We start from the raw sequence: 72,089 nt of genomic DNA on the forward strand, positions 1-72,089 counted from the left end.
ATTAAAAATGTAAACATAAAAATGTATATGGCGAATGATATAGTGGGTTTATATTAAGAAGTCACAAGCCCAACGACATAAAACCATTAGGCATCTACACGATGATATTTGTATTCATACGACATTCATTGATAAAAACCTAGCTGTACAATATGCGTAGCTCTTTGTCGCTTGGTAATGTTTTGAGTAACTGAATAACTGATTAACTGTTTTTTAGTCGTATATACACAGGGAAATTTCACTCACATGAATTTCACGTGAATCTCATGTGAAATTCACGTTAATTTTACCTCAAACGAGCTAATACGTGAAACTCACGTGAAATCAGTTCATGTGAGTTTCACGTGAATCTCATGTGAAGATCACATGAATTTCATGTGAATCACATGAATTTTTTTCACTTGAAATTCACGTGAATTTTAAAAACAAAGTTATTCAAATAACATCTAAATTTTCAAATTTGATTTAAATCATGAAAAATACCAATTTTATTTTTGTAAAATTCATGTGAAATTCAAATGAAAGTGTTCATGCGAGTTTCATGTATAAGCTCGTTTGAGGTGAATTTCACATGAAATTTTTCACGTGAATTTCATGTGAGATTCACGTGAAATTCACGTGAGCAAAAATTGCCTGTGTAATAGTTGAAAAATGTATGATTTTACAGGAAAATTTCTATTTAATCTTTTATAGGGAATGAATAGTGAGACTGTTGTAAAAATGTAGGAAAGTCTGAAAAGAAGAATTAAAAAATCCACCAGAGTAATAAATGCGAGGAACAAACATCCTTTCATACACAGCTACAATAGTACAAGTAATCTTGATGTACAGTTCTCAAGATGCATATCGAATGTACATCTGTAAAGCTGTATATAAACTGGTCAGCTGTAAAGCTGTATATCAACTGTACAGTTTAGATACAGTTTTACAGATGTACAGTTTATATACAGCTTAAGAGCTGTACAGTTGATGTACAGTTTTACAGATGTACAGTTTATATACGGCTTTACAGCTGTACAGTTAATATACAGCTTTACGGATGTACATTCGATATGCATCTTGAGAACTGTACATCAAGATTACTTGTACTAAAGTAGCTGTGTATGTGTACGTTTATTCTTTCATGGTCAACTTATCAAAGACAAACAAACTAGTAGCCAGTACTTAGGTTCAGATATAAAAATACGGATATTGTTTGATTGAAATTAGCTGTTATAAAATTTAAAAATCATTTCAAATTAAAAAATTATCTCCCTCGTGCATAGCTCCAATTCCCTGTCTGAGTGAAGCTTTTATTATTGGTCTTCATGTTCTAATCAGCTCGTTTTTATTAGATTTTTTTCCGTATGTTTGCCTCGAACATCACTAAACAAAAAATACTTCAATTGTTGAAATATGCATCTGGTGTAGACACATTGGTACCGTTAATGTTATGTTTACAAAATCGTCAAATAAGCAAAGTACAAATCGTATCCAAAACAACACCTCAAAGAAAAAACAGCAAGGTACAAATCATATTCAAAATAACAATTCAAAGTATAGACAGATGAAATTTAAAGACTTCTGAAGTTTTTATATCTTATTTAAATTTCAAGTATTCCTGAATGTAATTCATATTATAATACATATTTAAGATTATCTGAAGGTATTGCAATTCCGAAGAAAATAGAACTTCAAATATCACATATCCCAAAGATGGGTAGTACAAATAATCGGTACCAAAATAGGAAAATACTGAAAGAGAATTTCGAAGATTTTTTTAGAAGCCTATGTTTATGCCGCTTCAATAAAAATATCTCAAATGTGGAATTCGTTGAATTTAAATACTTTTTTTATCGATTTACCCTCAATATGAACTAGAAGAAGTAACGAAAGTTTAAGGCTGAAAAAGAAAGAGAAAGAATGAAACATTTTTTAGAAATACAAAAAAAGATGGAAAACTTTCATGTCTCTTTTATCATAACATTTATGTATAAAATATATTGGATTTACATACCAAGTACTAATAGAAGTATATGTTTCAGTCACAGTGACTGTTAAATTATCAAAATGCCTGCAACAACAAATCTAATCGCTACAGAGTTAACAGAAAAGGGTATATTGTGTGACCAAGCGTGTTATCAAAAGACGTCGGCAGTATAATTTCGTTTACTATTGAAACATGAAACAACTTTTTATGGAATAGCATGAATAATTCTCTATAACAATTCAGCAATAGTCATGTCTAGACATTTATTTATTTACAACAAATGAGATAATCAAAGGGCACTTAAGTTGTGATGATGTTTGTTATGCAAAATGCATGTAAATAAAAGAATTTAGTCACGAAGGAAAAATGTTCTGTCATTTATCATTTGACTATGTATGTTTCAGTAGCACAATAAAGCAAAGTTTTGTTAATGCTGTCTTTGCTTAACGTTGGCATGGGTTCACTTTATCGAACTGATATTATGTCGGAATGAAAAGAAGATAAGTTAATATGAAGATTTTTTTTATATACTTTTGCCTCTATTTTACGATTATTGGCTCTCTCTTAAAATCGGATGTAAAGAACGTAAAGTAAAAAAAAAGAAGCCCCATCCTCCCCAGTTAACAATCAAATATAGTGAATAAACGTATCAAGCTTAGTAAAAATAAAGTGATAACTTTATAAATTTTACCCTGAACATTCACACCTAAACACATGAAAGCAAGGGATGAGTAAATATGTAGAAACGTTAGAAGTTACCATGTAGATCACCGTAAAGATCCTGAACAGAATAGCCAAATTCATTTAAGGATGTACTTAGGTGAAATTAAAAAAATCTAGAATATAAAATTGATACTATAAGTCAGAAGAACGTTAGTTAAAGGAACAAAATATGCCAAAAATATTGATAGGTTATGGAGCTCCTTTTCGAGATATTTAATTTTTTTTAAATGGCGGAAAAAGGCTGACTCGGACCTTGTATTTGCATTGGTATTATTTGGGTCTCAAATCGAAATAAAGGAAATCTAGAATCTGCTTAAATTTTGGTAAATGATCTTTTATGAGCTATTTAAATCTTATGTGAAAAGAAAAATGGGTGTTATGGGGCAAACTTTTTTACCCTGTATCGTAGGAAAAAAACCAAGGAGTCCGAACATTTAACAAAAATTCCTAAACCTCACCTAAGTAAATTTTCAAGTTCAACTATGCCTGAGGGAGTTGGAACCTTAGTTTATTATCAATGAATTATTTCTTTAATTTATAAGAATAAACACACATGATATGTTTTCTGTTCGTGTAATGCATGTTTCTAAAAATAATCGTCATCATGTACTATCATTTTAACCAAGTTTTTCAAATCCAAAAGTTAAGTATGGATAACATTTTAGAGTATAACAAACATAAAGGCATACAAAAAATCCAGAATCGCCTGAGGTCAACTAGTTGCAACCTTTTTTTTTGTACAATAACGTTCTACGCACCAAATTTAAAACCAAAGTGTAGAAAACGGTTGGAATGTTTATACTTGCCTAGACATAAATATCATACAACACATATATGTAAATTTAAGGTGGTATTTATAGTTGTTATATAGAAATATATAACCGTAAAAGTCATATGCATTATGGGAACATACACAGTTTGTGTCTCGAGAGATCATGCTACGCAAAAACCGTTTTCCTTTTCTGTAACACACTTGTTGATACATTTTCAATGAATATACTTTTTTATACAATTTTTACAAAAAATTAAAGGGTCCTATTCCTAAACACTAGCTATACCTTCATGGTTGTGGATTATTGTCGCTCTGGATTTTCTTATATTGCTCTCCATGAATTTATGATTTTTGCTCTGTTAAATATTAAAACTAAATAGAGCCAACCCAATGGTAAGTCTTAGTTTTTCTAAAAAATACCCTCCAATTTCATTATCCGTTAAGAGTTCATTCATGTCGATGCAAGAATGTGTATCAGTTTTGATCCTATAAATAGTTATTCAATGTGGTTTTAGTATAAGTAAAGTAAGGAATGGAAAGTTGTGAGAGGTAGGCAAAGATGAGCAACACCGACATAAATAACAAAAAAAAAACCAACATCTAGAAGTCAACATAAGTCTTCTAAATGAGACGGGTGTCAATAAAGTTTTAATAGGATCAAACCGTCTCGAGTCTTATAAAGTTGTGAGATTAATGAAATAAGAATTATCAAAGATTTGTCATCAACATAACATTTTCCAAGTAACAAATATATTAAGTTATGAAATAACTCAAACAACCGACAAAGTTCATTTGTTAGTTGATTGATTGCTCGTTGTTTGCCAAACGTCCAGTGGCAAATATATCATGTATCTTAAGGACGAGAATAAATACATTAGGTAAGTCTAGTATAAGGGGTTGATACATGTACCTCGCTATATGATATATTAAATCCATGGTGTACGGGAGGAAACTCTTAAAATCAATTTCTTTGGAAAAAAATGTTTGGTTTGATAGAATAGAACTGTCGCACGGGAACACACAAAATGAGAAAATCCGTATGATTTCACGACCTTTTATCCTGAACATTTTTAACAGTTTAATCTATGTTTAAGCCAGTTATCGTGTTTTTACAAAAACAAATTTTTTTTAATGTTTTTGATAAATGCAAGAACTCGACTGCATGATGATATGAGTAAAACGAAATCGGAGATCTATATTTTACTTAGATTGTAAACTTGATAACGAGATATGTAAAATTATAATAGATTATCATTGACCATGTTGACTTTAAACATTATTATCGTGAAATCGACCTTTCCACTATACAAATACAGGTTGACAAACAACATAAAGCGTTCAACGTACAGTGTACCTTTATAGTCTCCTGGTATCTTATTTCTGTTGCAAGCGAACGGGTATGTTAAAAAAACTGAATATATAAATTTATCTGTATTCGATACGAAAGAAGAAAAGAGATCGACGAGCCTCGCTTTTCCTGTTGGTTCTAATGCTCGTCAAATAAATTTTATATTGTACTACACTAAACGAATATTGTATATCTCTTTCCCATTTTATAAGTTATAATTTTTACAACTGTATGTCCTTATCAAAAGGTAGTGTGACAAAACAACTGGTGCTGAGACTGCATGATTATCAGGAGTTCGTCCGTCTTAATAAATAAAATCTAAAATCTAAAATACAGTTATTCCCCTTTTGCCGGATAACGACGAAGGTTAAATTGCAGGATAAAAACAATATTCTTAAAGTGTAGGAAAATATAAATTAATTGCAACTCGCTACAAAACTGAAAAAAAGCTCCAGGAGCCTCACTTTTCTTTTTGTTTCTAAAGCTCGTCAAAAGAATATTATATTTTCCTCCAATATACGAATATTTTGGTGGGGTTCGTGTTGCTTAGTCTTTGGTTTTCTATGTTGTGTCATCTGTTCTATTGTTTGTCTGTTTGTCTTTTTATTTTTGGCCATGGCGTTGTCGGTTTGTTTTCGATCTATGAGTTTGACTTTCCCTCTGGTGTCTTTCGTCCCTCTTTTGTATATCTCTTTCCTTTTTATAGGTTATAATTATTACAACTTTATTTTCTTAGTAAAAGGTAATGTTTCAAAACAACTGGTGCTGAGACTACATGACAATCTGAAATTCGTCCGTCTTAATAAAAAATATCTAAAATAGCGTTATTCTCCTTTTTCTGCCTAGCGACAACTGAAGGCAATTCTGTTTGCTAAACTTCCATTGCAAAGTGTTTCATCAACATTTAAGACAGAAACACATTAACAATATATCTGAAAAAACTCGGAAAAGTAAAGCAACGGAATAAATGATTAAAGAATAGCTCTGCCACTGGAAATTGAGGAAATGTTGGATAGGGAGAAAGATTTAGCCTTGTAATAGGCTACCTACCAAAGCTCTCAAAGAAATGTTGCAACGATTCCAGAACGTGAGTGTGATACCCTCCCTGCATCCCCATTCTACCGGAGAAGCCTGCTTATATAGCCGCATATTTGCGCCTGTCCCAAGTCAGGAGCCTCTGGCCTATGTTAGTCTTGTATGTTTTTTAATTTTAGTTCATTTATATGTTTTGGAGTTTATTGTGACGTCCATTGTCATTGAACTAGTACACATTTTTGTTTAGGGGCCAGCTTAAGCCCGCCTCCAGTTGCGGGATTTTCTCGCTGTGTTTAAGACCCATCGGTGGCCTTCGGCTGTTTTCTGCTCTTTGGTCGGGTTGTTGTCTCTTTGACACATTCCCCATTTCCATTCTCAATTTTATTATATAAATACTCCGCGCAAATCCAAACGGACACCCTACTGGATCGTCTGTTCTTTTTTTTTTCTTTTAATGATGGTAAGCTATTATTGTGATATAAAAATAAGAAGATGTGATATCGATATGATTGCCAATGAGACAACTCTCCACATTGTGATAGCCTAGTTACTTAATTGTAGATTTTAGATTTCGATGTGAGTCTTAAACATTTCATTATTGACATAATTCAATGAAAAGGTAATTTCAAATATAATAAAGATGGAATACCCGCCAAAGAAGTTATGTCTTTTCCGTTCTTATTGTGCATTGTATTTGACTTAATGGCGAAATTCCATTCACTCGTTCTTAAAAAGGGACGCATTTCTGAGTTGATTAATATATATTGATCTACGCGTATTTGCAGTTGCCTGTCTGATTTCAGTCAACGCAAAATTTCACAGGTATGAATAATGGGGAAAAGGTATCATTGATTTCATCACACATATAGGGATTTTTGTAGAAGGTTGTTTTATTATTGTTTTTTTTTGTTTTTGCTATCGTTTTCATATGGTTTAGATGGTTTATTATTATTATCTTTATTAATAATTATTATCCTTTTTTTTTGTCTGTTTGTTTTGTTTATTTGTTTTGTTTTATGTTTCAGTTTGTTTTTTGTTTATTGTTTTTTGTTTCATTTTTAATTTTTCAGATTTCAGTTAAGCATTTTGTGTTGATGGCTTATCTTTTAAATGTCTTTTACATTTGTTGCAAATTTGACCCTGGCGATGAAAAGCATGCACTATTGCATAGATACTCATCTGCTAATAAAATACTGTAATTTATGCAGTTAACCTCTAAATGTCTTTCATTTTTCTCTTTTCTTTATAATTTGAAATAACTTTATCATCATAAAACTACATGCCATAGTTACAGAGAAAATATACATTTACAATTTCATATATCTTATATGAACATACACAATGTGATTAAACTTAACTTAACTTGGAGGATTGACTTTTGTATAATATTAGTTTTATAAACTTACATATTTTTTTCTAAAATTATAGTATTGTCTGAAGGAAATAAACCAATAAATTTGCATGTATTTGGATTATTACAGCAATATTCTGGTAAAACTTTCTTTCTCTCTACATCCAAAGCTTTACAAGTCATGATATCACTCAAGTCGCAGTGATGACAAAGTATGTCGTTTCGAGAGAAGCCTCGCCATCGTCCCGTCTCAATTCATGGTAATCTGTGACTTCCTCATTGAAATTTGCAGTATACAAATAATAAATTATTAGGGAAGACGTTGAGATAATTCTCAAATTTCAAATCAGTCTTAAAAATTCTGTAATTTGATAGGCATTTGGGTAAGCTATCTATCTGTGACAAACATAATTGTGATCTTTAAGTTTTTGTTACACACTTTTTGATACCATTTGTCAGCAAACTGCATGTTACAAATCTTTGACATTCCACAGTTATTTAAATAATTTTTTTTTATAAATCGACCATTTACCTTCAAACCAATAGTTATTTAAAATATAATTTATAAAGAACATGAGAAATGTTACATTCTTTACCGTTTATAAATCTGCCCCAGAAATTTATCATTCGAACTTTTGCATAATGAAAAATTTGGAATCTACCAAGTTCAGCATTAACTATAAAGTCCGGGGCTGATTGCTTCAAATGTAAAATGAGTTTGCAAAATTTAAGGTGCACACGCTCTAATAAGTCAAAGTTTTCAAACACTCAAATCACTGACCCATGTAATAAACAGGTACAACATCCTTATCAAAAAGACCCAGTTGACATTCAACAGATATATTAAGAATTCTACTCTTCTGCAAGATAGAATTCATAGCCTTTATTCCTTGGTCTTGTAAGTCATTTAAGTATTTTCTAGTTTGTGAAAATGAACAAGTTTTTGTGAAAAATATTCCTAAATATTTACAATTATTAACAATCTCAATTTAAGTATCATTGATAAAAAAAACTTTAATGTGGAATTCAACCGTTTACCGTTTGTAAAAGCTTGAACTTCTATTTTATCAACATTTATCTTTAAGTTGCTATTTGTTACAATATATAGCATTTTTTTTAAATATTTCGCAGTTAATTGTTACTATCCGCCAATTAACCAGTGTCAACAACATACATTTTTGTACAAATGTAAAAAAATCTTTATAAATACACATTTTGTTTATTTTCTAGGTCTGCACTAGTTGACTGTACCCCTTTTGTATCTAACTCTCCTAAAATGTCGATTAAAAATCATTACGTTGTTGGGTTTTTGTCGTATGATTTGGATTACTTTCTCACTAACATATAACAAACGCCCGGGCCCCCCCCCCTTTTGTGGGAAAAATTTGGTTGATTATATAGGGAATCACTGAAGTGTGACTGGAGTGCCCCCCCCCCCTTAGGTCAGTCATCGCCCCCCCCCCCCCCCCCCCCCTTACAAAAAGTTCTGGATCCGCCACTGAATGGGAATATGTCAAGAGACTTGTTCTGTCATTTTTGTGTTCAATCATTATCTCAAATGCTATATCGATCAGATAAAAAAAGAATCTTAAAGAACAACAAATAGTAGGAACAACATAAAGTCTTTCCCCCAATGTGTATAAAATTCAATTCCATGAATACGAAAAAAAATGGAATAAGAAAGAAAGGGTTGGGTTGCTAGTTCAACCTAGCTCCTATCGATTATTTAACTTCGTATAAAAATTCGATGGAACTTACATTTAAGTTGAAGCCTGTTTTTCGTTTTAAAGTATTTTGATCTACTTCTGTATATGTGATTTATTTATCTTATGATTACGGGTCCTATTTGATAAAAAAAGATACATACATGTAAACACCCCACAAACCTTATTATCATGAGTCCTTGTCGGGAACAAAATAACCATGACGTGTTATAAAGACAAAAACAGTCTTCTGTATCAAGTTTGGCTTCGAGTGATATAAACACAGTACGTTGAACTACATATTTAATAACAATACCATGCATTATGGGTACATTCCATTCTAACAGTTTGTAAATAAACAATAGCTTAATTAAGTATGCAGACCCGGACGCGTCTTATAAATTGGAGTATTGTTACATCCTTTCTTCTTTAAATAAAAATTAAATTGAACTTCAAATTTTCACTTGACTAGAAATACTGAACTTTGACTAGTGAATTAAAAATGCATAACTTGCATAATAAAAAAAAAAAAAACATACATTGTAAATGATAATATCAATTAATACTGAAAAGTTACTGTTCAATATTTTTAAAGTCTGCAAAAGTTTTAATACTGTTTCGGCTAAAGTTTGTAATACTGTGCATGTAAATATTGCGCACACATTCAAAAATAGCATTTAATAAAACTAAACTAATTATGCACTAGACAGAATCTAAATGATTCTCTGAGAGAAACACACGGGGATTATTCTGCCCCAACCGCACAGTGTGTTCTCAACTACTACTATGTAAAATTTACAACGGAACCATTAGGAGAACACCAGGGGATTATTGTGCCCCACGGAAACACAAGTGTTCTGTCGACTAACTCACAAAATCATTGAATTTTGATGGTCTTTTGATTTGTCTTCCTGATCTTGTCCTTGTAGTTGTGTTATTGTCCAATGTGTTTTGTTGCGGACTTTGTTGCGGAATAGTGTTATTGTTGCAATTCTCTTGTTGTTCCACATGATCAAATTGTTCATCGTCCTCGAATTCATTTGATTCTGAATTGAATTGTTCCTTTTCACATGTTTTGTTGTTTTCGCTCGTTTTATGCAATGGTCTCCTATTTCTTCTGAATGTTTTTCCTTTAATGTTGATTTCATATGATCGTTCGTTTACTTTCTGATTAACTGTTCCTTTCTCCCATGTCTTTTGATATTTGTTTGCTGGTTCCACTCTCACAACGTCTCCTTCTTTTAAAGATGATAGTTCCTTTGCTCCTTGATTGTAATAATGAGCTTGTCTTTCTTTAGAGTATTGAATTTCCTTTTGTACATTCTGTCCTTCTATTTTCGGTTTAAGTAAACTTTCTTTTGTGGGTATTAGTGTTTTTGTTCTTCTGTTCATCAATCGTTGAGCGGGACTAGTTTCGAATCCTTGAGTTGGTGTATTTCGAAAGTCTAGTATGGCTAAATAAGGATCTGATTGTGCATGTTTTCCTTTCCTCATTAACGATTTGGCGGTTTGGACAGCATGTTCTACTTTCCTATTACTTTGTGGATAATAGGGTGATGATGTTTCATGGCTAAAATCCCATTCTTTGGCAAAATTTCTGAATTCAACACAGTTAAACTGAGGTCCATTGTCAGAAAAACAAGTGTCGGGTATGCCATATCTAGCAAACTGTGCTCGTAATTTATGAATGACTGTAGTTGCTAGAGTGTTTTCTAGGTAGTCGATCTCCCAGAAATTTGAGAAATAGTCTACAGTTATCAGGTAATTTCGTGTTTCAAATGTCATTAAGTCAATACCGACTTTTGCCCATGGTCTTAAAGGGACTTCATGTGAAATTAATGGTTCTTTACTTTGTTTCCGTTTATACGTGCGGCTTGTTTCACATCTTAACTGAAATCTTTCACTTCTGAATTCAAGCCTGGCCAGTAGAGGCTTTCGCGCGCACTTCTTAAGCATCCTTCAACTCCAATGTGAGAAGAGTGTATTCTGCGGATCATATCGGATCTTAAGGACTTTGGTATTATTACTCTTTCACCTTTGAAAATTAGTCCATTTTGAACAGTGAGTTCATCTCGGATGTCGAAGTATATATTTATCTCATGTGACACATCAGATTTTATGTCTGGCCATCCTGATTGTATAACGTGTTTGAGCTTTTGTAGTTGTGTGTCAGTTTCTGTGTGTTGTTGGATTTCTTTGAGCCTTTCTTCTGATATTGCAAGATCTTTTATCATGTTTATTGCTTCTATTTCTTCACTTTCTGACTCGGTTTGCTTATCCTTGATATATGCTCTGCTTAGTGTATCTGCGAGATACATCTCTTTTCCTGGTTTGTATACTAGCTGTATATTGTATTTCTGTAGTTGTAACATCATTCTTTGTAGTCTCTTTGGTGCACAATGTAGAGGCTTCTTCAAAATTGACTCTAATGGTTTGTGATCTGATGTTACATACACATTTCTGCCATATGTATATTGGTGAAATTTTTGTAGGCCAAAAACTACAGATAAAAGTTCTTTCTCAATTTGTGCATATCGAGTCTCTGTGTCAGTGAGTGCACGACTAGCATACGCTATCGGTTGATTTTCCTGCAATATTGCCACTCCAAGACCTGTTTCAGATGCATCGCTTTGTAGTGTAAGCTCCATGTTTGGATCATAGTATTTCAGAACAGGTTCACTGGTTACTAGTGTCTTTATCTCATTTAAAGCTTTGTCATGACTATCTAACCAGCTGAATCTTTAAGTGTCAATTTTTCTGAGTGGTTCACAAATATGGCTTAGCTTGGGTAGAAATTTGCTCAAGTATGTTACAAATCCTACCAATCTCCGAACTCCTGAAACATCAGTGGGCTTAGGCATTTCTAGTACTGCGCGTACTTTTTCTGGATCCATTTTCAGACCTTTATTGGTAATCAAGTGACCAATAAATTTAATTCTTTCATCTTCAATTTGAGTTTGTCTTTATTCAATTTGAGATTTCTTTCCCTGCATCTTTCCATTAGCAATCGGAATTTTCTGTCATGGTCTTTAATAGCTTCTTCTTCTGTTTTCCCTTCACCATAAATCAATATGTCATCAATTATGCTTTGGACTCCAGGTAGACCTTCTACTTCCTGATCTTGTCTGCGCTGATATTCTTCTGGCGCTGAGGTAATACCAAAAGGCATTCTTAACCAACGGTAACTTCCAAATGGTGTATTAAATGTAGTCAGGTATGAAGACTTTTCATCTAACTGGACGTGCCAGAATCCATTCTTTGCATCAACAACACTGAAAATTTTCGCATTCGAAAGCTCAGGTAGCAGATTATCAATTGTATGTAGTCGGTAATGACTTCGTTTGATGTGTTGGTTGAGGTGTTTAGGGTCAATACAAACTCGTAGCTTATTCGGCTTTACCACGGTTACTAAGCTTGAAACCCATGGCGTTGGTTTAGTGACTTGTGTAATAATGTTCATATCACAAAGTCTGTTTAGCTCAGTTTGCAGTTGGTCCTTTATTGCAACAGGTACCTTCCTTGGTGGGTGTACTACTGGTTGAGCATTTTCGTTCAACTCCAGATGATATTTTCCTTCAAGTAAACCTGTACCTTCAAAGACATCTTCGTATTCTTTAAAAATATTTGCTTTATCAATTGGCTTATATGAATCCGGTGACATTGGTGCTCCTTGCTGTACACTTTTAATGTTTTCATAGTGTATTGTCATTAAGTTCATAGCTTGAACTGTTTTGTTACCAAGTAATGGAGTGAGTGTTTTATCTTTCACAACAATAAATTCTGCTTTGAATTTAGCATCATTCTTAGGATTGATTAGTTTCAGCTGGCAAGTACCAAGTGGTTTTATTGTAGTGTTATTGTACATTTTAAGGACTTGGCTTGTTTTCTTTAGTTCTTTAATTCCTAATTCTTTCAGTGCATTGCTATTTATAATGTTACATGTTGCACCACTGTCTAATTGAAATCTGACTGGCATGATTTTGTTACTTACAATGTTCATTGTTGCGTACACATGACGGCTATTTTTACCATCTACAGTGTTGATCTGTACAAGGGTTACTGCTTTGATTTCAAAAAATTCATCACTGTCGTAATCTTCTGACGCATAATTATCTGACAGAGTACGAACTTGCTGTGGTCTTCTAATTTTTGTTATCTTGCCTGATTGGCACACTGCTTCAAAGTGGTTTGTTTTGACACATTTACGACAAGTTTGACCATACGCTGGACAGCTGGATCTAGAATGTTCATGTCTCTTTCCACAATATTTGCAGTTGCTATTACTTCGGTATTGTTGCTTTTCATGTTTGACATAAGTGCCTTGTTTCTGTTTGAATTTTGTGTTTGGTTTTGTCTTATGTCTTACAGCATTTACTTCAGTGTTGGAGGCAGCTGTAGGGTTTTCTAGAGTTTTGATTCTTTCTTTAGTAAGCTCAGCAGCTCTTCCCAATTGCATGGTTTTATCAAGTGTAAGATCTAGCGTGCGTAGTAAGCGTTCCCTCAGACTCGAGTTGCTTATGCCGCAAACAATACGATCACGTACCAGGGAGTCATTCAGTGCCCCATAATTACATGTGGATGCAAGCAGTTTTAGTTCTGTGATGTATTTGTCGAATGTTTCATCTTGACGTTGATTTCTCATATTGAACATGTATCTTTCAACTGTTTCATTTTTCTTGGGATTGCAGTGGTTCTCAAATGCTTCTAGAACCTGTAGAAATGTTCTTTCATTCGGTGGACGTTCAAATGTCAATGTTTCGTACACTTCTCTCCCTTGTGTGCCTACCAGATAAAGAAACATTTTTACCTTAGCTTTCTCATCTTCTGAGTCCATTGTCAAATCGATGTAAAGTTCAACTTCTTCTTTCCATCTTTTCCACGCATCAGCGAGGTTTCGAGCTTCAACATTAAATTTATCGGGTGCCCGTAGCTTATCCATTGTTCCCAGAAAACGCACGTGGTTTTGAGCGGGACTTGAATTTGTTGCTTATTTCTATGTTTTAGGGATAGTGTTTTGCTTTCTTGGTTACTTCCCTGTTTCCAAATGACGGAATCTTTATATTTCTTCTAAAATTGTCATTGTATCGTCTTTACATCTGACACCATGTATCAAGTTTGGCTTCGAGTGATATAAACACAGTACGTTGAACTACATATTTAATAACAATACCATGCATTATGGGTACATTCCATTCTAACAGTTTGTAAATAAACAATAGCTAAATTAAGTATGCAGACCCGGACGCGTCTTATAAATTGGAGTATTGTTACATCTTCCATATTAAACCTGCTGTTACGTCAACATTGAACCCTGACCGGTTTTTTGTTGAGAGGATATATATATATATATATTAATTTGTTTCAAGACGACAAGGTAAATTCTATCAGATATTTAGTTCATGCTTAATTGTAACGCTATTGTGTTTCATATGTATCTTTAACAGAATAGTTTTCTTTGTTGGGTTTGTATATGCACAATCATTTACTTTCGTTTTCGCTGATACCCTCACAGTAGTATTTTTTTCTAAAGGAGAATATGGTATGAAATTATTAAATCTGATCTTGTTTCATACTTCTAACTGTGGTCATTATTTACACAATATGAAGGAAGTTGTTAAATTAATAGAGTTTGTATTTTATTGTCTATTAAATCTTTTAATTTGCGATATATGGCTGGCTGATCTGGTCATATTTGTTTTATACATTATATGTTTGCTAAAATTAAAAATAAAAATAACCAACCTAATATTATGAACGGGAAAAATATAACGATATTTGGAAAATAAATATCCCGGAATGTTAAGAGTTGAAAATAAATAATAGTCAGAGATTAGGCTTAATATTCTCTACATTTAGTAATATTCAATGAACACGTTTTTATTATGTTGCAGCTACAGATACTTTATCAGTTTTTGTTAGTGTAAAAAATCAAACAACAACGAATCCAAGGTAACATTTTTTTATACATGTCCAATTTTGACACTCTTAAACACGACTTAGAATTACAATAAACGCAATCTATTTGAAAAAGAGAATTTCTATTTTATTCTCTTTTTTCAATGCTTTCTATTTGTGTGAACAAAATATTCCAACAAACATTTAACTGGCATGATAACACATATATTTGATAATGGTATCAAATAACACTACACAACAAAACTTCGAGAACAAGAAATAAACACGTTTTACTTTACATGTACAAGAAACGTAGAAATAATTGTTAACAAGTAAATTGATAACCAATCAGATATCAATAATTTTCCCAAAAAGATGATGACAACAAATCAATAGAATGGGCAAATTTCCCTAAAACGATGTTAACGAAAAAGAAATCAATAGAATGATAAAATCTCCCAAAAATGATGAAAACTAAAAAGAAATCAATAGAATGGTAAAATTTCCCCAAAAAAGACGATAACCAACAAGAAGTCAATAGAATGGGGAAATTTCCCCAAAAGATGATAACCAACAAGAAATCAATAGAATGGGGATATTTCCCCAAAAAGACGATAACCAACAAGAAGTCAATAGAATGGGGATATTTCCCCAAAAAGATGATAACCAACAAGAAATCAATAGAATGGGGAAATTTCCCCAAAAGATGATAACCAACAAGAAATCACTAAAATGGGGAAATTTCCCCAAAAAGATGATAACCAACAAGAAGTCAATAGAATAGGGAAATCTCCCCAAAAAGATGATAACCAACAAGAAGTCAATAGAATGGGGAAATTTCCCCAAAAAGATGATAACGAAAACGAAATCACTAAAATGGGGAAATTTCCCTACAAAGTTGATAACCAAAAATAAATCAATAGACTGGGAAAATTTCCCCAAAAAGATGGCAACGATACCGAAATCAATAGAATGGGGAAATTTCCTTACACAGTTGATAACCAAAAAAAATATTTAGACTGGGGAAATTTCTTCACAACGATTTTAACCAAATAGTTATCTATAGACTGGGGAATCATTCCCACAGAGATGATAACCAAAATAAGTTCACAGGTTTGAAGAAAATACTCATGCATTGCACAATGATTGCACATTCCGTTGTATACAACAGCGAGAAATATGTCGTCTAACAGATACTGTAAGAATAGAAAAGAGTCACTGTGGTGAAACATTTTAAGCAGCAGATAACACAATTGAAAGGAATCATTGGCTGGGAATATTCACACTGATAAATTAAACAACAAACATCAGAAATAGAGATGATACAGTATAGATGGGCTAATTTCCTCACAAACTCTTGTTAACTGTAATCATGTATATCGGGGCCTTTAATAGGCGACTAAACAGTATGGTTTTTCTCATGTTGAAGGCCGTAAGGTTGCCGTTAATTGTTAAAAACCACTTAAAATGATCTTTGAGGAATAGTTGTCTCATTGACAATCATACCCGATCCCCTTATTTATGAATAGCTATAAATTAACTCGTATGTTTTAATCTATCGGGGCCTCGGTGGCCGAGTGCTCCAAGTAGTCCAACTACTGTATCACTAGCCAGTCAACGCTGAGATTATGAATTCGAATTCCGCTCGTGCAAGGTGTGCTCGACTCCAATCTTGATTGACTAGGCCCATGATTGTCAGTTTTCCTATCGAAGGTTCGTGGTTTTCTTCGGGCCATCCGGCTTCCTCCATCAATAAAAAATGACCGCCTTGAAATAGCACAATAGTGTTGAAAGTGGCGTTAAACACCAACAAATCAATCAATCAATCAATTTAATCTGGTGAATTTCCCAGCCCGTTTGAAAAAATTACACCCTATGGGAGACCATGAAAAAAATTGACACATTTGAAGTGAGTTTATAATCTTGCAGAATGTGGTTTTAATTTCAACTGTTCAACATTTACAGCAAATATTATAATTCAAACCATACAGATTAAATAGAAAACAAGCTCTGTCCTTTATTTGGTGTCTTTATGCAGGCAGTAATAGATCATGCCTTAAGTTGAAGTCTTCTTTTCCTTTCCTGTAAATATATCATGCCTTGATTAGAAGTCTTCTTTTCCTTTCCTGTAAATGTATCATGCCTTGAGTAGATGTCATCTTTTTCTTTCTTGTAAATATATCATGCCTTGGGTAGAAATTCTTCTTTTCCTTTCCTGTAAATATATACATCGTTGATACAAAAGATTGCTACATGTACCAGACAGTGTGACGTTACGTTAATATTATAAGGAAGCTTCCATTTCATTTTTAGGGGAGGGGAGGAGGGCTGGGATGAAATTTGAAAAAAACGTCAGGACCGAATAGAGGGAAAAAGAAAAAGAAAAAGGCAGGACAGAGATTACAATTAAAAAAAAATGCAGGACAATATTTTTCACCCCCCCCCCCCTTTTTCTCCCAATTAATGTCAAATGGTAGCTCCCTTACGTATAAATAAGCCTGCTATATGTATATCGTTACAAGATAAACTGCATTGAATGTCTCAATACTTTCTGTTATCGTCATTCTGAAGTTGATATCTATAAAATGAGAAGATTGTACCTGCATAGGGCAATTTTGATATCATTTAGAAAAAGTACGAGCCCCTTTACAGGCATTCTGATATCTGAGTATACAACAAATTTTAAGGAGGTTTGCGCGAACTATAAGTTCAGTTTTAAAATATGTATCATGAAAATCATTCTGTCACCACTGTGTTAACCGGGACAATTTCAAACTCGATATTTGATTCTAAAAATTAGGACAATACAAACATTTAAAAAAAGATGTGAAACCCTGTCTAATTTAGAAAAGATGGAGTTACAGTCTATACAGTAACTTTCTTTCACTTGCAGTATATTTACATATTTGCCAATGTGCGTTTTATGTATTGGCAGCAGAAATGTCCTTAAAAACTAGTAAGTCTATTTCCTCATCAATTGATTACGCTTGAGAATTGGCAATAGTTAGGAATAGTTCACGCTCACGATTTTTTTACGACACTGTATGGTATAATAGCGTTATAGAGTATAGAAGTTGTGGTGACGTTACAGTAGAAATTAAATAAGGTCACCGAATTTGTTTTTTCCGCTAAAAATCAAACCTTAAGAAATGCATTCTAAAAAAAATAAACTAAATAAATGGGGATGGACACAGATGCTGCCCCCGCTTGCATATACTGTTATAAAGGGACACAACTCAAGAACTGTAAAAGTGACGCTTCCCAAATTTGTACTTGCAATGAGTTTTGTGGTAATTAGCATTGTGTATACGTTTCATAACAAACTTAAGTTAGACAACAGAAACAAAAAATCCAGTTTTGTAAAGGAGCATAACTCTAAAACGGTAAAAATGACGCCACCAAAGTTCAAACTTGATCTGTGTTTTGTAGTTATAAGCATTGTGTATAAGTTTCATAACATTTGGTTGAGGAAAACTAAAGTTAGAGAACGGAAACAAAAAAATAAGCATGTTTTCCATTTGTAAAGGTGCATAACTCTAGAACGGCAAAAGTGACGCCACCAATATTCAAACTTGGTCTGTGTTTTGTGGTAATAAACATTGTGTATAAGTTCCATAAAGTTTGGTTGAGGCAAACTAAAGTTAGAGGACGGAAACAAAACAATTAGCATTTTTTCCATTTGTAAAGGGGCATAACTCTAGAAAGATTAAAATGACGCCACTAAAATTCAACCTTGATCTATGTTTTGTGGTAATAAGCATTGTGTATAAGTTTCATAACATTTAGTTGAGGCAAACTAAAGTTAGAGAACGGAAACAAAAAATTCAGCAATTTTTCCATTTGTAAAGGGGCATAACTCAAGAATGGCAAAAGTGACACCACCAACATTCAAACTTGATCTGTGTTTTGTGGTAATAAGCATTGTGTATAAGTTTCATAACATTTGATTGAGGCAAACTAAAGTTAGAGAACGGAAACCAATTTTGGGACGTTCTTACGGACGTACAGACAAACAAGGATAACAAACTTATTGCCCCCTCCGCTACGACGGGAGCATAAACATTTGAAAATAAATCTTTATAAGTCTGTTGCCGATGAAAAAAAGCAATATCTAGAAGCATTGAATTATATTTAACAAGAATTTATCCATAGTACACGGATGCCCCATTACACTATCATTTTCTATGTTCAGTGGACCGTGAAATTGGGTCAAAAATCTAATTTGGCATTTAAATTAGAAAGATCAAATCATAGAGAACATGTGTACGACGTTTCAAGTTCATTGGACTTCAACTTCATCAAAAACTACCTTGACCAAAAACTTTAACCTGAAGCGGGACAGACTGACGGACGAACGGACGAACGGACGAACGAACGGACGAACGGACGCACAGACCAGGAAACATAATGCCCCTCTACTATCGTAGGTGGGGCATAAAAATAACAAGAACAACTTTCAGTGGTGTCGTGGTAGCATGTTTGCATCGAGTGCAAGAGGTCATGGGATCGAAACCCGGCTTGGTCAAAACAAAAACTTTAAAAGTGACATTTGCTGCTACTACGCTGAGCACGCAGCATTAAGGAGTAAGAGAAAAGATTGGTCGGCTCGGAATTAGAATAAGGTGTCCGACTAGGGTGACATATGAAGCGGCGGATTTAACCCGAATCCTCCTTATGGAGCTACTTTTATGGTTAATGAAAATGTTTTACATGTTCCACTCCAAACATTGCATAATAAGAGGCCCCGGTCCCCCCCTTTTTTTGCAAAATCCCGGGTCCGCATCTGATGTCTTCCTACGGACTGCTGCCTTGTGAGCGAGCAAGTTGTAAATTCATTCCAGCAAGTCGGTCTAGTACAAAGCAGGATTTATTATGCATATCACATTAACATATGTTCCCGTCCTAAATAAAAATTAACTTTGCCGCTTGATCGTTCAAATTCGAATTAAATGTACGTATGAACGAACAGCCACTCCGCTAGCAGCCATTTTTCAGATATGTCTATAAACCAAAAAAATTGCATAAGATTCATTCTAACTTAATTTTTTTTTTAATATACTAGTAACCACTAAATCGTGTGTTTTATATATAAAATGAAGCATTCAAAGACACTATTAAATTAATTGTCGTTAAATTAATGCATACGAAATGAAATTTTGAAATTCATTTAATCAGTGTCTTTGACTGCTTAATTGTATTCTTAAAACAGATAATTTAGTAGTCATATATTAATAAAAACGGTTTCAAATTAACTAAGTTTGAATCTGATGCAACTTTTGGGTTTATAGTCATATCTGAAAACTGGCTGCAAGCGTAGTGGCTTCTAGCTTGATCCTGGTGTGCGAGGCATTAATACCTTAAAAATGAGATTACTAGCTTGTGTGTGTTGAAATTGATCTTATTTTGTCATGTTTTCTAAAAACCTACCCATAAAATTCCAACCTATTCATGTTATACTTTTTTCATAATATTTATAGCATGCAAAATCAGATATAATATAAAGTAATGTCTACTAAATCTGCTTATAAACCATTCGTGCAACAGTTACTTGAAAGCATAATCGAGTACACACACTATTGTTTGCTATAAATACGTATTATATCCAAGTGAAAATACTTCCAATACTGTTGATTATGATTCATAAAACGTACGTTGATATTAAGTGTATATATCAATTACTTTCGTTCAATCCCGGTTCCAATGTCGTGCTACGGTTGGTACGGCATCAAATCGGGTATCCGCTATTAAAATAAGAGATGAAGGAGTCTGCAGCTGTGAATTGTTGTGTTCAAGATAATTTCAGAATTGATGGTTGTTTGTTATTTCATTTTAACTAAGCGTTGGTCATTTGACTTTCCCACAAGTATTGATTACAGCACGGCGTTGTCTGTTCAATTTTAATTGTATGCATCATAAATATCTAGCAAATAACACATCTTGTTGTGATTAACAAAAGATACCGATTAAAAAGATGATCTGAATTATTCGGATTATTTATATATATTGTGCATAAAACAGTGAAAAACAGTAATTACATGCTTTATTCAAAAATTAACACACTTGCATTTTCACTGATCAATGAAATGAGCTTGAGGTCAATTGAAAACTGTCAGATGGGCATAAGGACCTTGCAAGGTACGCACATATACCAATTAACTAGCTATGTGTTAGCGAAAAATACGTCATAATTGTGTCATTTGGACAGAGGACTCGTTCTGCATATGTCTGAAATATTTGTCACTGGAAGTTAAACAAGCAGTTTTATATTTGTATGATAATATACATTTTAATTTCTGGTAAATGATGCAATCAAACTATGTTTTCAAATTGATATGCTACAATTAAAATGTTTTACTAGACACAAAAAGGAACTGGTATCGCAGTAAGGTATTCTCGCAGTAACTACCGGTATGCTTCTGTGAGAACATGTGGTGGTATTCATGCTAGAAATAGGAATTTTGATGATCCATATTTCAAAAATGACAACATTGTTTCATAAGAAGAAAAAAGAATCGACATGGCAGTAATTCCTCGTCTTTGAATATATATCATTATATTGACGAAAGCTATGAATATATGTCAATATACACTTTGTTTTATCAAAAATTACTCTGAACAAAAACACATTATCTATCCAAAATTTTCTAACATTACGAATGATAATTGCTATGAAGATGTTTCAAAAGACGCAAAATGGATCGGTATGGTGCTATGCTTTATTTTTATAATCCGTATTTCAGAAATGACAATTTATTATACTTTGCTTTATCAAGTTTTATTCTGGACAAAAACAAATGATTTATAAATTTTCTTTCATCACGAAATCAGAATGTTAAAAATGGACGTCTGTCTGTCCAACTGTCTTTTGGTTATTTGTGTCGTTGGGCTGTCTGATAAAACGAAAATATACCACTTGTACTCTATAAATACTTGATGCATAATTGAAATGAAAGTGTACCATCGTGACTATCATATGTATGACTTTGAAATATGTATCTATTAAAAAACTCTCTCATTGTATACCTTATTCTAAAATTTTGAATACAATTATTTTATTTCTCCTTTTTCTACTTCAACAAATGATGTCTTTGATCACCGCTTGTAAGATTTATATTTAGAAAACTTGTATTAAAGTTTCTTTTTTTTTCTTTCTTTTTTTTTCAAATATTTGATAAATATAAAAATAAGAAGATGTGGTACATGTATGATTGCCAATGAGACAACTCTCCACAAGAGACTTAATGACGTAGAAGCTAGCAAGTATAGGTCACCGTACGGCCTTCAACATTGAGAAAAACCCATACCACATAGTCAGCTATAAAATGACAAATGTAAAACAATTCAAACAAATATGCAGATATTTGTTCATGTCAATCGCAATCCAGTTCTCATTATACAATAGTTATGATTTTATTTATGAAATTGAAACTTTGACAAATAATTTTGTATTTGCTTTTTTATCCCAGTTAAAGGTCTAGCCTTTATTTATATAATTAGGTTCATTTAAGCAACATTTTTAAATATATATAAAAATGATATTAATCTTCGATAATTGATAATCTGATAAATGCCGTAATGTAAATATGCATACCTACTTTGTAACACGGCTTCGTAAGTTTTTTTAACTTACCGATTTAGCGCAAGTATTTAATAAAAACAAATATTGTTTTCGTATGAAATGACCTTCCTAACCATTATGCAAACGAATATATTGGGTCAAACCAATTAACCTCTATTTATTCCAATGTGGTATTTCCACTGATGCTAGTTATAGATGCTATAAATCCGACCATTTTGACATTTGCACCTAATTAATATTCAACGGTTTGTATACATGAATCATGATAACAATTATTTAAAGAAATTCCAGTGTCAGCGTCTTTAAAGAGGGAACGGCAATGTAACTTTTTATCAGTTTTTCAATAATATAAATCTATCTCTGGGGTGTCACTACATTTATCTGACCAAACTTGTTTATTATATATTGAAAGTGAAATTTCTTCATACTGAAAGATATGAAAGGGCAAATAGTGGAAAGTAATTAAGATGTGACGAATTTATCGGAAAAGCAAGATGTGATAATGACGATTGCAAGGGCGATTTCATAAAGGGGGAAGGGTTCCCAGGATAAAAGGGGCGGGGAGTTCCAACTCAAGGACCCCCCCCCCCCCCATCCCCAGGATCCGCCACGGGATTGCGTTGCTTCTAAACATGAACGTGACGTTGTTGGAAAATGAGATTATATATTTTTATCCCGATATCGACACTCCTTTCAACCCTACGTAGCCAGCACATATAGTTAAAATCAGTAAATAATTTAGTCAAACGTTTGTGTATTTGTCTTCACAGCATGAACTTATCTGATGACCAGAATATAATACATGATTATGACCAGCTGTGAACTATGAATTGAAGATACTATGTAACGCCAAGAAATTGTATACTCAACGCATAAACATAATTCATAATTTGGAACTAATCGGTGGCACACTGTACGTCTACGTATGCAAGGAGATCAAAACAGAATTTTCATAGAATATCATAAAAATTGAGACGAGGCTTTGTTATTAGATAGTTTATTCGTTTGTCCATATCATCATAATATTAGATATAAGAAGATGTGGTATGAGTGCCAATGAGACAACTCTCCATCCAAGTCACAATTTGTAAAAGTAAACTATTATAGGTCAAAGTACGGCCTTTAACACGGAGCCTCGGTTCACACCGAACAGCAAGCTATAAAGGGCCCCAAAACGACTAGTGTTAAACCATTCAAACAGGAAAACTAACGGTCTAATCTATATGTATAATATGTCATTATAAAAATAAGAAGATGTGGTACGACTGCTAATGAGACAAATCTTCCCAAGAGACAAAATAACACAACTATAGGTCATCGTACGGCCTTTGACAATGAGTAAAACCCATACCGCATAGTTAGCTGTTAAAGGCACTGAAATGACAAATGTAAAACAATTTAAAAAAGAAAACTAACAGCCTGATTTATGTGCAAAATAATGAACGAAAAACAAATATGATATACAGCAATAAACGACAACCACTGAATTACGGGCTCCTGACTTGGGACAAGTACATCCAGAATGTGGCGGGGTTAAACAAGTTTGAAGGCGCGCCAACCCTCCCCTAACCTGGGATAGTGGTGTAACAGTACAACATAAGAACGAACTATAAAAATCAGTTGAAAATGGTTAAACTCGATAGATCGAAACAAAGCAAAAATACATCTTACAAAAACGCAGAGTGGACGTGGCAGGGTACCTATACATCCCCACTACAAAAAGTGCAGATCTGAGTGTACTCGCAGTTATTGACAGCTGTTCAAAGCCAATAATAACTAATAAAATCATGCATCTAAGACTAAAATATCAAATAAGTTCACATCCAACATCTATATAATGAATTTAGAGTAAAGATTTATTATAAATGAATGTGCCTATTTAAATTAATATTTAGTTTGATTTTAATTTACTGATAACCACTAAACCAATGAAAACAGTACAAAAAGATCTAATTATAGCGTTGAATTGGTAATCTTTTTAGAATAAGTTTAATAAAAGGAACGATAAGTTTACCCGGATCGTATCTTAATTTCCAGGCTCGGCAAACTACATGTATATCTCCGTAAAAACTAGGGTGTGCTTTCCGATTAAAAAATACAACCAAACTTCCAAACCAAATCTTAATATCTATGGAAGAGTTTAGTAAAGGTTTTAAATAATTTGGTAACGAAATTCCTGACTTAATAATTTACCAGTTATAGATAGATTACTTTCATTAAAATCCGAAACGTCACAACAGACACGTCAGTAAGGATTTTATTTTCGGCTTGTAGAAGTCTAGGTGACCATGATATTTCTATTCTCTAATAAACACTATAGATGCACAATTTAAAGTCATTTAATTATTAATTTTAAATCATACAACTTCAATTAATTTTCAAGTAAATCAAAGTAATGTAAGATTTATAGACATAATAATTTGAATCATCATTACACACGACTCCACATATTGAGTAATTCATCGTGAAATACGTTTGACCGGAATTATGTACAAATGTTTTGATAAACCTGATAACCGGATGGTTACATATACCATATTTATGGAAATTATGGCTTTGAAGTAAAGCGGTCTACAGTTTTGTATTTCTGTCATCATTAACGCCAACTTGCAGTGCATGAAGTAAATCAACAATGTATATCAAACTAATCTTAACGTTTATGAAATTTTAAAATACAAATTAAGTTTTGCAAGATGTGGAATGGAAAGTAATTTTTTGGGTATACAAGAATATTTATGGTTTTCTCTCTCGTCTCAGTGTAGAAAAATGTTATTAACGTATTTATCAACTACTTACACGCATGTGATGACTTCTACATAGCATTAGAAGGTTACGAGGCAGATTAATTGTTACACCTTTTATAATATTTCCAAAGTTATAAATAAAACAACATTAACAGAAAGAGGGATATGCTCGTGTTAGTAATAACCTAAACATTCAACCTAGTCTGAGATTACTCTGACGTATGACAGATTTTTTTACGAATGGCTTTAAATATTTCTTGATGCATTTAAAGAACGATCACCATGATGGGCCTTAAACAGTAAATATTGGTTTATATTCTTAAAATGCTATCATGAGAACCAAATTTCAATTTATTTATGTCATGTGTATGTGTGTAAATGCTTAACAGTTCTGAAACATCTTACACCGTATGTTAAGCAATTTATGTTTTTGTTTCTCGTTGCATGAAATATTTGGCATTCGACATTCAGTGAACAAATAATCAAAATATTTGATATTTTTCCGATCAAAGCCCTTTAACCTCCCCCGGCCCCCGCCGCTACGGGAATCAACTTTTGAATTTATTTTTTTTTTGGAAATTTTTTCAATAAAAACTTAAATTAAAAAGATAGTCAAAGTTAGGAGTAAAGCGCGATGATAATTGCTTATTAATACTTTTTATAAGAATTTTATGATTTTCAAGCCTGTATATATAACCGTTATGCGTGTTAAGCCAACGGCCCTTTTATGAATAAAAAAAACTATTTAAATTGATTGTAACTTAAACTGAAATGTTTATGGCTTGTGGGAATTTTTTTTTTTTTTTTTTTTTTTCATGAAAATAGTTGCGGGGATTTCGTTTCTTCTTTTTTGTTTATTTTAAGGCAAACATTGCGTAACAACTGACATATTTGTCATTAATGACATGGTCGGTAAATGTCGTTTCCTTGACAATGAAGTACACATCCGGTTATTTCGGTATGTTCCGTAATTACAATGTCACGAGGTTCCAAAAAATCGATCGAAACCCATGCATCCATATGACATGTCGAGTTAATTAACAGATAGTTAACGCAGCATCGCACTATAAACGATTGAAGTCCACTTGTTGGAGTTCATGTCAATATAATACTTCAACGAGGATACTAATATTGGGTACATGCCCCCAGACCTGGTGGGTAATTAAGCCGGTGTTTAGGAAACCGTTTTTACAGTTTATTAAAGGGTGTTCCAATAAACACTAAAACAACTGGCATATATAATTTCTTTCCTGAACAGAAAATTTCACCTGCTAAATGATCTTAATGAGGAATTCTTGTCAAATGTTCTGACTCCTTCGTTTTTTTTATACGATACAGGGTAAAATATTTTGCCCCATAACACCCATTTTTTCTTTTCATTTAAGACTTCAATAGCTCATAAAACGTCATTAACCAAACATTAAGCAGATTCAAGATTTCTTTTCTTTCGATTTGAGACCCAAATAATGCCAATACTAAATATAAGGTAAGAGTCAGTCTTTTCCCGCCATTTTTTAAAGATTAAATATCTCGAAAGGAGCTCTATAACCTATCAATATTTTTAGCTTATTTTGTTCCTTTACTAATTCCCTTCTTACTTATAGTATCAACTTTTTAAACTCTAGATTTTTTCAATTTCACCTAAGTACATCCTTTATCTGTAATATTGTTTCAAAAACCAATAGAAATATTCGTGCTGTTCAAATAAACATGTAGTTTACATAAAAGCTTTTGCAAAGAGATCCACGGGGCCCTGGGTGGCCCGGCCCCCTCTTTCATAGGAAAAATTTAATTGATTATATAGGGATTCAATGAAGCATGACTGGAGCGCCCCCTTAGGTCAGTCAGCGCCCCCTCCCCCTTTAGAAAAAGTTCTGGATCCGCCACAGGAGCCTGGGTTTGATTAACGACAAGTTTATAAGTCAAATCAAGCTGTAAATAATATCTTAGATGTGGATAAGTAGATTCAATAGCAATACAAAGTTTGCTGGTGACCTTGACCTTGCGATGGGGAGGGGCACGTGGCCCCCTCTGACTCCAAGTAAATCCGCCACTGCAGTGATCAGTACGAAAACAAGAATATTTCACCCCCTTTCTTCGGAAAAAATATGCATTAAAATTGATTCTTACTGAATGCCTGATTACTAGTATCATAAAAAGAAGAATAAAGGTGTATTATTAGGTTGCTGTTACAGTATATTAACACTATATGTATAAGCTTTGTTAAAATTGAGGATGGGAAAGAGAAATGTATCAATAACAACTCGACCAAAGAGCAGTGAAAATAGATCACGTGTTCACTTAAAAACATGCATTTAGTACACTTAACCCATTATTGACTATACATTTTAACTTGTTCTAAATCACAAAAGATAAAATTTCATGTCTTATACTCGTACAGCGTTTAAGGATTTGAATTTTTCTAATTTCTCTATGTCTTTTAAGATCGATGCATGTTTGAACACGATTGAAGATCATTAAATCATAGATGTATAAACCCGTTTATACATCTATGATTGAATTAATTCTTAGGTTTTTCATCGTTTATTTCAACAAGCGTCAATTCATTGTACAGCCACAGTTATAAATATTTGTTAATCATTTATAAAACATACCTGTCGCCAATTTTGTTCTTTTTTTCGCTGTCACTTCCTTTGTCGTAGATGGCATCAACATTCATTGAAATACACAACAACATATGGCATCATTATAAATGTGAAATTTTACGCGTACATTAAGTTAGATGTGCAGACGAGATGATGACGACTGTTTCCGAGATTTGTAGTAAAATAATGCTGTGATTGACAAGCATTTATAGTGTTGTGGGGAATTATCAAGATTATACAGGCACACAGTAAACCGTACTGTTGTTCGTTATGAATAATTTAGACACTTAATTTTACATTTGTGAACGATAATCATAAATTGTGTTTGGATATTGTGTAGTAAACTCAAGTAGTGAGAAAAGTAAAGACAACAAACCTACCAGGAGCATAAGGAGTGATACGTTCAGGTACTGTTATTTAAGATTTAAAATATTTCTTTAACTTAAACTTTATAATTTATGTATCATCAGAATACGTTTGTTTGTTTCGATTTTTGTTTTATATTCAGAGAGATTTGTAGGACTTTATGGTTTTCTTTGTTAATACGAATAAAATTGGTATTCTCGCATTTTCTAGTATTATGATTATATACTGGTTTTTTGGAACTATATAAATATAAGTAGATGTACGTGGTATGATTGCCAATGAGACAACAATCGACCAAAGCTTAAATGAAGAGGATATGTAAGCAATAATTAATATATGCAACCGTCCAGCCTTCAACAATAAATAAACCCGCACTTTATAGTCGGCTATATAAAATGTTCCGACCTCAAAATCATGTAACAATTCAATTAGAAAACAAACGGCCTACTTCATAACAAAATAGTCGACAAAAAACAAAGACATGTGACTATATATCATGCACTGGTATACAGGCCATGCAGAGTCCAGACGCATTGCATAAATCTAATACAACCTTTCCAAGATCTGACATCAAGACCTACACTCTTCAATGACAAAATAGTATTACAGGCAAGATATATCAAAATATAAAGAAATGTTTTGCACAGAACATAATTTCAAATTCTACTTTATATCAATTAGAACGAAGAAGAGGCATTCGTTTTTTTCCTAGTTTGTGTAGTCGCCGCGAAATAGTAGAACTCTGCAAGTTTAGGACAACAAATCATAAGCTACCTATTGAATAAGGGAGATGGCAAAATATCCAACGTGAAAAAAGAATCTGCACATTATGCGACTTGAATGAAATTGGTGACGAATTTCATTACATTATGTCATGCAGGAAATTTGCCAACATCCGAAATTTATTTATTCAAGAAAATTATTCAAAACGTCCAAATACACTTAAATTTAGTAATCTTATGATCTGCAAAAAAAATATAGATACTTTCGAAACTCTGCAAATTCATTAAAATTGTTAATAAAGGGTTGTGTGATCCGGGCTGACATCTCTCTCATACATGTTGATTTGTTGATTTGTTATTAATATTATGTGTTCTCTGTTCCATTCCAATGTAAATGGTTTATTCAGAAATAAAGATACAAGAAATAAAATACGGAACATCGCTGGTACCATTCGGAATATGCATTACGAATAATTGCGCTATTGTAACTTCAAACTAGTGTAACCCCGCCACATTCTGTCTTTGCCTGTCCCAAGTCAGGAGTCTGTAATCCAGGGGTTGGCATTTCATGCTGTGTATCATATTAGTTGTTCGTTCATTATTTAGTTCATAATTTAGTTTTCTCGTTTGATTTGATATACATTTGTAGATGACTATAAGGTATGGGTTTTTACTTATTATTGAAGGCTGTATGGTGATCACCTGTAGTTGTTAATTTCTGTGCCATTTGGTCTCTTGTGGAGAGTTTTCTCAGTGACAATAATACCATATATCTTCTTATTTATATAATTATCAACTATAGAAATGATGCTTATCATGCATCAATAGATATCGGTAATTTATTAGTTTTGAATCTATTAGCAGTAGCACTTATTATCGCCTCCTTTGGTTGCCTTTTTTGATGTCATCAGCTGAGAGGAGACGATTTGTAGATTTATAGACTTGTAGATTATAATAACAAAAACATCGGCAATATATACCGTCATGACCGTCTGGCATTAATCTTTTGAAATACAGTATGTTCAGGAAGCAGTCATCATAAACGCTACGGGAGGTGACCATATGATTAATTTATTTGATTTTATATCATTTATATATCAACAACAAGTAGTTTTATACGAGAAGTCAATGGATTTGATGATTTTAAAACAAATTAAGGTAGCACAATACAAAGATTTTTTTTACCCCAAATCAGACAACTTGAAACTGATGTAATTTCTTTCATCCAGCCTCAAATTTTATAAATGAGGTACCAAAAGAAAGAAGAAAGATTAATCTTTCAAGTGGTTATAATTTCATTATGGCATAATTATTAGATAATTAATTATTATGTAATTAGTTGCTAGATTGTGATGTCCACACTTGAATGAAATTAGCTTCTTTGTTATTCATAGCATCCCAAAATATTTGATAGATTCTTGGCCAACACAGTTTGACCTCCAAAACCGTGTCTCAGATTTTTCCTATTGTAGTTCATTCTCTCATAAACCTTCAATGAAGTTTGCAACCTCAATTCATAAGAGATCACTCAATTCAATTGGGTATAAAATTTGTTCTATTGATGTTTTTGGAAATCTTAGACATGGTTTTGAAGATAACTGGTCAAGAAACAACATGTGTGAAAATCAGGCATAAAGGGGCACCCATTTAGGAGCTAATTTCATTTTAAACTACATTTTCATAACAAAAATGTATGTGTCACAATTGAATAAATAAGGATTTTTGTCTCTCCTTGACGGAGTCAAAAAGCGAGACATAGGTATGCTGTTTCCGGCGTCGGCGACGGCAGCGGCGGCGGCGTCAACAATGTATTAGATTGTGATAAGGTCTAGTTCATGGTGAACCACTAGTGGTGGGTCAATGATATTTGGTATGCAGTTGTATTAGCATTGACACATCTCATTAATATGGAGATTATTTGGCCCCGCCCTCTCAGTCAAGGTCTATTGACTTTGAAACTTTGCTTAGTTTACATATATTTGTTTGTGATTAGGTCAGTTTATGGGGAACCACTAGTGGTAGGTCAATGATATTTGGTATGCAGTTGTATAAGCATTGGCATATCTCATTTCCATGGAGATTATTTTGCCCCGCCCCCTCATTCATGGTCTATTTACTTTGAAACTTTTGCTTAGTTTTCATGTATTAGTTTGTGATAAGGTCAGTTTTAGGGGAACTGTTAGTGGTAGGTCAATGATATTTGGTATGCAGTTGTATAGACATTAGCACATCTCATTTCCATGGAGAATATTTGGTCCCTACCTCTCAGTCATGGTCTATTGACTTTGAAACTTTTGCTTAGTTTACATGTATTTGTTTGTGATTAGGTCAGCTTAAGATGAACCACTAATGTTAAGTCAATGATATTCGGTATGCAAATGTGTTGGCATTTGCAAGTTTCATTTCCATGGAGATCATATAACCCCACCCCCTAATTATGGTTCATTGACTTTGAAACTTTTACATAGTTTACAAGTTAATGTTTGTGTTTAGGTTTGTTGAAAGGGAACGACTTATGAAAAGTCAATGGTATGTGGTTTGCAGTTGTATTAGCATTGGCACATCTCATTTCCATTGAGATTGTTTAGCCCTGTACCTGCAGTCATGGTTCATTGACTTTGAATATTTGCATAACTTACATGTTAAAGTATTGCTATTTTAATTTCAACATTTTCATTATCAAAATAACAAATAGGCGAGACATATCTCTGTGTTAACAGTTTATCCTACTTGTACCCCATTAACTTCAATATAATTCACACATGTATCATGGGGATACTTCAGGATTGGCCTTTAATCATCAATCAATTAGGTTTTGACCAGTAAGAAAGCATTCCATTTCAGCAATTCTAAATATATAAGAAAAAATGCACAGGCTATGCATTAAAAAATCAGATATGACGGGAGAAGTTATATCATTATTGACTTTGCTGTAAGTCAGTTGCTACTGATATGGTCAAAACTCCGCCCACCATGATAAACCATTAATATTAATGATCTCAGAAGTTTAATTACACATTGCCATTACTTTTTTCAATATGGAGTTTATTCATTTAGTACAAAAAACAATATATTTTGTTTTTTACACTGTTACAACAAAATAAGTTATGCATGTGTACACAAAATGATCAGTTGGTCAGTCTAGAGGATTCTTACGGGGGATTTCTAGAATTATAATTGTATACAATGACAATATAGAGTTTCACACAAAGTAGATGTTTTTTTTTCATTTTTGCAGTTTGAAAATTGAAATATTTAATTTGTATTTTCTTTTAAAAAGAATTCATATTTAAACATTCTCCTCAAGAAATTCTAGTATAAACATCTGAACTGTTACACTACTGTCCCAGGTTAGGGGGAGGGTTGGGATCCCGCTAACATGTTTAACCCCGCCACATCCTGTATGTATGTGCCTGTCCCAAGGCAGGAGCCTGTAATTTAGTGGTTGTCGTTTACTTATGTGTTACATATTTGTTTTTCGTTCATTTTTTGTACATAAATTAGGCCGTTAGTTTTCTCGTTTGAATTGTTTTACATTGTCATTTCGGGGCCTTTTATAGCTGACTAAGCGGTATGGGCTTTGCTCATTGTTGAAGGCCGTACGGTGACCTATAGTTGTTAATATCTGTGTCATTTGGTCTCTTGTGGAGAGTTGTCTCATTGGCAATCATACCACATCTTCTTTTTTATAAATATAATATTTGTTTAATATCTGTACATTTATATTTTGATTCCCTCCATATCTCCAAATAGTTGTTTTGTTTTTCTCCTGGCAGCTCCAATATAAAAATGTATTTTTATTTGCAATTCATTATCTTCATTGTTCCATAAATCCCTAATCCACCTCTTTTTCATAACTGTTATTTTTATTGCTGGTCAGTGGTCATAAAGCTATCAAATGATTATATTGATTAACCACAAGGTACTGCCCACGTTCTTATCTTGTACCAGTCAGACACGTGCATTTGTTTACAAAACTAATTATCATCAAAACTCATTAACAGTGCAAGATATGTAAATAATTATTTCTTCTGTGGTTTTGGAATATTAAGAAGTAACAAAAACAGCTGAAAATGTAATCTTGATAAAATTTAGTTGATTTTGTATTGTGCTACCTTAAAGAACGTTTTTCGACGATTTTATGTGCTTTCTACATGTATACAAAAGTTCAACTATTTTAAAAGAATTTAATCAGTAATATTTCAAATAAAACAATGTAATAAAAGACAAATTCCATAATTTTTTTCGATATTCAGTTAAAGTTCAATCGGCTTCCCATTTACTGTTCTTTGATCTTAACAGTTGTCCATCAATATTATAATGATCTTTAATCGTCAGAATTATGAATTTAAATTTAAGGATACCATCACACTTCTTAGAATAATTGATACGCGTATTAGACTTATGAAAATATGCGAACCTGTATACATAGTGCCTTTCGCATCGATCTACTAGACACATTAATCAAAATCTCAAGGACATCATTCGGACTATCGGGGACAGAAGTTTGCATTACGTTACATAGGGGAATAGTCCGTTGAGTAAGTAGGGTATTGGTCTCTCAGACATGTTAAAATTAAGTTATGAAATATTGTAACACATTTTTATAGACTTTTTATTTTCTTATATACATACATTTTTATGCGCTATGTTTCAATATCACAAAAAGAAAAACGTTACATTTAAGAGACAAGTACTTATAAAATCTGATTAAAATTGAATTGCGACACACTTCACTACATTGTCTTTGATTGATTGGTTGATTGATTGATTGGCGATTGCTTCAGCACAAAGAAGTCGTATCAAAAAGGTGTTTTTGAAAATTTACAAAAGAAATCAGAGCAGCGAATATTAACAGCAAAATTTGCATCTTAACATGAGAGAAATTGATGTGATTCATATGTTATTGGCCTTTCACTAGACTTGAGTACTGAACAAGATAACTCTGGGATACATACTTCGTGTCCTCTGTCTTTGATGATTTTTTTTTGTGCTGCATGCCAATCTAATGATACAAGCCATTTGAAATTAATTTTTATAGTTTGTTCTTATGTTATGCTGTTACATCGCTTCACAGGTTAGAGGGTTAAGCACACACACATGTGTGTTACCCCACCATATTATATGTTTGACCTGTCCAAGTCAGGAGACCTGAAGTCTGTAGTTGTCGTTTATTTCCACCAGTAATAATATTGTATTTTTTAATTGTTTTTTTTTTTATATAAAATTATATAAATCAGTCCGTTGTTTTTTTCAAACAAATTAGTTAACGTTGCGTTATTCCAGGGTCTCTGACAGCTCACTTTACGGTATGGGGCTGTTACAGATGTTTCCCAAGCAAAGCAACGAAGTCACAAATACTTATGTCAATATATATGGGCTAATATAGAAAGAAGGAAAAATATTTGAATGATAGAGGAATACAGTTAAATCAGTGTCCACCATGTTTCAGTATTCGAGACAGTCCACCCACGCATCCCTTCCAATATCATCCATTCTATAGCAGCAATAGAATATTTCCTGTCTATTTAACAGGTTCATTGTAAAAAAATCTTCCGAATGCACGTATGAACGGGAACATATGATCATGATGATATAATTGTAAATCTCGATATGCCCAAATTTATATATTGAGCTTGACGATTCTTGCCCATGACATCATCCGTAGCAGACAAAAACCAAGCAAATTAAAATTTAAAGGAAAGCGTTATTTGAGCTTTACTCTCTTTTTCTGGTGTATAACGTATATCGTTACTGTAAATGAAACAAAAATAACCTATTTTCTGTGGATTATTTGATTCAATAATTCGAAATCTATACTTTTTTTTATACTAATCGTAGTTTGACTGGATAAAAATAATCACAGAACACGCTTTATAAAATCATTTATCATACGGACCATCACAAGCCGATCTATAATGTTAGAATCTTCGGATGAAAAATTAGTGTCTTTATATATATGCTAAGTTATTTTTTACACTCAAAAGCTCAAATCAATAAAGTCAAGAGTCTTAATCTTGGATGAGATCGAGATTAAGTAATGCAGTTGACTGTCCATCGTATAAATGTGAAAAAATATCTTCGATAGGAAACTTAATGCAGGTAACCGCGTAAAAATAGTAGTGTTATTTATAAATTCATACGTCATAATAGCGTAATGTCACACTGTTTGATACATGAAGCAATCTTTTGTATCACCAATTTATATATTTACAGGAAAGGAAAAGAAGACTCCAACTCAAGGCATGTTATATTTACAGGAAAGGAAAAGAAGACTCCAGCTCAAGGCATGATATAATTACAGGAAAGGAAAAGAAGACTCCAACTCATGACATGATCTATTGCTGTTGAATGAGGACACCAAAAAAAATGAAAAAACTCAATTTCTTTTTAAGTCTGTTTTATTTAGTTTGCTTTATAATATATGCTGTAAATGTTGAACGGTTGAAATTAAAACCATATTATGTAAAAATGTCAACTCTCTTCATATGTGTCAATTGTTTTCCATGGTCTCCATGAGCGTGTACAATTTTTCAAACAGGCGGGGAATTTCACCAGATTAAAGCATATGAGTTAACTCATAGCTATATATAATGAGGAGATCTGGTATGATTGACAATGAGACAACTATCCATCAAAGTTTATAAAGAAAGCGGATTTTAGGACTTATAGGCAACCGTATGGCCTTCAACATTAGAAAACCCATACCGTATAGTCGACTACAAAAGGCCCCGATATACAGTTAAATAAGATTTTGTGAGGAAATTGCTCCATTTCGTGTACTGTATCATCTTTATCTGCGATGTTTGTTGTATTCTCATTCAATGTTTCCCTTTAATTGTGTTATCTGCTTGTGATAATGTTCCCCCTTTTTCTCTTCTTACTGTATTTGTAAGACGACATAGTTATCACTGTTGTAATTGTGCAATGCTTTTGGATTTTCAACAAGCCTATGAAATAATGTTGTTTATCATCTCTGTGATACCTACTGATTACTATTTTGTCATCTTTTTGGGGAAATTTCCCCAGTCTATTGATTTCATTTTGGTAACCATCTTTTTGGGGAAATTTCCCCATTCTATCGATTTCTTTTTCGTTATCATCTTTTTGGGGAAATTTCCCCAGTCTATTGGTTTCTTGTTGGTAACCATCTTTTTTGGAGAAATTTCCCCATTCTGTTGATTTCTCTTTCGTTATCATCTTTTCAGGGAATTTTCCCAGTCTATTGATTTCTTGTTGGTTATCATCTTTTTGGGGAAATTTCCCAAGTCTAATGATTTCTTGTTGGTTATGATCATTATGGGGAAATTTCCCCAGTCTATTGATTTTTTGTTGGTTATGATCTTTTTGGGGAAATTTCCCCAGTCTAATGATTTCTTGTTGGTTATCATCATTATGGGGGAAAATACATTTGTTACAATAATGCCAGTATAACGTTTGTTTCAACATTTTGGTCACACAAATAGTAAACATTGAAAAAAGAGAATAAAATAGAAATTCTCTTTTTCAAATAGATTGCGTTAATAATAGTTATTCAATTACTCCTTTCAAGTAATTGAATTTGCCAGAATTATTGTTCATCGATAGTAACTGTTAATGATGACTAATAAACTTGTCCTGAAAATTTAGAGTAAGCTATTCCAGTAATTTAAATAATCATTTTTTGTAATTCCTATTAATTCATAAAAAAAGTAAAAACAAGTAATATTTTAAGTAAAGTGTAACTGAAAGTAATCCTGTTTGGTAATAATAAATTATAGTGAATGCAACTAATGTTTAGATATTATTTATAAGTTATTACAAGAATTTTTAAAAGTAATCTTAAGTAATAACTAGTGATATCACAAGTAACTCAAAGTAACAACCCAACAAAATGCGAGTAATTCAGATAAAAAATCCAAACAATTCGGAGTTCTTACGTTAGTTATATAATTTTAGCCTTTTCAAATCATTCAAATACATGTATCTTGTCAACACATGTATCTTTTCAATACATGTTGTTGATCTTATGAAAGTATATTGGTTGAAATCTTTATTGATCGATATCAAAAGGCTAGAATTGTGATATTTACAATATCATATTATTCAAAAGTTGTAACTTATCTTTATTTTAGTCCATTTATATTCTCATTTGCTGTTGCATTCAATATGGGCTACCTCCCCGGTCACTATTTGGTGCCATATATTTTATCAATTACAAATAGTACACAAATAGTGACCAGAAAGATGAATAAACTCCCAATGCTCTTTTTGTGAATTTCTCCTTTCCTATTATGCATGTCAAAATTCAAAACTTGCAAGTCATTATCCAACTGTGCATTGTTAAAATTTGTAGTGATAACACTAAATTTTGTAACTTTAATTTAATGCTGCGGATCTAACAAATCTTACACAGTTTTGGTTATCTGTAAACCATTTCAATGTCCTCCCTTTGAAAACATTTTTAAAAGAAATCAGCGACTACTCGATTGCTTTCATTTCTCTCCAAGTAGAGCTCAGTTGCATTTCTGAACGATTCCACATTTGATGAAAAATCTTACTATTAACTTCGACAGTATAAGCACCGCAAGCAAAATTGCTTGCCTCTGAATACACCATTACCGTAGATTTACTATAATAATCGAGCTTTTTTACATTAACTCTCTTAATGTTATAAAGCCAAAACAGTAACTCCTCCTTAACTTTGACTGGTATTTCCATATTCAATACTGTATCCCAAGATACCCTACTTTCAATACACATGTAACTTCATCAAATCATTAATACGCCTGTCAGGTATAGTAGCACAAAATTCAAGTGAATTCCAAATGATTCCGAGCCATTCTAGCTCCTGAACATACAAAATTATTTGTATACGACCGCAAATTTATTTGCGTTCGTATTATGTTATGGTGTTGTCTGCGTCTGCGTCTGAAGACATTTTGGTTCGAAGACAATAACTTGAGTATAAGTTCATGGATCTCTATGAAATTTTAGCACAAGGTTTCATACCACTAAAGGATGGTTGGGATTGTTTAGGGGGGCTATTGTCTTAGCGGTTTTGTAATTAGGGGCCAAACAAGTCAGTTTTACTGGTTCATAGAAAATAAATTGGTTTGAAGACATTAAATTTAGTATAAGTGTATGGATGTGTAAGAAATTTTAGCACAAGGTTCCATGCCACAATAGGAGGGTTGGGATTGATTTTGGGGGTTATTGTCGAATCTGTTTTGTAATTAAGGGCCAGAAAGGGGCCAAAAACAATTATTTGTCTGGTTTTCAGACAATAACTCGAGTATAAGTGTATATATCTCTGTTAAAAATTTGAGCACAAGGTTCTACACCACAATAGGAAGTTTGGGATTAATTTTTGGGGTTATTGCCATAGCTGTTTAGGAATTAGGGGCAAAAAGTGCCTAACAAAAACAATTTTTTGTCTGGTTCACAGACAATAACTTGAGGATAAGTGTATGGATCTTTATTAAATTTTAGCACAAGGTTTCATACCACAATTGGAAGGTTTGAATTTATGTTGGGGGTTGTTGTTGTAGCTATTAAGTAATTAGGGGCAAAAAACAGCATTTTTCATGGTTCAGGACAATAATTTGTGTATAAGAGTATGGATCTCTATGAAATTTTACCACAAGGTTCCCAACTTCAAAAGGAAAGTTGGGATTGGTTCGGTGGGACATGGTCCAAACCGTTTAATAATAAGGGGCCGAAAAGGGAAAAAAAACTAGGATTTTCTGATTTCTGGACAATAACTTGAGTATAAGTCTATTTCTTGCTATTTAATTGTGCCACAAGGTGTTATACCATAAAGTTTGGGATAGATTTTAAAGGTTATGACCCTATTGGTTTAGTTGAAAGGGTCCAAACCCAATACTTTTGTAATACTTTGTATAAATTGTTTATTTCTTTAACAATTTTAATGGGGTTTAATTCCAAGTCTTGAATTCTTGGTGTTCTTTAATATGCTGAATCTAATTAGGTATTTAGAATTTGGATTTTTGGCCCTGTTTTTGAATTGATCCATATTAAGGTCCAAAGGTCAAAATTAAACTTTGTTTGATTTCTTCAACAATTAAATTATCGGTGTTCTTTCATATGCTGAATCTAATTGTGTATTCAGATTTTTTAATTTTGTGCACAGTATACAAGTTGGCCCCAATTTGGGTCCAAAATTAAACTTTGTTTGATTTCTTCAAAAATTAAATTATCGGTGTTCTTTCATATGCTGAATCTAATTGAGTATTTAGATTTTTTCATTTTGTGCACAGTATACAAGTTGGCCCAAATTGGGGTCCAAAATTAAACTTTGTTTGATTTCATCAAAAATTGAATTATTGACGTTCTTTGATATGCCCAATCCAACAGTGTTTTATGTTTTTGATTTTGGGCTTGGTTTTTAAGGTTGGTCCAAATTGGGGTCCAAAGTTAAACTATGTTTGATTTCATCAAAAATTGAATTATTGATGTTCTTTGATGTGCGAAATCTAACACAGTTTTTAATTTTTAATTTTGGGCCCGTTTTCCGAACTGCTCCACATTAAGGTCCAAAGTATCCAAAATTAAACTCGGTTTGATTACCAAAAAATTAAATTCTTGTGGTACGTCATTTGATATGCTGAATATAAGCATATAATTCGATTTTGTTTTAGGCACAGATTTCAAGTTGGTTGAAATTGGGGTCCAAAATTAAACTTTGTTTGAATTTAACAAAAAAATAATATATGGGGTTCTTTGATATGCTGAATATAAGTGTGTATTTTGATTTTGGAATTTGGGTCCTGTTAGAAAATTGGTTCACATTGAGGTCCAAAGGGTCCAAAATTAAACTTGAAATTGAAATCTTGGGGTTCTTTGAAATGCTGATTCCAACCATGTATTTAGATTTGGATATTGGACCATAATTGGTAAATGTCCAATTTTAAATTATTTAAGTTCTTATACCACATTCATTCTGTGTCAAAAACTGTGCTATATTAAATATATAATCAGAATCTAAATTCAGAGATGTATTGCACAATTAACAGAAATTGAGTCATAGTTGAAAATAGATATAGCATCATATCTTATTTTAAAGAAGAAATTATGTATTCATATAGTTTGAAATTTACTGTTCATTAATGGATATTTTGAAAAATAATGAGGGTAAGTTTTATGGATTTTTTTAAAGAGTTTGTATTAATGAGAAATAATATTTTGGAATTTATTTATTTTTTCGTTTTTTTTTACAATACTTTTCTAATACTTTGTATAAATTGCTTATATCTTGACAAATTTTAATGTGGTTTAATTGAATGTCTTAATTGCATGTGATTCTTCTATATGCTGTATCTAGCCGTGTATTTAGATTGAAGATTTTGGGCCCTGCATTTGAATTGGTCGAAGAGTCCAAAATTAAACTTTATTGAATTATTGGTGTTCTTTGGTGTGCCGAATCAGACTAACCATGTATTTAGATTTTAATTTTGGGGCCCTCTTTAAATTGGTCCACATTAAGGCCCAAAGGGTCCAAAATTAAACTTTGTTTGGTTTAAAAAAAATATTGAATTCTTTGAGTTCTTTGACATGCATGCTGAATCTAACTGTGTATGTAAATTTTTGATTTTGGGCATTTTATCAAATTGGTCCACATTGATGTCCAAAGGATCAAAAATTAAACATGTTAAACTTTGTTTGCTTTAACGAAAAATTGAGTTTTTGATATGCTGAATCTAAACTTGTATTTAGATTTAGGATATTGGGCCATGATAGTAAAAAGTCCTATTTTAAAATTCTCAGTTCTTTGACCACATTTATTCTGTGTCAGAAATCTATATTGTGTCAAATATTTAATAACAATCCAAATCCAGAGCTGTATCAATTAACCCATTATTAGTAATTGCCAAGTAATTTACTTAACATAAATCAAGTAAGAGTTTTATCTAGTAATGCTCCGTATATAAGATATATCATGTATATAAAGCATACCTAGTAATATGAAGATTTTTTTTTTAGTAATCGAAAAGAATTTCAGTAAATTGATTTTTTTCATTTAACGGGATGTTAGCTGTCAAATTTATGTTCACTGATTTGACTCAAATTCTCATATTTGATTGATATCATACTAAAACGTATATCCAAATTACAAAAAAATCTAAAATAAACAGTTAACATGGTTAACAATGCATGGATTCGATAATATATATCTGCATTTCATGTGGATTTTAGTCTACACGCCGAAAAATTAACCATCGCATTGACTTCTGAAGACTGCCGACGGCCATATAACCCGATATAAAGTTAGATTATTGACTTGCAAGTCAATAATATATCAGCGATTTTTTTTAGCTTACTTTGACAGATCTGGGCTCAACTGACTGCCTATAACGAAATATTGGTTTAAAATTCCGCTTTTATTGTTTCGACTTGACGGAGTACAAGAGCGAGACTTAGATATGCTGTTTCCAACGTTGGCGGCGGCGGCAGTGTCAACAATGTGTTAGTTTGTGATTAGGTCAGTTTATAGGGAACCGCTAGTGGTAGATCATTGATATTTGGTATGTAGTTTTGTTGGCATTGGCACATCTTATTTTAATGGAGATTATTAGGCCCAGCCCCTCAGTCATTGTCTATTGACTTTGAATCTTTTTCTAACTTTGTATGTATTATTTTATAATTAGTTCAATTTAAGAAGAACAACTTGTTGTAGGTCAATGATTTTTGGTATGTAGATGCATTAGGTTTGCCACATCTCATTTCCATGTAGATTTTTCAATCCCGCTCCTCAGTCATGGTCTGTTGACTTTGACACTTTTGCTTACTTTACATTGTTAGTTTGTGATTAGGTCAGTTTAATGGGAACCACTAGTGGTAGGTCAATGATATTTGGTATAAAGAAGCATTAGTATTGGCACATCTCATTTCCATGGAAATTATTCTGCTCCTCCCCTCAGTTATGGTTTATTGACTATGAACTTTTTGCATAGTTTACATGTTAAGTTTGTGATTAGATCAGTTTAAGAGGAACTTAATGTTAAGTCAATGATATTTGGTATGCAGTTGTATTATCATTTGCAAGTCTATTTTCCGTGTAATTATATGGCTACACTCCCTCAGCATGGTTCATTGACTTTTAAACTTTTATGTTGTTTACAAATTAAAGTTTGTGTTTAGGTTATTGTAAAGGGAATCACTTTTGATAAGTCAATGGTATTTGGTATGCAGTTTTATAAGCATTGGTATTTTTGATTTCCTTAGGGTAATTTGGTCCTGCACTATACATCATGGTTCATTGACTTTAAATGTTTTGAATAGTTTACATGATTGTTTAAATATTGCCATTTGGATTCAATATTTGCATTATACTATCAAAATTACAACGAGGCGAGACATATCTCTGTGTCACCAGTTTATCAATACTTGAAACAAAATTAATCGTAGCGGAGGGGCACTAAGGTTTACCTTTGTCCGTCTGTACGTCCATCCGTATGTCAGTACGTCCGTTCGTCCCGAAATTGGTTTCCGTTCTCTAACTTTAGTTTTCCTTGACCAAATGTTATGTGACTTATACACAAATACAGATCAAGTTCGAATTTGGGTGGCGTCACCTTTGCAGTTCTCTAGTTATGTCCCTTTATAACGTTTTATGCAAGCGGGGGCATCATCTGTGTTCCATGGACAGATTTTCCATTTATTAAGTAATATCTTTACTTCAAATAAGTTAAGAAAAGATACTGAATATTTGAACATATCGAAAGGCTCGTTATACTCCATTGTATATATTTTATAAATATAATTTGACCGAAACTCAATCGGTTCTAAACATTAAAAGAAATCAAGGATGCTTAAATAAGATGTATTGTCATTTCATTCCTGAGAAAATAACAATTTATTCATTTTTTCTCATCAGATAGGTTAAAGTAAGTTTTCGAAATAAATGGTGGATTATACAGCATATTTAATCTGTTGTTAAAAGCAAAATAATGACCTCAAACTTCAAATTTAATCTGATCGTTTTTTCCTTGTCTACATGCTGTGCATACTATTTGATTTCGATCTTTTTTCTCCAACATATATCAATGCAATATCTATCCTTTAATTGTAGAATGGAATCCAGACCAGTGTGTGAACCCTGCACAGCACAAGAAAAATCGTCAGTGGCCATAAAGTTGTGCTCTGATTGTGAAGAAAAACTCTGTAAAAATTGTGTAGAAGACCACTCCAAATTTAAAGCATTTCGGTCTCACCATTTGATTGACTTATCTTCGGTCGGGTCAAAATTACCGTCATTCGCAAAACACTGTGATTTACACAAGGACAGTCTGCTCGACTTCTATTGCTCTCAACATAGCGTTGCATGTTGTAGATCCTGCATTCCATTAAACCACCAGACATGCAAAGATGTTCTACCAATAGAAGTTGCATCCAGGAATATCAAAGATTCAGCAATCCTTCAAGATACTTTGGGAGACGTGGATAATGTCTTAAAATCCTTGATATATCTGATGGAAAATAGAGACAACAACATAAAGAAGTTTGTGGATTCTGAACCTGTTATATTAACGCAGGTGAAAAAGGTTAAGGATCAAATTATGCAGGTTGACAAGCTAGAAGGAAACATTATCAAAGATTTGTCTTGCATGAAGCAAAGACACGAGACAAGACTAAACGAAGAAAAAAACGAAATAACAATGTTAATAACGGAAGTTCTTGAAGGTAAAAACCAGATAGAATTCCTGCAAGAACATGGTTCAAATAATCAGCTTTTCTTAGCTGTTCAACAACAAGAGAACAAAGTGCAAGCAGTAGAAAGTCGTATTGAAAAGATGACTGCCACTTTTATTGACACCGAGCTTACCTTTAATGTTGTAAAGTACCATGAGATTGGATCTATTGGTTCAGTTACTGAAACAATTATATCATGTAAAGTTCAACATAAACCATTAAAGCTAAAACAAGCCCAAGCAAACCCAGAAAGTACCAAGCCAATTACCAGCATAAAAAGGGAACGTGAATTACACCTTAAAACTGGAGAGAGTTACAACTTGACAGGTATAACCGTAACTAATGCCAATAAATTGCTTCTTTGCAATTATTTCGATAGTAATAAATACTGTTATATATACAATAACTGTGATGGATATGAGACAAGTATTGAATTTTCATCAATTCCATATGATGTAGAAGTTTTACCAAAAGACGACATGGCAGTGGTCACCCTTCCGAACGAAAAAAGCTTACAATACATCAATACTAAAACCACTACAAAATGTAACAAAATTGCAACAGCTGAAGAATGTTACGGTGTTTGTACAAGTAGGAATAACATATTTTTAGGCGGAATTGGAAATGTTTATATACTAGATTTGGAGGGATCCTTTGTCAGAAAAATCATTACACAGTATTCAGAGAAAATATATTCGATATGCTTCAGTGAAAGCAGTCAGCAAGTGATCTGTCGTAACAAAATAAGATTACTTGGCTTAAAATTAGAAGGAGACGTCGTATATAGTCATAGTGTTAATGGAGAATCAGGATTGGCATTAGACGTAGGGGGAAATGTTTATTATAGCGACGAGACATTAAATAGAATTTTACGTCTATCGAGTGATGGAAATTATAAATTTGGAATCCCTATCAACGACAAAGGTAACAGACCTAATGCAATAGCTTTCAACAAAAGCTTTACTAAACTTTTCATAATAAGTAGGTTCGAGTCAGTTCAGATATATAGTTGCTGTTAATCAATGATTACAATCTAGAAACGTTCATTAACTGTTGCTTAAACCACGCAGTAACAATATTGATTCGTTATAATCTTGAAATTAATGTTTTGAAAACAAAATTTTCTATTATTTTGTCTGTTCAAAACACGAAGTGAAACCAACTTTTGATAATTTGTTGTAGATATTGAGATTTATGGCGTCCAATGTGAGAATGTTTTATTTTTGTAAACATTCATAATAGAAATATGTAAAGCATTCTAAAAGAAAATTTTCATTACCGCGATAAATTATTTTTGTATAAATTTATAAGATAAGTTTTTATTTATCATTTGACCGATAAAACGTTCATGGTTATTCGTATATTTCATGCTCAAGTGCGTCCATTAGTAAACTGAAGTTCTTCTCTCGGTTGATTGATTGGGAAATTTAATATTTTGGGCCTTCACTAACAACTCTCTTAGTAGTGCAATGTTTACGTTGTCAAAGCCCCAGGAACTGTATCGGGAAGTTTTTGGTCCCCTACCGACGAAGTTGAAGGGGACTTTAGGTTTGCACTCCGTCCGTCTGTCTGTCTGTCCATCCGTCAGTCCGGCAAATCAGTTTTCCACACTTTTCGTGCTTGAAGAAATTGATTTGATATTTGGTGTATTGTTTTATCATGTCAAGTTACAGATCAGGTTCGAATTTTGTTCTGGTCTGATGATTTTGTGCAGAGTTATGGTCCTTGGACTTAGAAAATTCACTCAAATAATCAGTTTTCCTAAACAAAATTTCGTCATGCTTGAAGATATTGAATGGATAATTGGTATATAGTTGTACCAAGACAAGTAACAGATCAAGTTCGAATTTTGTTCCGGTCTGATGATTTTGTGCTGAGTTATGGTCTTTGGACTTAGAAAATTCCCTTAAATAATCAGTTTTCCGCACTGGTTTTCGTCATGCTTGAAGATATTGATTTGATAATTGGTATATAGTTTTATCATGACAAGTAAAAGATCAAGTTCAAAATTTGTTCAGGTCTGATGATTTTGTGCAGAGTTATGGTCCTTGGACTTAGAAAATTCACTCAAATAATCAGTTTCCCTAAACAAAATTTCGTCATGCTTGAAGATATTGAATGGATAATTGGTATATAGTTGTATCATGACAAGTAACATGTCAAGTTCGAATTTTGTTCCGGTCTGATGATTTTGTGCTGAGTTATGGTCCTTGGACTTACAAAAATTCCCTTAAATAATCAGTTTTCCACACTTTTTTTCTTTTTTTTTTGAAGATATTGACTTGATATTTGTTATAAAGTTTACACCATGACAAGTTATAGATAAAGTTAGCAATTTGTTCCAGTACAATGAATTTTTTACCGGTAGGGGACTATGTATTGCCATGCAATACCATCAGAATGATTTTTACTTTTATATCCTTCAGGGTAAAGGTCTCTAGGACATTTATAAGGTTGAAAACCTTGGATGCATTGAGTTTGGAGTAGGCATTTTAAATGAAAGATGTAGTTTTATCTTGAACGGAAATTATTGTTTTGTACAGAAATGTTATGGAAAATATTACTAATAGCATCCGAATCCTTATTTGCCGATTCTTCTTTAAAAATTGTGGTTAGCAATGTTCATAATTATTGCCACCAACCTGTCGTATAATCCTTGTCGTATTTGACCGGCTTCTTCTCACTTTGGTCCTTTATTCGTACTAGTTAGACAAGAGCTTTTCTTGAAGAGTTAAAGTAAGCGAGCATTATTGTACACATGTACGTTTCGCTACATACAAGATGTCCTCTTATTTAATAACTCAAAATTTGGAGAACATGTTTATCGTATCTTTCCCATTTAACTTACAATAAAGAACAAACAGGATAAGTTTTAGTCTGCTTCATATCCCCAAGATACAGCTAGACATTGATAATAAATAACTATGATATGGATTACGGGTGCCACATGTGGAGCAGGATCTGCTTACCTTTCCAGGGCACCTGAGATCAGTTTTTGATGGGTTTCGTATTGCTCAGTCTTTAGTTTTTCTATGTTGTCTTTTGTGTATTGTTGTTTGTCTGTTGATCTTTTTCTTTTTGAGCCATGTCGTTGTCAGTTTATTTTCGACTTATCAGTTTAAATGTACCTTTGTATCTTTTGCTTCTCTTTTTGTCCAAATGTAGACATAGACATAGATAATTGGAAATGATTATAATAGCAATAAGTATCTCTGAAATGGAGTTCACTCTGATAATCAAATGCGTATAACCCCCTTTTAATGTGTCGGGAGCTATTTAAGTATTTTCTGACTTCGCCGGCGGGACACAGAGTTCAAAAGGGATTAATCAGAGGCGTAGCAGGGAAAGTATTTAATATTTGTACGGCAAAATGTCCTTTCTAGAAGGGTTTGTGCCATATCATAAGAATAATTGGTATGGCAATGAGGTGTTTAAAAAATAATTGGTATGGCGAATGTGCCTGCAGTAAAAGTTGCTACGCCCCCTGGCTTCCTGTAACATAAATAGCTGTGACTCATTACGGCCACTTTGTCTAGACAAGTTTGGCTTTAGCCATACATATTATTACTTCAAAGAAACATTTTAATTTAATAGTCTGTCTTAAAAGTGTCTTTAGTCTTTAAAAAAAATCTAAAAAAAAAATATAAGTTGACAATACAGAACTTCGTTAACTAATGATGCCATATTGGATAGGGGGCAGATTTTCTGGAAAATGGTATGAAAATATGGGAAAACCTATGCATGGTTCCAAGTGGCTGTACTGTTTCAATGATGTTTTTTAGTATTTTTCATACCATTTTCACCTCCAGTATGAAAATCTGCCCCTTATTCAATATGGGGTCATTAACCGTGAAGTCCTGTATTGCATGGAATAATATTGTAGCATAAATGCCAAAAAATAATTTGAATATATAAATAGTTTTTTTTATATACATGTATAATATATGTACAAATGTAATGTTTCTTTATTTATTCTAGGAATGAAGAGCAAAAGGATATAGCAGTCTTTATATAAAATAGTTCAGGAATCCAGTTGGAAAGAAGAGCTATTCAGTTAAACGTATTTCCTGGGAATTAACAGGAACTTCTATAAATGTTTTTCTGGAATAGTTATTCAAAAGGGCAGTGGAGCGAAGGATTACATTAGACAAATATTGCTGAAGTGGTAAAATCAGACCCAAGAGATGTACAAAATTTCTACAATACATGTTACAGCTGACTTTAGCTACTTAATCACATTGACATTTGTGTGCTTTTATGTTTTCTTTACATTATTACTACAGTTCTATTAAAATTAATATTTTTATTCTTTGTCACAATTATTGATAAAAAAAGTACAGCATTTTAATATGGTTTTTCATAGTCTCACTTGCATTGTACTTAAATAAGTTGTCTGTAGATGTTTACACTAGGTTTTCAGGCATTTCACTTCACTTGATTGAAACAGCATTTAAAATTTTGTTAAATTATGGCCTGAAAAATACATTTAATATTTTACAGGAGTTTTCACAATCAGTGAATGGCTGTTTATCACAGTAGTACATGTACATTTCACGGTCTTTTCACAATGGGCACATAATTTATCACACGACATTTTCATGGTGTACATTTTTGTTTTTCACAGGGTTTCTACGGTCTCTTTACCCAAGTTTTCAGTTGGCACCTTTTCACGGCCTTTTCACGACAAATAAAGGCATATACTGTACTATATCTACATTTCACGGTCTTTTCACAATGGGCACATAATGCTTTTATCACGACTTTTTTACGGTGTACATTTTTTTTTCACAGGGTTTCTCCGTCTTTTCACCCAAGTTTTCAGGTGGCACCTCTTCACGGCCTTTCCACAATTTTTTCACAGCCTTTTCACGACAGTCATTCCACGGCATTGTCACAGATAAGTTTCACGGCCCACGGTAAATTAACCGTGACAGACACTGTAAAAATCACCAGCATTTTTACGGACATTTTCACGGCCAATCTACGGGGCATTGTTCCAGTAGTGCATGACAGTGATTTTCTTTTACGCTTACATCTATTGAAACAGAAGAGACTACCGATGAAACACCTGCTGCCAAATAGAAGACAAAGTACACGAAGTATGAACACAAGAAGACCTTCTTTGAAGAATGTATAGTAAGTTTAAATTTACATGTTATATATAGTAATAAATATAATACCTATATAAACCTTGAATCATTAAGATAGTTTGTTGAAAACTGCTAATAACAAAAACAAAGAGCAATAAATGATTTGGAAGAAAGATAGTCTGGTTTAATGATTTAAAAAGAAAATGCTCTTTAATAATGGTTTTATTTAAGAATTGAACGCTTCTATTTGTAAATTCATTGGGGTGTAAAAGCATTGACCGAAGTACATTTTGTATGAAGCGCGGAAGCGCTTCATTCTAAAAATGTACGCACGGTCAACGCTTTTACAACCCTATGAAATTACTAAAAGAAGCATTCAATACTTATAATTACATTTTTTCGTTATGATCATGAAAACACGATTACTATCAAGTTTTTCTTTTGTTTACCTGTGCACTTTATTGTGGAAACGAGTGTACTCATGTATGTTTCAATTCATGCAATTCATTTTGAAATGAAGAATGACGCGAGATTGCTGTTAGCCAATCAAAATAACGTATAATAATGGAACATACATCTAATGTAATTATTAAAAATAGATGGTTATTTTCTAGAATTATTATAAATTGGTTTAAAATATGATAGAAAATGTGAACAGCCAAAATGATTAACATTACAAGATCTATAAAATTGCAAACATGACCTAAACTATTAGAAGACATTTTTTTGTAACTACTGTTACTGTCCTTCAATGTCAATTTTTGCTGCAATTTAATGTTTTGACAATTATCGGAAAAAATATATATTAAAGAAAGATAAAAACTACATAAATGATCGCCAAAACAGAATCTACAGAAAAGAAAAAATGACTGGAAATATTGGATGATTCCTTATAAGAAATATTGAACTTAGTTGACTATATCTTTTTTTTATACGACCGCAAAAAAATTTTGCGGTCGTATATTGGTATCACGTCATCGTCGTCATCGTCGTCGGCGTCAGCGTCGTCCGAAGACATTTGGTTTCCGGACAATAACTTTAGTTTAAGTGTATGGATCTCTATGAAATTTAACCAAAAGGTTCAATACCACAAAAGGAAGGTTTGGATTGTTTTTGGGGATGATGGTCCCAACTGTTTAGGAATAAGGGGCCAAAAAGGGGCCAAAACAAGCATTTTTCTAGTTTCAGGACAATAACTTGTGTATAAGTATTTTGATTGCTCTGAAATTATACCACAAGGTTCAATACCACAAGTAGAAGGTTGGGATTCATTTCGGGGGTAATTGCCCAAACCGTTCAGGAATTAGGGGCCAAAAAGGGTCTTAAACAAGCATTTTTCTAGTTTTCAGACAATAACTTGTGTTTAGGTGTATGGATGTCTCTTAATTTGTACCACATTTTACAAAAAGAAAATTTCTCCAAAATTAATTTTTTTTTTCCTCAAAAAGAAAATTCTCCTCAAATATTATTATTTTTTTTAGAGTGGGGGTAAAAAAAAATTTTTTTTTGGGGGGGGGATTATTTTTTTTTGGGGGGGGTCAATTTTTTTCCTCAAAATTTAAGGTGGCTCGGCCTTTTAACAGTGCACACATTTTAACGCATGTTTCCAACGCCGAGCGCGTGCATTTGAATTCAGAAACAATGGCTGACAGGGGTCGTCTCAATGGACGCTTTTGCACAAAGTCAAAAGAAAAGTTATCGGTCGCAGCAATAGATAAGAACAAAATAAAGAAAAACGTTGACGGAAGAACTGTTGGGACTAGAATATTAGACATAGATTTTTTTCTATCGAAGTTCTTTTGTTGTTTTTGTGGAGAGCCGGTCGTCTTGCAAAATATTGTCGGTGAGATTCAACACGGTGCATCATCAGAATTCATTTTAAGATGCAACGCTTGCGGGGAAGACACAGCTGTACCAACATCTAGATTCAGACATGAGAAAGTAACTGTCTGGAAATCAAAACAAGAGGCTCCACGGAGCCTGTGTCACTCACCTGATATTTTTATTTGCAATTAATGCATGAAATAATGCAACCGTTATACATTTTCTTTAGTTGCAGAGATATAAGTCAAAAACTGCATTTTCCCCCTAAGTTATATTTTTAGCCATGTCTGACATGTTGGTTGGCAGGCAGGGTCATCAGACACATTTTTAAACTAGATACCCTAGTGATGATTGTGGCCAAGTTTGGTTAAATTTGTCTCAGCTGTTTCAGGAGAGAATATTTTTGTAAAAGATTACAAAAATTTACGAATAATTGTTAAATTTGACTTTTAAGGGCAATAACTCCTTATGGGGTCAATTGACCATATTGGTCATGTTGACTTATTTGTAGATCTTACTTTACTGAACATTATTGCTGTTTACAGTTTATCTCTATCTATAATAATATTCAAGATAATAACAAAAAACTGCAAAATGTCCTGAAAATTACTAATTCAGGGGCAGCAACCCAACAACTGCTTGTCTGATTCGTCTGCAAATTTCAGGACAGATAGATCTTAACCTGATAAACATTTTTACCTATTGTCAAATTTGCTCTAAATGCTTTAGTTTCAGAGATATAAGCCAAAATCTGCATTTTACCCCTATGTACTATTTTAGCAATGTCGGTCATCTTGATTGGTTGGCGGGGTCATCGGACACATTTTTTAAACTATATACCATAGTTATAATTGTGGCCAAGTTTGGTTAAATTTGGCCCAGTAGTTTCAGAGGAGAAGATTTTTGTAAAAGTTAACGGACGACGACGACGGACGACAGACGACGGACGCCAAGTGATGAGAAAAGCTCACTTGTCCCTATGGGCCAGGTGAGCTAAAAATATGATATTAATACAAGAATACTAGTATTAGGTAAGTGTAGCATGTGCCATCTTCTATAATTATAAATGGAGTGAGATAAACTCCATAAAAGAAATTGTTTTCCTTTCAACATGATTAATCTGCACCTGCATTTAATTCCACCAAAAAATGACAATAATTAAACAGAAAAATAAAGATGCGTAAACAAAAGACGCTATAGTAACAAACATTTTCATTTTGAGATCAAAATTACTCCGACCACCCTTCTATCACACACACGTTCGACTACTTTCAACATACAATGCTTTACTTCTTAGTCCAGAGTAATTGTCAAATACAAAATGAATCAAAAACTAAAATGCAGTCAATATTTATTTAATGTTCAAAATGACCAGCTAGAACTTCACCGGTAGACCTTCCGATCTGTGTCCTTTCAGAATTTTGAGATTTGCACACGACCCGTTTGTTTTGGTTTTTCGTCATTACCGTAAAAGTTCCAAAAAAATAATCTTGCCAAGATATTCTAAGTTTTAGTTACAGTTCTGCTACTTTTTGTAACCGGTTAGGTAATGGGGTTTTAAATTGATTACCTTGATGTGATTTACCAATATTTTTTTTTGTTTCAAACTTGGGGCTCCAAATGCTTCTCATTAAAAATTACAAAATTCTAGCAAGGATTTGTTTATTAATATACAAATCATTGGTTCTAGTATTAATCTTATTGACTGTAGAAACGTAAAAATGTAATTACATTTTAAGCTTTCAGATTAAAATCGATTTACTGTGCAAATAATCATGCATTTACCAGTTTCTGTTTACCAGGGAAATTTACTAATAAATATACTGTAAAAATAAAGTCCCAGCGAAAGGCAATTAATTGGAATCTCACCAGCTTCAGGCTTGTGCTTATATGGAATGGCTGCCTCCAAAATTACAATTCAATTCACAATGATCAAACACCATCTACTTTGTTATCAAGTACTAACCAGTCCATTTCATGACCCTGTACTTTTTCGTGGGATTTTTATTTGTAAATAGAGATACAAGTCCTTCTACATTTCTAGTTTGACATGCATCTTTAATAAATTGTATTCATCATACTTAGTAGGCCCTTTGATTGAATGCCTTGAAATTACCAATTGAAGTGCATATACTCTGCATAAATTAGCCTTGTGGAAAATAAAGGACTTAAAATTTCTACTAGTAAACTGTTGCCCAATTCAACTTATTAGTTTACACTCACAAAAATTGGTGAAGGCACCTCAGGCTTTTTTTGTGTGGTATCAAATTTAGCGGTTACCTTTGCTATACCTATATTGAAGAGTAGTTACAGACTACTCCGATCCTAAACTAAAATATATTCATTAAAGAAGAGGAACGAAAGATACCAGAGGGACAGTCAAACTCATAGATCGAAAACAAACTGACAACGTCATGGCCAAAAATAAAAAGACAAACAGACAAATAATAGTACAGATGACACAACATAGAAAACCAAAGACTAAGTAACACGAACCCCACCAAAAAATGGGGGTGATCTCAGGTGCTCCGGAAGGGTAAGCAGATCCTGCAACACATGTGGCACCCGTCATTATAAGTCACGGCTCCAATAAACCTCAATTTGATTTTTCTATCTCTTAATCAATAATTTTAATTTACAATGCCCAGATGACCATTTCCATTTCTGACTATCTAGAAAGTTTTTCAGGAAAAAGAGATATGAATATTGTAAGCTGGCCTTTAGTTGCTAACTTCTACGTCATTTAGTGAGGATTCTCAAAGGTTATCATAGCACATCATCTTATTTGTATATGAACATGATAATTGGTTAAATAAACTGCTTCGCAGAGCGCAGCTGGATATGAACGCAGAGGTCCAATCCTGAACAGTTGGGGCAAACATGGACACAATATTCAAGCTTGATACAGGTCTGAATTTGGATTGTAATTAAATTTTTGACACATTATAGGTTTCTGACACAGAATAAATGTAGTCAAAGAACTTCAAATTGGTTAAATTTATATTCCATTGAAGATTTCTTGCTTTTGTGCAATACACTGTGCTGTTGCGCAATACTTAGTAAATCTGTTAAAGACTATATACAAAGAAAAAGCAAAATAGCAAATTTTTCTTTGGAAAATTGACAATTTCTTAAATCTTGAGGACAAAAAATTTATTGCAATTATTTTATATTTCCAAGGGGCAAATTCTTTTAAAAAGTCTGTTGTCCACCAATATAGAACTTGTCTGAGTTATTGCTATTAACCTAATAGTATAAGTTTTATATAATATCTGGAAAGAATTGTACCTGTGAGGGCGCTAACAAGTCCGGACGGACGCCTGATATTTCCATGTCCCCCGCAAAGCGTAACGCAGGAGACCACAACAAAAAAAAAAACAACAAGAGTGCACACGATAAAATGTCTCACCTACTATACTGACCATTGAAATTATGTTGAAAGTCCTAGATATAACGTTTTACTACAGGTATCACATTAACATTTATGATCCAAGAAATTGAGGTCAAGATCAGATAAACCAAGCCGAAAATACATGTACACCTTTGATACAATCAGTCCATACACAGAATATAGATGAGCTATTGCTAATTGTATAAAGGAAACAGACCAAACCATAGAAATTCTATACTGACCGATGAACCATGAAAATGAAGTCAAGGTCAGACGAACCCTGCCAGACAGACATGTACACCTTAAAATCATTCCATGCATCAAATAAAGTTGACCTAGCTTATAGTATCTAAGAGACAAAGTTAACCAGGAAAACTGAACATTGACCAATGAACCATAAAAATGAGGTGAATGTCAGATGATAAGTTCAGATAACTGCCAGACAGACATATACACCTTACAATCATTCTATACACCAAATATAATTGACCTATTGCTTAAAGTTTAAGAAAAACAGACCAAAACACAAACACTGAACATAAGCAATGAACCATGAAAATGAGGTCAAGGTCAAATAAAACCTGCCAGACTGACATGTACATCGTAAAATATTTCCATACACCAAATATAGTTGACCTACTGCATACAGTATAAGAAAAACAGACCAAAACACAAAAACTTAACATTGAGCAATGAACCGTGAAAATGAGGTCAAGGTCAAATAAAACCTGCCAGACTGACATGTACATTGTAAATTATTTCCATACACCAAATATAGTTGACCTACTGCATACAGTATTAAAAAAAAGATCAACACAAAAACTTAACATTGAGCTCATACCAAATATAGTTATCCTATTATTCATAATAAGAGAGAAATTAACATTACAAAAAATCTGAACTTTTTTTTCAAGTAGTCACTTGGACAATGGACATATGACAGACGGAAACTTCATATCATAAAGCATCTATATACAAAGTAAAAAGCATCCAGGTCTTCTAACTTCTGAAATATTAACCTTTTAAGAAGTTAGTTGACGCCGCCGCCGGATCACTATCCTTATGTCGCGCTTTCAGGCTCAACAAAAACTAGACAAAGTGATGCCCCCGCACTCCACTCTGAAGTAACTGTATCATAACAAAGTCAATGTAGGACTTTCTTTGAGATTTTGTTGTGTCTGGGAGACACGAATGATGCCCTCGCAGATGCAAAGTGTTATTTTAAAATAAGTTCAACTATCTCAAAAAAGAGCAAATATTAATAAAAATCAAAACCCTGACCACATGAACACCTTCAATATATGTACAAACAGCCCGCAAAGTGAAAACTTCCTAGCATTCAAACTGTAGGGGGAGTTATCTGGAATAATTATATACCTATAATGCGACTGACAGGGGTAAAACAATATGCCCCCCAACTCTCAGTTGCGGTGGCATGAAAATACCAGACTCTTAACATTGAAAATTGCTAATTCATAAGTCACCGGACCATGTCGTAAGGGCAGGGCCTCAAAATGATATGCACTAATAGTAATGCAACTTTATATTATATATCACAAGTAGTTACTTTCAAACTAACTTGAGCAGAAACTTTAATAAATTTCATAGCAGGCCTGACAATAAACCATAGAAATGAGGTCAAGGTCAGTTCTACCATGACAGACAACATGAACAGCATTCCAAACACTAAATATAGTTGATCTTTTGATTTTAGATAAAAGTAGTATCTTAGATACTGACCTGACCAAGAGAACTTAACCTTGGTCACTGAAAAGAGGTCACGGTCAAATTATCCCAGTGTGAACACAAGTAATAGCCCTTGCAAGGATGTCATTTATCAAATAGTTATCCTTTTACTCACAAGCAAGAACTTTTCAAGCAAAACATTTCTGGAACATGACATTAAGGCCAAGGACATATGACACAAAGAAATTTCTAAACATAAGGCATCTGCATACTATGTATGAGTCAAGGTTTTTAAAAATCAAATTTTCTATATATATATATATAGCACAATATTATAAGCAACTAAAATATATTTTAAACACTAAAAATAAATGACAATCATGTGTACATAAATTCCTTAAAATATATTTCTTATTAAAATTATTTCTTTTATCAGGTATGCTAGATTGTGGACTTGGATACACACAAGTAAACACACTTCTGAGCCTAATGGATTACCAACGATAGATAAAAAAAACCTTGGCTTCCTACGAGGAAGAAGTTGGTGAAACCCTTGAAAAATTTGCACAAGAGACCTGCAATGATTCTTGCATATTTGAAAAAATTATTGAAGATAAAAAAGATCAATAAGATATTCAAAATATAGCTGTAAGCTACGACATGGGATGGCAGAAAAGAGGACGGGTACAACCTAAAAACTCGACATTACTATAATTGCCTTACAAGAAGTGATAATGTTTAAAAACAAACAGTGGTGAAATGGTTTTACACATTTCCCACTTTTCTGAAGCACCCGATATCACACATATTATTGTGTGGAATTAAGGAGTCTTTAGTTTTCTATGTACTATTCTGCAGATTCACTTTCCATATTTTGCTTTTTGCCCTGGTGTTGCTGTTTTTAATTGTTAAATTCAAAATTATTGATAATCTTTTTTTGGTATCTACAGCCTTGCCCAAGTCAAAGTGAACGGCCTATATAAGCAGTTCATTGGCAGTTTTATAGCAGTTTCTTGAACTTTTAGCAGTTTTGTGGCAGTTCAAAGCAGTTTTGATTTAGGCGGTTTAAAATAACTGCTTACTGGTAAATAATAAATGTTTATTCAAGCAGTTTACATATTTCCAAGCAGTTTGATGAAAGCTAAGCTTGGCATATATTTTTACATAGCAGTTTGATTTGCAAATTATTTCTTGGCAGTTGCATCAAACAAAATTAATGTGATTTAGATAAAAGTAGTCTTGTAGAAATGTGCCATCTGTTTACAATTGACCTCTTTAGTGGACATGAAGTACTATCTACACTAAAATTGAGGACACATGAAGGAGAACACCTTTCTTAATATATTGTTCGGCAATTACTATCACTTTTAATAAAAATATCTTTTTTAAACAAAAATGGATATTTTTTTCTGAATATTATATATCACATTTTAAAGATTCAGGCAATTAATTGCTAGTAATATTTTAGGGAACACTTCAACAGAATCAAACAACTCCTTAAACATCCCCATGTATTGCAATATGATAAAATTTGAATTTGGAATATACAGGAAGACAACAAGAAAAGATGTGTCTTCTTACATGAACATGGAGATGGGCCTTGTCTCAATGGCAATTTTGGAAGATTATAATCGTATTAATTGTGTGAATTTTGGATTACATCTTAATTCTGGTAAGTGTCAAAAATTGGATTCTTCTATTTTGATTTTTTGAAATTGTACTTTCAATGTTTTATTTAGCATAACAAAACAACAAAGACAAGTGTGATATATATATCTTTAGCTTAATTCTTATTTTTGCTCCTCATTTTGACAGTCCAGCTGGTTTATGTGTCATGTATTTAAGATTATATCAGAATAAAATTGATTCAGCTTACAAATATACTTAAGCATATAATATATTTAAGAGTCTTCTAATACTAATCAGGTAATATAACAAAGAATTGATTTCAAGTATCATCATTGAATATAAGATATTGCATGAATCTTGATTTCCATTTCCCTTATTACAGATGACTTGAAACTGAAATTATACATGTTGCACCCTGTATTTCTGACATCAATATTTGTAATACTTAAAAGCTATAATACATATTAACCATGAAGTTGGATAACAACAATAAATTTGTTTAGAAGATATATTTTTGTTTTTGATAATTATTACATGTTATTTTGTTACTTTTTTAACAGCTACTAGTATGAATAATGCATAAGATCATGACCATATAATCATTTCCTTAGCAGTTATTTCCAAGTTTTATATGAATATTGATTAACCTGAAGCAGTTAAATTTTCAATATTCATGAACTGAAAGCAGTTTTGTGTACCTAATTTAAATATTTCGTAAAAAAAAACTGCTAAAGAACTGCCTAAAACAGCTAAGGAACTGCTTTGAACTGCCAGAATAACTGTGAAGGTTTAGAAAAACTGCTAATTTTTGTATATGAAGTAACTGGTTAATTTTGGGAGGTTAACAACTGCCAAGCATTAGAAACTGCTAAATCTCTGAACTGGGAAGGCTAAATAACTGCCAAGAAACTGCCTTTAACTTTGACTTGGGTGAGTATACAATTGCCACCAAGTGATAGCTACAGCTCATACTGGTCTTGTTTGAACAAGTGAAGTCAAAAGAGAAACAATTAAACAAAATTAGAAAAATAAATGCATCATTTGCATATTAATGATAAAAAAATTACATTTAATACATGTTGTACCATACATAATCAAACTATATTTTCGAAAGTGAATGAAATATTTGATACTGGACAAAAAGCTAACAACAAAATTTCAATAAATCATTTAGCAAATATACAATTAATTTTTCCATTTACATCCAATGTTATTTCCCATACCATAAGTAAAATATCTTTGTACAATACTTTCAGGAGTTGGTGTTATAGTAAGTGCAGCTACCAACAAAGTCCTAGATTTTAACATATTGAATAAAGATTGCAGAAAATGCAAATCAACAAATGTAAAAAAAACACTTAAATCAGAGAAATCACGTACATCTAAAAGTATGGAAGCTGCAGCAACAGTTACAATGTTCAAAAGATCTGAGCAAAAGGGACTGAGGTATACCACCCTTATAGGAGACGATGACTCCACAACACTTTATCATGTCAGAAAAAATCTTAAATATCAAATAACAAAGTGGAGTGATATTCAACATACAAAAAGGTCACTTTATGGTTAATTATTAAATTTGAAAAAAGCACAACCAGTGTACTGATATGGTCGTGGCATATTTTAAGAGACTTTTTACACATGTTCTCTACCAAAATAAAGACAAACCACAGCAATTAGGATCAACATTTAGATCGATACCACTGCATGCCTTTGGGGATCACAGACAATGTGGAAATTGGTGCAAACATAGTCTTAACCCATCAACTTAAAGACACACTGGTCTCCCAAGGGGAAAGCCATTATCAGACCACCTACTACAAGAGAAAATGACTTCCTTGTTTGATGTCTATGCAACTAATGCAGACAGGTGACTCACAATTTTAATTAAAATCCAACATTTTTCAAAACCATACATGTAGATAAAATTTGCCATTCATATCAACAAAGAAAATAATCATATAGTAAAACAAAAATGTATAATAATACAGTACAACAGTGTACACATAGCTTACGAGTATTGAGCATATAAAATTTGCACCACATATAAAAACAAATTTATGGACAACATTTAAGATTAAGATCCTATGCAAGTTAACATATATATACATTTGTAGTATAATGTACATGTTAACAAGTGAGTTCTCTTAAAGTGTAAACCAACTTTGTATTTCAAATAAATGGGGAATGTGTCCATGGGACACAGATGATGCCCCCTTGCATATCATATAAAGTTATAAAGGGTCATAACTGAAGAACGGTAAAAGTGACGCTACCCAAATTTGTACTTGATCTGAGTTTTGTGGTAATAAGTGTTGTGTATAAGTTTCTTAACATTCGGTTGAGGCAAACTTAAGTTAGAGAACGGAAACGATGTAAAGGGGCATAACTCTAGAACAGTAAAAGAAACGCCACCAAAAATTCAAATTTGATCTGTATTTGTGGCAATTAGCATTGTCTATAAGTTTCATAACATTTGGTTCAGGTAAACTTAAGTTGGAGAACGGAAACCAAATTCAGCAATTTTTCAATTGTAAAGGGGCATAATTCTAGAACTGTTAAAGTGATGCCACCAAAATTCAAACTTGATCTGTGTTTTGTGGTAATTAGCATTGTGTACAAGTTTCATATACAGTTGGTAAACGCAAACTAAAGTAAGGGAACGGAAATCAACGTACGAACTTACAGACGGACAAGGGTAAAACTTAATGCCCCCTCCGCTATGGCAGGGGCATAAAAATGTAACAATTGCTTAAACAAAATCTACATGAATGGAGAGTTGTCTCATTGGCACTCATACCACATCTTCTTATATCTATATAACGGGAAACAGCTCGCCCAAGTTAAGCTTTTGTAAACAATGCAGCAACTAAGTCAGCATATTACATCATAGTAATGATGTTCTTATTTGATTGGTTGATTGATGTTCAACACCACTTTCAGCACTATTGGCTATTTCATGGCAGTCATATTTAACTGGTTGAAGAAACTGCAGTGCTAAGAGAACCATGACCAACTGCAGTAAAACTGATAATCCTGGTCCATAAAGATTGTAATCAAATGCACCTGCAACGTGAAGGGTTCGAACTAACAACCTGTATTGACAGGCTACTGAAATAGTAGATGGACTACTTTGACCACTCAGCCACTTATTTATAGCCAAATAAAGGAAATATTTATATTTGTATCAACATTTTTCAGATTATCTCCACTAGCAGCCAGTCAAAAAAATGAGTCAATAAATTCAGTCATTTCCAAAAAGGCACCCCAAAGCATGCATTTTGGTGGATCAAGATATCTTAATTACAGAGTGTCAGCAGCTATAAGCCAAGTTTAAACAACGGTCGCAACTACACAACAGAGGTTTTACAACGATTAAATATCATTATTGGTTCAAACACAGTGACGCACGTAAGCCGTATAGATAGGTCAAGGAAACTAGATGCAGCCAGGAAAACCACCATTCCTTTTAAAAAGAAAAGGTCGATATTAAAATCTGACAGGTAATTCCATACTATCCAACATGATTATTTTTTAAGCATTTCAACTCTTTTAACTACAGCAAGAGAAGTGAACCCAAGAATATTCACCATAAATTCTAAACTCCAGTATGTTTTAATACCAAAAACAGAAAAATATAATTTGTTTATGAATTCAGATGCCATTTACATAGAAACCTCACCCCCAACAAACACATACTGTATGCTAATGCCTTATCTGTTTAAAAGCAATTGTTTGTTTATCGCATCCAACAAAATCAATTATCAGTTCATGAAAACATATAAATAAAACATTTCACACAAAATACCAATCTTCACATATTGCCAATAATTATTTAACAATCAGTGAATTTTACATGAACAGGTGTTGCAAACAAAAAAAAATTCTTTACATGTATATAAATGAATCAGATATAGTAATAGTGAATATATAGTATATATCAATTTGGAATGGCATGTTGTGCAGTGTTTGTATAATTTTATTTAATTTTCATTGAAATTCTGAAACTAAATAATTTTTCCAAATTTTATATTGCAACACAAACTAAGTTAAAATTATCACTAGTAATTAGTTTTGCAAATCAAATCTTGTCATGTAGAAGCTCAATGTCTGAATATGAGGGAAGTGGGTGGGATTAAGGTAAAAAAAAAAAAAATTTAAAATGGGCATTTCAGGTTGGTTACTTGTACAAGTTCAAATTTAATATTTTTTGGAGAGGAAAAAATAATATCTAAGCTTAAATGGCTTGTAGAAGGCGGTAACTTATAACTTATAACACCATTTATTCTGACATGTGTGTTCATCGAGTCGGATTCCGGTATTATACACGTCCTTACAGGAAGTTCCCCATTTTCTATATGTTTGTTGTAGAACAAACAGATATGTTACATTTTTATTTAGTTTTGTTGCATTCTGTTAAGAACTTGTTGCATTTTAGCCATAACGGAAATTTCTATAAAAGAAATTCAGATGACAGAAGTCAGTGAATTAAATTATTGAAATTCACATTCCACAAAATGGGATCATTCGAAAATTATTTTTCAGAAATGGAAAAAAAAGTTCTAGGGTCGGTCGGTTAACTTGAACCACACGTTTACTTTTATTTGGCCTAAAACAAGTTATTGTGTAAAAACTTTTATAAACACGCTTACCCTATATTTTATAGGACAATGGAATTTCAGATTGCTGATTGTTACTCCCACAAAACCATCCTATGTTCCACAAAAAGAAAAAGTCACCTTTGCATCTGTTTTGGAAAGATTCAACTGAATTTATTTAACTTGATTGTACTGTTCAATGTTTGGTGTCAATAAATCACAATAAAAACTTTGTATTGTATATACATGTATATCATGTATATTATATTGAATCTGGGTAAGTAACTGAAAACACTAAAATTCATTGAACATCTGACATGAGAACACAATATAAGTATAGTTAACTATTTATTTGGTTTTACCTGATGCATTTGTCCACCAGAAATTGCTTTTGAGCTGTAGCCTTCATGTTTCTTCTATATCTTGCTGACAATGCGATATTTACACTCTTTATACATATATCCATTTCTCCAACTGCAAAGAAAATTTGTTGTCCAACTATAAAAAAGAAATGATATTTTTTTTAATTTAATCATTATATTTTATAGAAAATGAGTGTAATGAGTGTACACTAGTTTCTTTTATATAAAATTATAATTCAATAATTCACAAACCAGAATATTTTGTGGTACGACATCATGTGTTGGTCGAAACTCAACAATTTCCAGTTAGTAAACCATGAACTCTTTGAAACCCCAATTTGGCATTACTATTATTGTTCACTTCATAATGACAATGTTTTAATGACTTGTGATGACTTGATCTCTTGATGAACATGGTTAAACCCAAACTTTTATCTTACTTGCAAAGCATACATGTACAATAAATCCAGTTATTAATTTAATGAAAACATTGATTGATATGTTTATTTAGTTATACTATTAAATGTGTCTAATTACGACTGGGTAAATTATTATAAAATGATGCATCTCACTAGGGAAGTTACAAGTCCAACTCATGTAATATTCGCTGCTGGATGCTAACGAATAAATACATGTAGAAAAATGTATACCGTTCAATCATTTTATACTTATGATCTTTCATTGTAGCAAATACAAAAGTAATTATGAACTTATTCATGTTAATTAAATAAATATTATAATATAGAATTTCGACATGTACATTTTTTGTACATTCCTACACTGTACTACAATGTATCACTTTAGGGAGCTACCATTTGATTTTTATGGGGGGCCAGGATGGAAAATTATGTCCTGCCTTTTTTTAGCTCACCGTTCCGAAGGAACTGTGAGCTTTTGCCATCACTTGGCGTCAGTCGTTGTCGTCCGTCCGGTGTAAACTATTTGAAACATCTTCTTTGAAACTACTGAACCAATTCCAACCAAACTTAAACTGAATGATCATTAGGGTATCAAGAATAAATTTTGTGTTTTATTTTCTGTTTAGTCAAAAAACGTGACCACCATGGCTAAAATATAACATAGAGGTAAAATGCAGTTTTTGGCTTATATCATGTATATCTAAAAAAAAAAAAGCATTTAGAAATTTTGCAGTTTTTGGTTATCATCTTGAATATTATTATAAATAAAGATAAACTGTAAACAGCAAAAATGTTAAGCAAAGTAAGATCTACAAATAAGTTTTATATGACCAAAATTGTCAATTGACCCCTTAAGGAGTAATTGTCCTTTAAAGACAATTTTTCATAATTTGTTCATCTAGTTTGCTTACTTTAAAAAATCTTCTCCTTTGAAACTGCTGAATCAATTTCAGCCAAAATTGGGCTGAATGAGTTTCAGGGTATCTAGTATAAATTTTGTGTTTCATTTCCTTGTACGTCAAGAAACATAGCCACTATGGCTAAAATGGAACATAGGGTCGAAATGCATTTTTTTGCTTTTGAAGAAAATATGACAGCTACAAAAAACATTTAAATGGCATTTGTAAGCCACTCATTAATATATATTGAAAAGCACAAATAATCATTGATGAAAGATTTAAGGAAACGAATACCGGTGAGCGATTCAGGCTCTTGAGAGCCATCTTGTTTAAGTTTTAATCTCTGTCCTGCCTTTTTATTTTTCACTCTATTCGGTCCTGCCTTTTTTTTTATTAGTTTATCCTGACTTTTTTTACATAAATTGTCATCCTGCCTTTTCTTTTTGCAAAGTTGCTCATCCTGCCTTTTTTTCAAATTCATACTAGACCCCCCCCCCTTTCCCATTAAAAATGGTAGCTCCCTTATGCAAAACAATGCTTCAAGAATTTTATTGTTTTACTATGATTAAAAACTGGACAACAAACAGATTCTGAGTTTATATGATGTACATTTGTGTACATTTTGTACTAAAATTGCTGTAATAGTTACAATTTTGTAGAAACTTGCTATGTTTATAATCATGATCTTTAATAAATTGTAATTCAGTCACAGCTCAAGACATGAAAAGGTCAAAACATGTTCCACAAGTTCAAATAAGTGTAAGGCTTGAGTAAAATTTATTTTCATTAGCCTCAATTAAAACTGAAAACAATTAAAATAGACCTCTTTCATACATGTAATACTTGCAACATCAACTGACCTAAATGTAACATCAACTGACCTACATGTAACATCAACTGACCTACATGTATACAAAAAGTTTAAAGAGGTCATTTCAATGTAGTTTGTCTCAGCTATTTGAGATTTCTGATCATGACAGTTCATAGTATAGCTTGTTGAAACAGTACTGAAGATCACACACACACAATTCAAAAAGATTTGCCAAAAAGGAATATCTTTCTACTAGTCTGAGATGTGACTAACCTACCACATATATATATATATATATATATATATGCATTTCTCCTTTTTTTTTTTGTACAAAAACAAATTCAGTTTCTTATTTTTACACCTTAGGCTTTTATTAGAATTGATTTCTGCTAACTTTAGTGGGACGTATGGAGACATAGATTTGGTCACTTGTGGAGTGTTGCCTTGCTCATTTTATTTTTTTATTTACTTTATTTACAAATTATACATGTTATAATTATGAAATCTCCTGATCATGTCAACAACACATTTACTATAATCTGCAGGGAATAAGAACTTGAAATCTTTTATGACTGTTCATTGATTAATGTTAGATCAAGTGTAGCTTAATGTCCAGTAACAAATACTTCCTCCATGTTCAGGACAAAAAACAAATTAACAATTAATGCAATTGGCAGGTTCTATATGTAATAGAGGTCCTCCAGTATGAAGGTCAGTAAAATTTGATCTACCACTGGAGTACATTTTATGGCGACAGAAATTTTGCCTTCCAACAGACCACATACAGACCCTTCAATAGGACGTGCCTGCATATATGCTTATACATCCTGTACAGCCAAACGAATGCTCCACTTTGGCAAGAATTTGATTTCTGGTCGAAAGGAGATCATATTTCTACTTCCAAGTCATCTTTAAAAGTTGAAAGATTGTAGATCTAAAATAAGGTACCCAGCATGAAAAGGACAAGGTTTCAAAAATTGGACTACAAATTTTAAAGTAACACACACACACAAAAAATGTATACCAATGGTATATGTATAATCATTAACAGACACTTATTTTTTAAACTGAAATGTTTACGTGGGTTCAGGATTTTTAAAACGTCAATACATATACATGTAAGATGGTATGGAAGGGGGAGGGTGGTCCTTTCTTTCAGTATTCTTTTATGTTTGCGCTCATTATTCTTTATCTTTAAAAAATAATGGCTATTCTGTAATTACTTGAAAACTGTATTGGACTTGACATTGTTCTTTTCTGAAATCAGTTTATTTTTATCTAATTTTTTAATGCCCATTCTCTATTCTTTAGCCTATCTTCTGTGCTCTCTTTTCTTTTGGCCCATTATATTCTTTTCTGTAAATCCCATCGGGCATTCACACCCTCCTGTTTATAAATTTGTCCAGTGGTGCTATAATTTTTAACTTCCAACCACCCCTTAGAACTTAACATGAAATGTTATGTTGGGTCCACCCTGCGATTTTCACCACTGTCCAAGTTTGAATATAATCGTATTGAAAGGGATGTTCAACGCTCCAAAACAGGTTCAAATGCATACGTGACTCAGTCGTCTTGTAATCTCCTTAATAAACACTTTTTAAGTTTTGTTTAAAGAAAGCTATGATATAGAATGATCAGTATAAATATTTTGGTAGGACTCAAAAAGAAAAAAAATCAGTATTTTTTTATGAAGTTATAATGAAAAGAGTAAAGAAATCTATCAATCCTGTTGAAGAAAATCAGTAAATTATATAGAATAATTGGTAGAAATAGATGGTTTTCAGGCATATTTGACAGGGCAAACTTTTATTGAATTTTTTTTATTTTAATTTGAAGAAGGTTAAAAACAATTTAATAACAGTGATATTATTTAAAACTATTTGATGATTTCTTAGAATTGGTTCTAAAGAAAACTTCATTTTTGTCGAGCCTTCGACTTTTGTCGAAAAAGCGAGACATAGCGATCCTACATTCCGTCGTCGGCGTCGTCGTCGTCGTTGTTGTCGTCGTCGGCGGCGTCCACAAATATTCACTCTGTGGTTAAAGTTTTTGAAATTTTAATAACTTTCTTAAACTATCCTGGATTTCTACTAAACTTGGACAGAAGCTTGTTTATGATCATAAGATAATATTCAAAAGTAAATTTTTGTAAACAAAAAATTCCATTTTATCCGTATTTTACTTATAAATGGACTTAGTTTTTCTGCCAGGAAACATTACATTCACTCTGTGGTTAAAGTTTTTAAAATTTTAATAACTTTCTTAAACTGTCCTGGATTTCTACCAATCTTTGAAAGAAGCTTGTTTATGATCATAAGATAGTATCCAGAAGTAAATTTTGTAAAAAAAAAAATCCATTTTTTCCGTATTTTACTTATAAATGGACTTATTTTTTCTGCCAGTTAACATTACATTCACTCTGTGGTTAAAGTTTTTTAAAATTTTAACAACTTTCTTAAACTATCCTGGATTTGTACCAAACTGGGACAGAAGCTTGTTTATGATTAAAAGCTAGTATCTAGAAGGAAATTTTGTTAAGATTTTGTTCCATTTTTTCCGTATTTTACTTATAAATGGACTTAGTTTTTCTTCCAGTTAACATTACATACAGTCTGCAGTTTAAGTTTTTAAAACATTTATTAGATTTATAAACTATCCTGGATTTTTACCAAACTTGGACAGAAGCTACTTACAATCAAAAGATAGTATAGAGAGGAATATTTTTATTATTTTTTTTCCTCATTTTTGTTGAGCCTGCGATTAACAGCAAAAGTAGGCGAGACGTTAGGTTCCGCGGAACCCTTACGATTTTTTTGTTATTTTCAGGAGGAAGAGAAAGAAGAATCAGCTATGTGAGTTTGACTGTCCCTCTGGTATCTTTCGCCCTTCTTTCTATGAAGGAGGTACTTTTTTATGCATTTTTTTGTTTTCATCTGTCGTATTAGAACGTTAGTTAAAAAAACAAAGAAAAACTTATGAAATATATGATACTTATATTTTGGTATGCCAGACTCACATTCCATTTAAATAAGACATTTGTTGCCTTCATATTAAAAAAAAGACAAAATTAAAACTAAAAGGAGAGAGAATAAAAACAAGCAGGTGTAGCACAAAGTAAGTATTTTCATATTCCATTATCATGCTATCCTTATAAGTATATGGTTGGAGCTCGAATTACTAGGTCATCAAGCACGCAAATATAGCTTTCAAGTTTAATGAAGTTTTTATTTAGAAATATTTTAGTAATTTAAGGATAAGAACTATTAAAAATATGTTAGAAAAGCATCAACAAGGAAAGACAGTTTGGACATTAGATTTTTCATGGTCATTTGTATTTTTTCTTTATATATTGAGTTGGTCAGACTTTGTAGAGAAGTACAAAGAATGAATGCTGAAAACTCAAGACTAACAACAATATTGATGCAAAACAACCAGGAAAAGGAGAAGGAGGTAATCATATTTCTTAATTATTTCACAGATAAATCAGATTATTGAATGAATAGGAATAGTTTTGTCTTTCAATTGACATTTTTTGGTTAACGGTTCATATCAATGAAAACTTATGACCATGTTTAAGAAGCATGAAAGTATTCATGTTTCCCTTAAAAGGATAAAGATTTAATTGCTATAATAAAATTCGTTTTTATACAGGTTTTTATCCCTGTTCATGTTTGAAAATAATGCAGAATATGCATCTCAGTAATTGTAAGTTTCTTGCAAGCTTTCAGTAGGCAATTACATCCCAAATGGCACAAACAACTTTTTGAAGAAATTTCACTTCATATTCTGTTAATCTTTTTATACCGGACTCAGGTCAAATAAAGAAAATATGTTTATCATAGTCTCCATATATCTTCATACTGCTTCATTGAATAAAAGTCTTCTGATCCTTTGTAGAAGACTAAAATAACACTCAACAATTTTTTTGTTTATTCAAGGCCATACCATTCACTTTGAACTCAAAATTTTTCTTTTTTTTTATATGTACTCTATATATAATATGCTATTATCAAGATGGTTAAATAAAAAACTTAATGCAAAAATTCATTGTTTTGCAATAAATGTATGTAAAATATGATCATAAAAGGTATATTTCACTATTTTCACTTTAAATTGTTTAAGGATGTTCGCTACTCTTGTTTTTTTTTGTCAGATATTCGAAATCCTCTAGTTTTATCTATGTAGTACCAATAAAAAATTTAACTAGCCAATTATGAAAAGCTTATAAATTCTTGCTATTCTTTCATAGTGTTTGAAAGAAAGAAAAAAAGTGCCAATGTTAAATGTATGAAAAATCAAGAGAGAATCATTTTCCCCAAAATTTCAATTGATTATATATCTCAAAAACAAGGTCATGGACCTCTCAATTTTTTCTGCTAATTAAGTTCAGGTATTTATATACTATCAATTTATTTAATTACAGTTGTTTAAAAAGCTTGTCATTTTTAAAAAGAGGAGCAAACATCCTTAAAGCTGAAATTCAAGTTTGTATATTTGATTGTTACTTATTCATTCAAATTTTGTTTTCAGATTGTTGAGCCTGAAGTCAGTGGAAATGTGACAGAAGTCAGTGGAAATGTGACAGAAGTCAATGGAAATGTGACAGAAGTCAGTGGAAATGTGACAGAAGTCAATGGAAATGTGACAGAAGTCAATGGAAATGTGACAAAAAATAGTGGACCAAGTGTAGGCGCTCTTGTTATGGCAAGGTGGTCGCCAGACAAAGTGTAGTACGAGACAAAGGTCCTTTCAATTACAAAGCGAGGTATTGACTGCATACTACTATTTCTCTGAGTAAAAAAAAATCTGTTTTATAATCGTTGAAAGAAAGAAAAAGGAAATCATGTTAAGATGACTATACTGTCTTTAAAAAAAAATGGCAATCTCTTGTTCATAGAATATAGTTTTAATATAAAAAATAATGTGATATATCTGAACAGTCTTTTAATTGCATTGTTTTTGGAAAATAAAATATAATTGTAACTTTTACAAACAATCTTTCTGCGAACTATTATATACACATGCCAGATGCCAAGCAATTATGATAGAACGTTTGTTATTTAAGTATTTCATAAACTTTCTGATAAGCATATTTTTTTCCATTGGATAAAGAACTGCCCTAATATGTTAAATAGCAAAGGTGTCATCATCCAGTCTGTTTGTTCCTTATTTGTTATCTAATTTACTTCCATGATAATGTTGTCTTTTTATTCCTTCACCAATTAGGGTTTTTATTGTTCACTGAACACTGTACTGCAAGGGGGACAATGTGTCCTCTGAACTGATATTCTTGTTTGAACATGATCTATATCTTAATATGAATTAATTTCTACTTTATTGCCTTTCAGGTTATGCTGTAAATACACGTTGGATGGTTTTGAGAAGACATATCTAAAGAAATTCTTGAAGCCTCTGTAATGGAAATAGAAAACTGTTGTGCAGAACTATGTATTGTTTCATAATTATTGAAGTAAATGATAAGTTTTCGATAAATTAATCCACAGTACATTGTATATTTGTATACTTGTTCAGTTTTTTGTTAATTTTGTTTTGTTTTTATTGTATATTCATGTAAAAAGTCTAAATTTACGATTAGTTAATACAACAAGAAATATATGTAGTTATATGGTTGTAAAATTGAGTCACATGATCAGCCAAAATTCAAAAACTCTAGTAGCTACAGAGGAAGTTGCTCTTATGTGAACCTTTTATTTATATACAGGCATGAATAAATATTTTTAGCTGAATGTGTAAATTTTTTTTCACGAGGTACATGCCAATATTGAAACAAATATCCGTAAAAAAAAGATGAGTTTATAATATACTTCAATCCAATATAACAAAGGATATTAATGGTATGAATTTTCATGGAGGTACATTGTAATTAAAAACAAAGAATCTTTTTTCCTCAGAGGAAATTTAAAAAAAAAACCAACAATGTTTTCTTTATTTCCTCAGAGGAAATTAAAAGATACATCAATTCCTTTGAGGAAATAAGGTGGCCCCAAATTTCCTCAGTGGAAATTTGTATTCCTAAAAATTTCCTTAATGGAAATTTGGAATCATGAAATTTCCATTAGGGAAATTTGGAATCATGAAAATTCCTCAAGGGAAATTTGAAATCATTAAATTTCCTTGAGGGAAAAATGTTTGTTAAAAATTTCCTCAAAGGAAATTGAAATTGATAGAATTTCCTCACAGGAAATATAATTTCCTCTAAGGAAAAAGAATTTCCTCTAAGGAAAAAAGTATGCAGCAAATTCCCTAAGGGAAATTTTTTTCCTCTGAGGAAGAAAACAATTCCCTTGAGGAAAACTCTTTCCTCTGAGGAAGTTTGTTAAAAAAGGGGCATAACTTTTCCAACAGTGGTGCTAGAGACCAATTTTTTTAGGACAAATATCAGGGAGCCAATACCAACCAAGTTATCAACTTCATTTTGACCTACCCCCAAAAATTAAGGTGACAACTTTTGCACTCAGCGGAATTGCAAACTTGTCCCGGAGACTGTTATATCCCTTTGAGCAGAAATGAGCATTTCATTAAAAATTCTTGGGGTTCTTTAATTTGATATGCTAATTCTAACAATCTACTTAGATTTTGGATATTGGATCATAATAGGTACAGTTGGGTGCAGACCAAACATTACATAAAGTAAACACACGTGAACGCCGCGTGCACATATTTCGTTAGTTAACTTCAATTTTACACGTAGACTAGTAAACGCGCGTTTACTATAATTACGTTAACGCGGTCAAAATGGAAATTTCTTATGTCTTCCCAAGTAAACGCGCGTTTACTCTGTGTCCGTTTAGTCAGTAGTAAACGGGCGTTTACTTCAGATTTCAAAAGTTTATTTTTACGTGCACTTAAAAGTAAACAGGAGTTTACTACAGATTTCACAAGTATATTTTTACGTGCACTTGAAAGGAAACGCGCGTTTACTTTTCGCCTGAACTGATTGTGTAAATTATGAAATAAACTTCGTGTACATTTGTACATTTATTTTATTTTGTTAAAACGACTTTTATCTTAATATTTTTTGTATATGTGTTTTAAACCAAAACAACTAAAAAACAACTTTAATTCGAAATATTAACTTTTATTAATTGCAAAAAATCAGTTCCAATAAATTTAAGTAGCGGCTTTTCTATATTTTCTTTTCAAAAGTTACATGACATTTTTGTACAAATATCGACTCACAAAAATATTTCCACTCTGACGGAAGCGTCGTAAAAATGCATTTAAACCCTTCCTAGAAACTTGAACATTATCTGATCGTATCAACTCATCTCTATCTTCAGTAATGATCTTGCCAGATTCTTCAGTTAACTTGAGAAATTTTAAGCAGACAAGCAAGTTAACTTCGTCGTTAGTAGACCAGACCTTTGTCTGCTTTTTAGGACTGCTGCAGACCTATGGACCATTCCCGAGGACAGGTCTGCCCCAACCCACAGACCCGAGGACAGGTCTGCCCAGACAAAATCTGACGTGGACAGGTCTACTACTGACCCGCGCGGCAGACCTGAAGACAGGTCTGGTTATGAGAGATAACCGTGTTTAAGACTGTTCATATTAGACCTGAGCTTTTATGTAAACAATAATCACATTGTTCTTTTTTCCCAAATTACTATACTCGTTAGACTATGTTGTAGATATTATACACATTAAAAAATTCTTTTTCATTTCATTTTCTTATAAACATTAAATAATGGCTATAAAATTACACACTTCTGATCGACAAATTTACATGCAGCTATCATAAAAGAAAGGAAATGTTTTTTTAATTAGATTGCAGATAGAAAGGTTATCCAACGCATCGGAAAAATATTTGTATATGATGGGATATAGACATGATGGTTTACGTTTCTTCGTTCCCCGT

General features: G+C 32.5%; 1 protein-coding gene across 1 annotated transcript; it reads left to right on the forward strand.

The window, feature by feature from the left end:
* Positions 1–14,796: 14,796 nt before the first annotated feature.
* Positions 14,797–45,410, forward strand: LOC127711530 (uncharacterized). The gene is made up of 2 exons (XM_052217609.1): positions 14,797–14,850; positions 42,885–45,410. The coding sequence occupies exon 2, from the start codon at positions 42,886–42,888 to the stop codon at positions 44,521–44,523; it is 1,638 nt and encodes a 545-aa protein (XP_052073569.1). The 5' UTR covers positions 14,797–14,850; position 42,885; the 3' UTR covers positions 44,524–45,410.
* The last annotated feature ends 26,679 nt before the right edge of the window (positions 45,411–72,089 follow it).

Source organism: Mytilus californianus, unplaced genomic scaffold (assembly GCF_021869535.1).
Source record: "Mytilus californianus isolate M0D057914Y unplaced genomic scaffold, xbMytCali1.0.p SCAF_8, whole genome shotgun sequence".
NCBI lineage: Eukaryota > Metazoa > Mollusca > Bivalvia > Mytilida > Mytilidae > Mytilus > Mytilus californianus.

Coding starts and splice junctions, on each gene's coding strand:
- LOC127711530 (XM_052217609.1), top strand. CDS start 42,886: ATGGAATCCAGACCAGTGTGTGAACCCTGCACAGCACAAGAAAAATCG.